This window comes from Myotis yumanensis, unplaced genomic scaffold, assembly GCF_028538775.1.
Source record: "Myotis yumanensis isolate MYYU_CA2020_CCGP unplaced genomic scaffold, mMyoYum1.0.hap1 SCAF_2, whole genome shotgun sequence".
Lineage (NCBI taxonomy): Eukaryota > Metazoa > Chordata > Mammalia > Chiroptera > Vespertilionidae > Myotis > Myotis yumanensis.
The window spans coordinates 111,389,258-111,461,346 of NW_027223753.1; the positions used below are offsets into that span (position 1 = coordinate 111,389,258).

General features: G+C 40.8%; 1 protein-coding gene and 1 long non-coding RNA gene across 2 annotated transcripts; one reads left to right on the top strand and one right to left on the bottom strand.

Moving 5' to 3' along the window:
- The first annotated feature begins 3,250 nt into the window (after positions 1-3,250).
- Positions 3,251-52,861, top strand: AGTR1 (angiotensin II receptor type 1). Its single transcript, XM_070403487.1, has 2 exons — positions 3,251-3,489; positions 50,864-52,861. The coding sequence occupies exon 2, from the start codon at positions 50,910-50,912 to the stop codon at positions 51,987-51,989; it is 1,080 nt and encodes a 359-aa protein (XP_070259588.1). The 5' UTR covers positions 3,251-3,489; positions 50,864-50,909; the 3' UTR covers positions 51,990-52,861.
- A 755-nt stretch (positions 52,862-53,616) lies between these two features.
- On the bottom strand, positions 53,617-55,704 carry LOC139003728 (uncharacterized). The gene is made up of 2 exons (XR_011470293.1): positions 54,638-55,704; positions 53,617-54,519 (listed from the first exon to the last, which is right to left on the bottom strand). It is a non-coding gene; the product is annotated as an uncharacterized lncRNA (long non-coding RNA).
- Between the last annotated feature and the right edge of the window lie 16,385 nt (positions 55,705-72,089).

Consider the following 72,089-nt stretch of genomic DNA (forward strand, 5'->3'; position numbering starts at 1 on the left):
TTAATGGAAATTCTTATTGTGTGCCAGGCACCCTGTGCTTATAGTGAACTCAGGCAGGGCCCTGCTCTAGAGGCACAAACAGGCAGGGAGGGAAGATGCTGTCTCCCTGCTGGGTTAGGATATGCAGAGCTCCATGCCTTCCTCCCTGCCGGGACCGACCAGCAGACCTGAGCAACAGATGAGAATGGATTACTCTGACACACGTTTCTGTGAAAGAGAGGTTAAGGGACTGCTTGGTAGGAGGTACCAAAACAACCCCAATTGCCTGCGATCTTAGGCTTTTATTGTAACAGCAGCTTGAACTAAAATTAACCTCTAGATACAATCAGCAGGGTAAGTATCCTTGAGAAAGCACATGCTTCTACAAGGTCAGGTCTAAAAGATTAAACATAGAGATTCCAGCAAAATACCCTGGGTCTTGGACTTATTTGGAAAAATCAAGGCAAGGGCTTCCACCTTTGGCAAGTTCCCCTCAGAGGCCCCGACCTTTCGGAGAATCTTCCTTACAGACTTTCCAACCAAGTCCCATGCTTCTCCACACATCCCCACCAAGTCTTCCTGCAGAAACCCATGCTTACTATATAGCTGATTACAGTGTACAAAAGTTGGTATTTTTAATTTTGAGAAAATTGAAAAAAATGTAAGTTATTATATGGTAACTCTATGCTTAACATTTTGAGCAAAATGTTTTCCAAAGTGGCTGTACCACTCACATTTCTACCAAAAATGTCTGAGGGCCCAGTTTCTCCACATCCTTGCCAATACTTCTATTATTTGATTTTGTTATAGCTCTCCTAGTAGGCATGAGGTGATATCTAATTACAGTTTTGATTTTCATTTCCCTTATTACTAATGATGGTGTACATTTTTTGTGTGCTTATTGGCCATTTTGGCCATCTTCTTTGGCCATCTTCTTTATATGTTCTGGATACAGGTCCTTATCAAATACATGATTTGAAAATGTATTCTTTAATTCTGTGGGTTGCCTTTCAACTTTGTTAATGTTGACCTTTGAAGCACAGAAGTTTTTAATATTGATGAGTCTAATTTGCCAATTTTCCTTGCATAACCCAGGTTTACAAAGATTCACTCCCATGTTTTCTATTCCTTTATAATTTTACTTATTACATTTAGTTCTATGATCCCTTTTTTTAAGAAGAAAATATCTATGATCCATTTTGAGTTCATTTTTGTTTATGGTATTATAAGAGGCCCACCTTCATTCTTTTTCATGTGACTATCCAGCCCAATATTATTTGCTGAGAAGACTATTCATTCTCATTGAATTGTCTTGGTTCACTTGTCAAAAATCAATTGACAATAATGTGTTGGTTTAATTTCTGGACTTAATTCTATTTCACTGATCTATTTATCTATCTTTATGCCAGTAACACACTGTCTTGGTTATTATAGCTTTGGAGTAAATGTTTAAATCAGGAATTGTGAGTTCTCGTATTTTGTTCTTCTTTTCCAGGATTGTTTTTGATATTCTGGGATCTTTGCACTTCCATATGAATTTTAGAATTACCTTGTTAATTTCTTCAAAAACTTCTTGTTGGGATTATGATAGGAATTGTGTTTAATCTCTACATCATTTTCAGATTACTGTTTTTTTAAAATATATTTTATTGATTTTTTACAGAGAGGAAGGGAGAGGGATAAAGTGTTAGAAACATCGATGAGAGAGAAACATCGATCAGCTGCCTCCTGCACACCTCCTACTGGGGATGTGCCTGCAACCAAGGTACATGCCCTTGGCCGGAATCGAACCCGGGACCTCTTGGTCCGTAGGCCGACGCTCTATCCACTGAGCCAAACTGGTTAGGGCTATTACTGTTTTAATAATACTATCTTCCAATCCATGAACATAGACTGTCATTCCATTCATTTAGGTCTAATTTAATATCTTTCAACAATGTTTTCTGGGTTTTAGAATACAAGAATTACACTCTTTTTGTTAAATGTATTGCTAAGTATTTTATTCTTTTGACCTATGGTATATGTAGTTTTTCTTCACCTCATTTTTGGATTGTTCATTGCTGGTGTATAGAAATAGAACTGATTTTGTATACTGATCTTATATCTTAAAGCATTGATGAATTTGTTCATTAGTTATAATAGCTTTTCTACAAACAATATCATGTCATTTGCAAATACTTGTACTTCCTCTCTAATCTGGATGCCTTTTATTTCTTTTTCTTGCCCAATTGCCCTGACTGGAACCTCTAGTACAATGTTGAATAGAAGTGTGCAGAGCTGACATGGTTGCCTTGTTGATCTTAGGTGCAGAAACTTTATCTTTCACCATGGTGATGTTAGTAAGTTTTTCATAGATAGATTTCACAGTCTGAGGGAGTTTTTTTCTATACCTAGTTTGTTGAGTGTTTTTATCATGACAGGGTGTTGGATTTTGTCAAATATTTGTTCTTATTTATTAAGATGATACTGTAGTTTTTGTTCTCAGTTCTATTGAAACGGTGTATTACATCAATTGATTTTTTGTAAAATAATTTTGCATTCCTACGGTAAATCTCACTTGGTCACAGTATATAATCCTTTTTATGTTACTGGATTCTTGCTGTCATTTTATCTATATCCATAAGAAATATTTGCCTGTAGCTTTTTCCTGATATCTAGTTTGGGTATCAGGGTAACACTGGACTGATAGCATGAGTTGGAAATTATACTTCCTCTTTTGTTTTTGGAAAGAGTTTATAAAAAATTTACATTAATTCTTCCATAAATATTGAGTTATATTTTGTTATAAAAACTATAACTTTTTATAATTTTATGTTTTTAAAAAATGAAATTCTGATAGGATGTCCAATAGGAGAAAAAAAAATTCACCCTTTAGCTGAAATTTATCTATGAAATGATCTGTGATCCACAACAGTAAAGCCCAAGTTTGAGTGGCAGGAAAAAGGACTTCCCTACTTTAGCCTTAAGTTTTCCAAGTTTAAAAAAAAAAAAAGGTAGAAGAACATTACTCTTGGCGTGAATGGCTGCTCCTGGACCCCCAGCTCTCTTCCTTTTCTCAATCTCTCCCCAAGCGGGTTCCAGGACAGGTGGGCACAGATCTAAAAGGTGACACTGGGAATGACTGCGGCATCATCCCGCTTCCGTTAGCAGCTGGAGAGGAAGAGGGTTGGCCGAGAGGGTCTCCTGGGGCGGGGCGGAGGAGGAGGGAATGCAAAACAGAGCCTCGCCCCAGGAACCCACTCGCAGCAACGCCCCACCCTATAAACTCTGAGCTGCCTCTTCCCGGACGATTCCAGCTCCTGTCAGCCAGGGCCCCGAGCATTGGAGACAGGGTGCCTGAGCAGGCGCGCGGCTAGCGGTCCCACCCGGTCCGCGGCGGCGATCGGTGCGGAGCAGCCCGACGGACCCGGGAGTAGGGCTCACATAGCCCGGACGCCAAGGCGGCGCGCGAATAACCGCACCAGACCGGCCAGCTCTCGACCCGAAGTGCGCGCAGCGGCCCAGGCACCGGTGAGTGGGTGCGGACTGCGGGCCGGGCTTGGGGGCGGTGGGCGGAGGTGGTTAGTTTCTTGTCAGTTGTCCTAATTATGGGCTGGACTGGGAGGCTCCGAGGACCAAGCAGAGCGAGCACAGTTCGGGTCCGCGCCCGTCCCGAGCTGGCCACCCTTCCCCAAATCAGGTGAGAGGCGCGTCTGGGTTGGGAGGGTACAATTTGAGCTTGTTTGCTTGCGTACCCTCCAAATGTCATTCCGATTTGACCAAACTCTTTCGAGTACAAGGGAGAAATCTGCAAAAATGGGATGAAACCAAGTAAACTCTCTTCCGGAGCCTTTAGCTAACTCCTGTCTCTTAACCCTGACCTGAATGGAAGCGGTATGACACCCCCGGGCGTCCATTTATTTTAAAGTTGTGCTACTTCTAGAGCGAAATTGCAGAGATCTCCACACTCCCCTCTGCTTCCCAGGAGATTCCCTTGCCCTACTCATCTACCTTCCGCCTCCCTGCAAACCCTACCTACGGGTCCTTGGCACAGCACGCCACCCACCCTGGGGTAAACTCTCCCACCTTCAGATTTCCTCAGGTGCCCTTTGATTCATCAAATTGGGGAAGGAAGAAGCCCGGGCGTCTCCACACCTTAATCCCCATGGCTAGAGGCCAGTGGTTCCCAACCTTGGCTGCACATTAGAATCACCTAGGAATCTTTTTAAAATCCTAATTTCTGGGCCTCATCCTCCGGAAATTCTGTTTCTTTGTTATGGGGTGGGGGCCACAACATTAGTAACAAAGAAACAGAATTTCCGGAGGATGAGGCCCAGAAATCAGGATTTTAAAAAGATTCCCAGGTGATTCTAATGTGCAGCCAAGGTTGAGAACCATTGGCCTAGAGGCCAATGCACATTTGTAACTGAGTCGGGCTTTTAGAAGCAGCTCTTGCTGGCTCCTTTCCTCCACTCCACCTGCCTGTTTAGTGCTCCACTCTCCAATTATCTTAACCATCCAGCCTGATCTCTCCACAGTGCCAGCCTGCTGAGGTGTCCAGAAGACCTCAGCAGGTCTTTCCCAAACTGTCTCCTGCTGCCCCTTTGTCTTTGGGCAGCTTTAGAGTCCTGGCTATTAAATCCATCTGCGACATCTTTACCAAATCTCAGTTTGCTGATGGCCTCATAAACATCAAAACCCATTACCACACCCAGAAGCCCTCCCTCTTGGTGAAAGTCTGGGTGCTCTCTTTCCCCTGGGATCACTTTCAGGACTTAGCTACATTTATTTCTAGTGTCATTCCAGAAGGAGAAAGGAACAGTGAGGGAGGCAAAAAATCTGGCACCTTGCTGTTCCATGTTTATAACTTAGCAGAACAACTTGCACCTCCTCCTGAAGGTGCCTCATCCCCAACATGTCTCTCTTGGTGGTTATTACCTGAGGGATCTGGGCCCAAGGCATTTGCTCCCCTTAACATAAGCTGTAACCCCTTGCAATCTTCTCTAAAAAAGAAATCACCCGTTCCTCTGGTCTCTGTAGTGTTTCCCTAGCTCTAAAGGCCCTGTGGGTAATCCCTCCTCAGGTACTCTGAATGCCACTCGCCTTCCTGGCAGAGAGTGCAGGGCAGGGAAGCCCGGGAGCAGGGAAGAGACTCCTACTTAACTAGCTGGATGATATTTCACAGCTCTGAACCTCAAGTCTCTGCACTTAAGTTTCCCTCCACTAATAAAAGCCTTTGATTCCTTTTGTTTCTTATTTATTGTTTGAAGATACTGATAAGTCTAAAATAATTACCCTTTTAGCCCATATTTGGCATTTTAAAAACTGTCAAAATAACTCACCTGATAAGTTACCTGCTCTGGAAAATCAGTAGGTCTTTCTTTGCTGGCTCTGTGTCCATCCCACAACTTATGGCTGGCAGTTCCTATAACCTGACCTGAGACTCTGGAGTGGCCCCAAGTCACTAGGCCTCAACATTTGCTAAAGGCAAGTGATTACGAGAGTTATGTTTGTTGACTATTCTGTCTCTCCCTTCTTGTCTGACATCATTGGTCTTTGTGCCCATCATGAGGCCTTGATTTCTGGTTCAACTCTTCTTTGTCCTTGAAATGAATCAGCTGCTCCATCATCCAACACAGATGAAAACTGTTTTCTTACATTGGTTCCACTGGTGCCAAATAAGATTCAACTTCTTTGTGAGTTAGAAAGTGTCTTCCAGTCATTGTTGCTTCAGCCGTGCTCCCCATCCTGAGAGCTCTGAGTTTAAATATTTTCTGTACTTTTGAGCCTGGTTCAGTGTTCAAAAAAGGACAGAACTGTGGATTGCTTGGTTTTCTTATTTTGGCTGTTTTTCTAGTTTGAGGTAAGAATTGTATGAGTGTACATGATTTGGGGGTTTTGCTCCTGCATATACTGTTATTCTTACTATGATTAATTATTTGCCCTATGCTCATGGGAAAATAATTAAAGGAAATTTAATTTGCTGCTTACCCAAAGGCCAGATAAAATACCATTTGAAACTCATAGTTTAAATGCATGATGTATGTCCCCTACAGTTTTGTCTGTGTTTTCACAGTGTTCTTTTCAAGCGGCCGCCTGAGAGTTGCTGTATTTTGCTTTAAAATTTGCTTCAGGGAACAATCAAGTCCCATCACACTTGCGTGTTTGGGCTGCCCAGTGCAGGCTCCCGGTCCTTCTTTCCACGCTCATTCGTGTACCTAGTCCTTTTTCTATTCTTCATGACTCGGAATGCCAGAGAGTCTCCCATGTAGGTTAGCAAATTAAGAATTTTATTCAGAAGTTTGAAGTAAATCCAAGAGTTGAGAGGATTAAAAAGCTGTCTTGAAGACACAGTGTGGCAATAAACAAATCAGAGCCAGAGTAACAACATTAGACAAAGTATCCAGGTCAGGTTAGGAATGCTTTTCTCCCTTGTTCACTCTACAAATCAACTTTTAAACCCATCGCCATTGGAAAGTGCTCATTCTTCTTCAGAATAGGCTTCTCTTTCAAAATTGCCTAAAGTCAGCAGATTACATGATTCGTATTTCTTCTCACTAGGTGCTTATTCAAAGTCTAATAAAACTTCCATAAGCAAAAGTAAATTTTATTTCATTTTCAGTCTAAATTTAGTTATTACTTTATATTTTCTATTTTATTCATGATATGAATTTGTCCTACCAAAAATCAACTCTTCGATGGCTTAATATATAAGCCAACTTAAATCAAGGAGTGTCTAAAAGGATTTAAGGTAATATTGAACTAATGTGGCAACTGAGTGCCATCATCCTACTAAAGCTCTAAAATATGTTTCAATCACACTAAAAAAAAATCTAAAGAGCTATTAATTTGCTAGATGTGTCATTAGTTAGTGATTACTTAAGTGGCAAATTTGATGATTGGAAATAGAAAGCAGTATATACTTAGAACAGTCATGGAAATGACAAGTGAATCTTGCTCTTAGCTCCAGTTGTATTCACATTAAAGTTTTGCTATTTGATTTTTATTCTCTTCACAGTAGATGTCCATAGGGGAAAAATTCCCTTGTGTATAAAAACCAAATTGTCTTTCAAAATATTTCACTAACAGAGAATTCACTATATACTATAAACACTGTAGGACTGTTTATTTTACATTATTCTTATAACTCAATTTAGAAGCTTTTTTTTTCTTTTGTTTGGTTTCTAAAATAGGTGTATCATCTAAATATCTTAAGCAGAAATAAATGTCTAGAATCAGCCAATTCTTGTACCCAAGAATACTTTAAATTGTATTGCTAGTCTCATGTTTAATTTTCTAACATTTACAAGTTTGGAAAATGGGTAAGAAATGCATATGCTTTGTTCTTTATAATCTCATTTGCCTTCATATTTCAGGACCCAATTCTAGATGTCTGTAAAATTTTAATTCATAGAATTAATAATCATTTAGTTTGTGTCAATTCTTATGTGATTTCTAATTCATTTTATACATATACTAGAGGCCTGTTGCACAAAAAAATTCATACAATAGGCCTTCCCTTCCCCTGGCTGCTGGCACCAGTTTTCCTCCGGCACCAGTGACCCAGGCCTTCACTCTGGCCAGAGCCGCCTTCAGTCTTCACTCTGCCGCTTCGCGCCTACGTATGCAAATTAACCGCCATCTTTGTTGGAGATTAATTTGCATATCTCACTGATTAGCCAATGGGAGGCGTAGCGAAGGTACAGTCAATTACCATGTTTGTCTATTATTAGATAGGATACGTTGCTTTGTTCCTTCATCAGATGATGTGAAAATCTTATTTAGATCAGTGTATTTAGTACTTTGAATGGTTAACTTCAGAGTAAAAGTATTTGAGAATTACATATATGGTATACACTCTTAAAGGGAGTTTATGATTGCTAATTCGCTCTTTAAGCTTTCTTTATATATTTCCCATTACATATTAATCAAAGTCCTCTTATCTACCTTGGAAAATGAAGAATTTCATCTATGAAATGTATCAACTATAGTATCAACAATTGAAGATACTTACAGAGGGAATACTGTGAATCTAGTGATATTAAGCCCTAAAGACACACCAAAGTAGAAAAATGATCTTTGTCCTAGAAAAATGTTATTCAAGCTAAGTACATATTTAGATATGGGTTTCTTTAATCATCTCAGTACCACTGGGGTAGGAAGCCATTTAAAAACAACTCTCCTCCTGTCCACCTATCAGACCAGGTGGAATGTTTAATGTGGTCACATAGTTTGATTCTGTCACTTCCAAGATAACCACAACAGCCTTCCCCTCCCATGGGATTATGACTCATTTGACAGTATGGACCACATGTCATATGTTGACCAAATATCCTTGTATTCTATTACTAAGTGCTCCACAATCACTTGCTTACTCTTTGTTGTTTCTTTATTTTCTGCTAAAGCTACAGAAAATGTTAAACACTTTTTTTAGATCCCTGTGTTTTAGAAGAGAAATGTTAGAAACCATTTTTCTAATCTAATTTAAGTACATTATCCTGCATTATCCTGCTAATGACTTAAAATTGATGATTCTTACTAATTTGGGAATCAATATTAATTCCATTTTTTAGTCTTAAGCTGCAATGGCAAGGAGCAAGTAGAGGAAAGAATAAGAAAAAGAGAAATGAAGAAGAATAAAACATTGATAGAGTTCTAAAAGTGTTAGGGAACAAATAAAGCAAATATATTACAATCACTTGGGGAGCATTTTAACTTGAATACATGTCTGCATTTCCTTTCTGCCACTTCCCCCTCTTCCTCTTTGAGAACCACTGAATCACAGTTTAGGGAACAACCATCCATAATTGCCTAAGGTGTCAAGGTCCTCAGACCAGCATCATGGACATCACATAGGGGCTTGTTAAAGATACAGAATCTCAGGCCCCACCTGGACCCATTGAATAAAAATCTGCATTTTAACAAGATCCCCAAGTAATTCAAATGCACATTAAGTTAGAGAAGCACAACAACAACCTATGACTTGTTCACCTAGAGCAGCGGTTCTCAACCTGTGGGTCGCGACCCCTTTGGGGTCGAATGACCCTTTTACAGGGGTCACCTAAGACCATCGGAAAACACATATATAATTACATATTGTTTTTGTGATTAATCACTATGCTTTAATTATGTTCAATTTGTAACAATGAAAATACATCCTGCATATCAGATATTTACATTACAATTCATAACAGTAGCAAAATTACTACTTCAGTTATGAAGTAGCAATGAAATAATTTTATGGTTGGGGGTCACCACAACATGAGAAACTGTACTAAAGGGTCGCGGCATTAGGAAGGTTGAGAACCACTGACCTAGAGGTTATTTTCTTGGTTTTTAAATAAACATTTTAAAGAAAGCCATTAGCACGTATAATGTGCCAAACACAGTGTTCAGTCTTTTTTAAATATTTTTTATTTAATCCTCACAACATCTTTATGAAATATCCGCTGCTTTATCCTTGCTTTGTACATTAGCATTCTGAGTAATAAGAAGATAAGTAGCTCACCCAAATGCAGTAACTGGTAGATTCAATATTTAGACACAGGGATTCTGATTGCTGTGCTCTTAGGTGCCACCCCCACTGTATATTCTACACTCGGCTGCCTGCTTTTTAAGCCAACTAATTATTTGAGAATTTATTTAAAGTTATGATGTGAAATCAGGTTCTGTTTCCATCATGGGAAAAAGAATATCTATTTCATTTTAGTTGTAACATTTGTCTGTCATCTTACATTTAAGTACAATAATGAAGCCTAGAAATTACTTCTTTAGTTGGGAAATAAATACTAAAACTATGGCAGCCCATTTTAAACTTAAGGTTTGTTATCCCTATTTTTTCTCATAACTTAAGTTTACTGTTTTTACCTTTTGATGTTTTGATGGTATGAAAAAAAATTTCTCTCTTGAATTGAACATGTCATTCCTTACATACATAAACTGTTCATTCCAATCAAATTACATATCATTCTTTCAGCTTTTAATGTAAACACTTATATACAAGCAATTGTTTACAAAACTGTAGTTGAATATAGTTACTAACCAGTCAGTCTACAAGCTAGTGCTAACTTATTTTAAGGCAGTGACTCCACAAATGCTTCCATCTCTGAATGCTTTCTCCCAGGCATGTCAATTCTCTGACAGCTATCAGTAGATCTGGCCCGATGTCTGTTGTTTTGACAGGTAATCATTGATGTTGCTCAAAAGACTGAGGTGAGTCTGGGTTCCTTGTGATCATAGTTGAGAGGAGGGATATGTCACCAGGACTGAGCAGACACAATTTTCTCAGTCATGAAGGGACATATCCTTGGGAGACAGAATTTCACTAGCTGCTTGGATCTGGAACTTTAGATGTACAGGCAGCACTAATGGTAAATCATCTAACTTGTAAGTTACTGGTTAAGTCAAAATCCAGGGGAAGTAGTGTCCAGGAGACAGCCTGCACATAGCAGGCAGTTCTCTTAGTGCTGACAAATTACACAGTGCAGTGATCCTCTTATGACTCTTTAGAGTCCTGCTCATCTCACTAAGCCCAAATATTTGTGACTGTGGCTGAATATAATATACACCAGTTTTTTTCTAAATAAATGGGAAAAATATCATTATCATTTCTTCCAATAAACTTCATACATTTATAAGTTTATCATCACATATAATTTCTTCACATTTAGACCCAAATTATTCTTGCTATCCAATTCAATTGCGTTGTACAAACTTGTAAATCTACGTGGTTTGCCCCTAGAACAAGAATATTCCATTACCTCAGCTTTAATAATCTAACTCTTTCCAATCAAATGATGTCACTTCACATTAAAGATGTTATACTATGATGTCTCTCGGCCCTTAACTTTCACACAATTAATTGCTGCCACCTTATCAGGAATGAAAATGAATCTGATATGATTGCTATGTAGTGATTTCCTGAATGTGTCCTGGCCTCTGATCTACTAAGTCAGGGGTCCTCAAACTACGGCCCGCGGGCCACATGCAAATACAAATATTGTATTTGTTCCCGTTTTGTTTTTTTACTTCAAAATAAGATATGTGCAGTGTGCATAGGAATTTGTTCATAGTTTTTTTTTAAACTATAGTCCGGCCCTCCAACGGTCTGAGGGACAGTGAACTGGTCCCCTGTTTAAAAAGTTTGAGGACCCCTGTACTAAGTTAACAGAAGATATTTCTGAGAGAAACACAAATCTATTTATATTTTTTAAAATTCCCATTACGTTAAGCCATATGATGGAACATTATACTGTATAGCCATAATATATTTATATTTTATTTAAATATATTTTAATAGCTATAAATATATTATATATTATATTAAATATATTATAATTTTAATAGCTATAAATATATTATATAATATATTAAATATATTATAAATAGCTATTATATTTTTTAAATAGCTATTTTTGTTTTGTGGAATTATGATCATTCATTTCTTATTTTTATTTTAATCTATTTTCTTACATTTCAATAATGCATGTGCATTATTTGTATAAAACATTGGACCAATTTAAGTGCCACCATCCAGTGATAACCACACTTATATTTGGTGGTATATTTCTTATATTTAATAGTTATGTCTACATTTAATATATAATATATTTTAAAATATTTAATAGCAAAGAAAGGTAATCATAAGTGGATAAAGCTGTGGATAAAAACAAATCCTGAATGTGATCCAGTGTGCATATGTATTTGGTAGATTCTAGTCAAGGTTCCATAAGGTCTTACTTAGGTCTTTGGTGTTCTAATGAAAACAATATAGGTATATTGGCACTGATTTGTGAGTAAAATTGCCATAATTTTTAAATGCCTACATATTTGTAGAACAAAAAACAAAGACTAGGAAACATATATAACAAATCTTAAAAGCTCGTGAGGGTTATTAAGATCAAAGCTACTAAGATCAAAGGTGACTTTTTTCTTTCCTTTTATTTTTATGTGCTTTCAAAATTTCCAATAATAAACCTCTATTACTTTTATATTTCTTACTTTCTGTTTGTCTTAGAATTTATATTACTTTCCTTCTAACCCACTCTAGACTGTAGATCTTAGACAACCACTACGAACTCTCTGAAGAATAACAAATCTGACCCATCTCTAATTTTGCCCCCTAATGTACGCTAGAACTTCACAAAATTCCACAGAATTCACACCGGAGTGATATTTTATAGGAGAAGTCATCCTATGGGAAATTTCTTTTGCTATCAAAAAACCACCAAGAAATAGGGATAAAAATAGATCCTTCTAATGCCAAAATTCTTCTGTACAACGCTTTAGTAACGTTGATGTGTGTTGTTTTAAAAAAGTAAACTAATCACAATCTTTCTTATTAACTCTTCAGCTTAAAAAAAATTCTTACATAAAAATATCAAAATCCATAATGAAAAGCATTGGTAAATGCTTTTTTGGCTACCTAAAAATATATTTTAATGGCTGTGTAGTAAAAAAATACCATAAACAAAATAAAAAGATAAACAGGAACTTGGGAAAGCAATTTGCCACACACTGCATGTAAAATGCCAGTTTTCTTAATATAACATAAGCTCTTTAAAATAAGAAACAATGAATAACCAACTTGAAAAATGAGCAAAAGCCATGACTGGCAAACTTGTAGAAGAATAACTATCTAAACCAAGAAAGCAAAAAGAATCACAGCCTCTTTTGTAACTAAAGAAATGCAAATCAAAGCAAATACATACTTTTTACTTATCCAAAGGAGAAAAAAATTTAAGATTTGTTAAAGACCAGATTTTTGGTATCATAAATTGGTATAATTTTTGTAGAAGACATTTTGTAAATATCTTTTAAAAACTTAGAGAATACAAACAATTTTCTTCAATAATTATGTTTTAAACTTATGTTACTGATATATTCAAATAAATATAAAAATGCATATGTATAAATATCATTATTGAGGCAATTTTTTAGGCAGCCAAAAAGGGAAACTGAAAAGAAAAAAATCAAACAAACCTTAAGTCCATTAATAGTGGATTGGTTAATAAATAAGTTATGTTATCAGTGCAATGAATATAATACAGTACAGTCCTCAAAATGAAGGAGGCAGCCCTGGCTTGTTTAGTGGTTAGAGCATCAGTCCAAGGACTGAAGGGCCACAGGTTCGATTCCCTGTCAAGCGCATGTACCTCAGTTGCAGGTTCGATCCCTGGCCCTGGTAAGGATGAGTGTGGGAGGCAACCATTCGATGTATCTCTCTCACATCAGTGTTTCTCTCGCTCTCCCCCATCCCTTCTCCCTCACTTCCACTCTCTCTCTAAAGATCAATGGAAAAAAATATCCTCAGGTGAGGAATAAAAAAAAAAAAAAAACATGAGGCAGATTTACATACACTGATGTTGAAAGTTCTTCTAGCCATATTGTTAAGTTAAAAATAATAAAGCAAAGAGTAGGATAGTAAAATGTTAGTATGATGTGTAGAGTTTAAAAAAAATGTGGATATACACATTTATATGCACGTAAATATATTCTCTAAAAGTCCTAAAAGAATACATAAGAAACTATTAGTAGGAAGTAGCTCTGGGAAGTGGATCCAGAGAGACAATTGGAGAGGGCTAGGAGACATGTACTTTTAAAGTATACTCATCTGTAACTTTACATTTATCTCACATGCATATATTCTATGAACTACAAAAACAAAGATCTTTTAAAATATTTTTTAAGTTATGGTACAATAACACTTTAAGCTTTGTATTAAAAATAAGTATTTATCAAAGTTTAACTAGATTCACAAGTAAAAACCTAATCTATTATATTTTTTTAAATAGCTATTTTTGTTTTGTGGAATTATGATCATTCATTTCTTATTTTTATTTTAATCTATTTTCTTACATTTCAATAATGCATGTGCATTATTTGTATAAAACATTGGACCAATTTAAGTGCCACCATCCAGTGATAACCACACTTATATTTGGTGGTATATTTCTTATATTTAATAGTTATGTCTACAGAAATGTCTTAGAATAAAACTGCACTATTTAACATGGAAATAGCCTACTTCTTATTCTCTAGTGTGTGTCTACTAGGGCTGGGGCGGATGTGGAGCAGAAGCAGAGGATGAGATCCCACGACAGGGTAGCCATTCAGTGCAGCCTGATTCTGTATAAGAAGATGTCCTCAGCGGGGACCAGATGACTTCATTCCCTCCAATACCACTCATAAAATGTAGTGTTAATGCTTGTTCTGTAAATTACAAAATAAATCTGATGATATTTAGTGAATCTCACTAATTTTTTTCCAGATCTGGTATATCATAAATTGCTCTAAAATGGCTGGGCCTTTATCTGAGTAAGTCACTGAAGCCATTACAGAAGCTCTGCGTCCACTTGTAGCACTGTATCTGCTAGGAGTTTTCTGTAACACATCAACAGTAGAGGTAGCACAAGAAGCCACACAAATCCCTGTCCAGTGACAGAAACAGAAGAAGAAAGAAATTCCAGTCTTACCTATTCCTTCCAGTAGACAGCTTAAGAACACGTATATACTCAGAGGAGTTTAAGTGCAAATGGTGTCAGAGTTACCAGGATATCCAGGTATAAACTGATGTTGAACCGTGTGAAAGATCTGCAGTCCTTTGTGACAGGGACTGCCCTCCGAGTGGGTGATGGCTCTCCATGCAGCACAGCTCTGGGCTTCGGAAGAACCAGGAGAATGCTGTGCGCTCTTACTGCCGCAAGATGGGAGAATTGTCATTGGGGATGCCCCAGCATTGACTTCCAGAAGCACATAAACCTTAAAATTTGATCTGTTCACCTTCTGAAAAGCCACATGCCTCAGTCTCATTCTTACAAAGTCTCCCTTACTCCAGTAAGAAATAGGGAAAATAGCACTATGTGGTTGGAGATAGAGGCTCCCTTTAATGCCCATGCTGGCTAATGCCCTGGTAGGCAGGAGTCCCTAGAGTAACAGGGCATCACACTCAGAACCTTTGTTGGCCCAACTCCTGTCAAATGGGTTTCATACAAATAAAACTCCTGAATTTACCCAGCTTGCAATATTTATTTTCCTGATAAAAACTCAGCTCAAAGAACTAGCACTCAGCTTTCCAAATAACAGGGGCGACACTCACTAATCCCCCTAGGTCGAATGAAAAGAGTAGTTTCCCCCTTCTGATTATGTGTGATTGAACCTAATCAAAGTAGAAGGTAGCTAGGATGGGTGGTGGGAAGGTTGACAAACTTCCCTGGGCTCTATTATTTGCTGGATTGGCAAGTAGGAAATGCTTGCTGAAGGGCACTCCATGGTGGTGTTAGGAAACTATTTAGGACTGCTTTAATCTTGGAGATAAAAATAGCAACATTCCACAGAGTTCTGTTGCTGGAAATCTTTAGGGCTTTTTTTTTTTTTTTTTTTTTTTTTCTTTTTTTTTTTTTTTTTGGTGTGGTTAAGCCTAGGAAGCTACACTGCATATTTTCAGCAAAAATCCAGCTCTGGAGAAAGTGTTTAAAATATATGTCCTAGTTAGGAAGACACTAAGGAAGCTTTATTTTACCTCCTAAGAGTACTTAATAGAAGGAGCTCTTGGTCCCTAACAGCCCATCTACCTTGCCATGGAAGAAGCAGGACAGTGATGCCTGGAAAGGAGGCTGGGACCAGCCGCCCTTTTGCATGTTGGAAGCCCTCAGTCTCTAACATTCACAATTACATTTTGCTTACAAGTAGCAGAACATTGAAGAAAACATTATGTAAAAGTAAAGCTTTTTCAAATTTTTAAGTTTGAGACGAATAAGCAAAACATGCTTAATTCTAGGTTATATTTTGTTAGTTAAAAAATCGATGCTGCCCCCATGTGAATGGCTCAGTGGTTGAGCATCAACCTATGAACCAGGAAGTCATGGTTCGATTCCTGGTCAGGGCACATGCCTGGGTTGTGAGCTTGATCCCCAGTAGGGGGGATGGGGGAAGTAGGCAATCAATGGTTCTCCTCATCATTGATGTTTCTATTTCTCTCTTCCTCTACCTTCCTCTCTGAAATTAATAAAAATATTTTTTTAAATCGATGCTATACCAATTCTGCTACTAACTATAGCAATTTTACCTTCGGTTTCCTGTGAGATGTTCTCCAAGGCCCCATCCCAGCCCATGGGCATTATATTGAAATACAAAAGGTATTTTCAGAAGGACCTTCTGAACTTTGTAATGTCCCTTTAACCAACTGACAACCACAGAACTCTGATCTCTTATTGATTTAAACCAGTAATGTGTAAACAGTATTTTAAACCTTGTTTTATAGGACCAAAAGAATTTTGGTTGAAATCTACTTATGAAAATGGGGGAAACCTGATTAGGATAGTTAAAAGAATAAAGACCATATTCAGTGGTTTAACACCTATAGACCTGCACTGTTCAATATGGTTGCTATTTGCCACTATGGCTATTTTAATTTAAATATGAATTATTTATAATAAATTAAATTGAAACTTCAGTTCTGCATTTGTATTAGCCACATTTCAAGTGCTCAGTAGACACATGTAGTCAGTGGCTGCACACTGAACAGCACAGATAGAGAGCATCTCTTTCATCATAGAGAGCCCTATTGGACAGTACTGTATATACAAATTTATTAGGAAAGCAGCAGACTTCTATTGGTAAAAAGGCTGTATGCTTTCTTAAACTTATTTGGAAATTTAAAATCATTTTTAAATTCCAATTTTCTGAGTAGTGGGTTATCTGGTATTGGGTTCTCATAGGCACCCTTTTCTTTTTCCTGTTTATTTGCGTATTAAAATACAGGAAATTAAGTCTTTCATGAAATGACACCTAAGTACCTTCAATATCAAATTTTCTCACAATCCAGTCAGTAGCAATAGAACTGATGTGTATAGATGTACCAAGACAGCGTGTTCAAAACACTGTCACCTGTACAGAATCTGCTCAGCTTTGAACACCCTCCAAGAGTCCAAACTTCTTATACATTTGGCAAATGGAGCAACATTTTGAAAATATAGCCTAGATTCCTTAGCTCCTTAGACCAGCTCTAAAAATAGCTGATAAGTTTCACAATTGCTATTCAAAAATTATTTTTGAGAAGTTCTTAAAGCTGTTTTTTTTTTTTTACATCAGGCTTATCAAAATAAGTCACCCTCAGTAATCAAAAACTGTTCCATATGCTCAAACTGTTTTTAAAAACATACAGCAATATGGCCCTGGCTGGGTAGCTCAGGTGATTAGAGCATCGTCCCAATACACTAAGGCTGTGGGTTCGATCCCAGTCAGTGCACATACAAGAAGCAATCAATAAATGCATAAAGAAGTGGAACAACAAAGCAATATTTTGCCCTGGCTGGTTTGGCTCAGTGAATAGAGCATCAGCCTGCAGACTGAAGGGTCCCAGTTTCAATTCTGGTCAAGGGCGCATGCCCAGGTTGCAGGCTCAGTCCTCAGTAGGAGGCATGCAGAAGGTAGCCGATCAATGATTATCTCTCATCATTGATGTTTCTATCTCTCTCGGTCTCTCCCTTCCTCTCTGAAATCAATAAAAAATATTCTAAAAAAATATACAGCAAAATCATTTAAGAGAAAACAAATATGAATGTCTCAATTTACAGAACAAAAATTTCATCATGTGAACAAAATTCTTTCCAAGAAGTCCCTGAAACCATTCAGAGTAGAGCCATTCCTTGGGCAGTGGGGTCTCCTAAGCATGACTGTTATCAGTCTAATGATACCTAGAACCATGTTAATATCATCTTGGAATTAACGTACCTAGAATATCTTTTTATAGAGAGGACAACACTGACATTGAAGCCACAAAGACAGAGGCTTGTCAGAGCCATGCAGGCCGTTACAGGGCTTCCAGGATGTAGTTCTAAACTGACAGCATCCAAGGAGCTTAAAAAAAATACTGCTGTCTTCACTCTACCCCATATTCCTGATTTATTCATTCAAGGGTGTAGCCTGGGCTCTGACACTTGGATATTCCCTGGTGATTCTAATATATGGACAGGTTTGGGACTTGTCAAATAGAACTTATCAAATGGGAAAATTTCAGCCCTGTAGGTTCCTGCCTTTTTAAAAAATCAGTAATTATAGTCATATTAGTGAATATCATTTTTGGCTAACAACCTATCTGTCAGCCTCTAGCTTACTGTTTCTAATTCACCATGGACTTTTAAAAAAATGCTACCTAAACCTGTTAAAACTGGATATAAAATAAAAAATAAATCTGTGCTCAGTGAGAATCAGGTTCCTACATCAGCATACACTTTGGTATAGTCTTAGCATCTTAAAAGTCTTCGTCAGGTGCAGCCAATTAGGGAAACAGTATGGCAATTTCTTATACAGTGAGGCCTTGACTTACTAGTGTCCCGACAAATGAGTTTTTTGAGATACCAGCTGTCTCTCCGCCGATTTTTTGCATTGAGTTGATAGAGTAATTTGAGTTAACGAGCTCCTTAACGAGCTCGGTCTCGGAATGAATTAAACTCATAAGTCAAGGCCCCACTGTAAACTTAAATAAATGCTTATTTTTTTTTTTAATAAATGCTTATTAACCAACCTCCTTACTTTCTGGTATTTACCTAGGAAACATGAAAATATATGTTCACACAAAGACTTAAACATGAATGTTTATAACAGCTTCTCTCATAATTACTGAAAACTGGAAACAATCCAAATGTCCACCCACAGGGAAAAGGAAAAAGACACTGTGCTCCATCCACATGATAAAATGCCACTCAGAAAAAATAAATTAAAATGCCACTTGGCAGTGAAAAGAGCAAACTAGGGCTACACTCAGTAAAAGGAGCATGCAGAATATGTTACATGCTGTGTGATTCCATTTATATGACAGTCTAAAAAAGGCAATACTATTGGGACAGAACCAATCAATGACTGTAAGGACTGGGGTTGGGAGGAGGGGAGAAGGAGTATAAGGGATTTTGGAGGGTGATGAAAATATTCTGTATATTGACTGTAATGGTAATTACACAGATGGGTACATTTATCAAAACTCATCAAACCTTAAAAGGTGTGTGTGTGTGTGTGTGTGTGTGTGTGTATATATATATATATATATATATATCTGACTTTAGAAGAGTATATAAAATAATTTTAACTTTTTAAAGTCAGAGGTTATTGATTTCTTAAAAATTGTGCAAAGAGGTACACAGTTATATTGAGCTAATATATGGCTGTTGGCTTTTTTTACCTCTATCACTGACCTCTCTGAGTAAGAAACACTAAAAAAGATGTAGGGTCATTTTCAAAGGCCAATATTTCTTTCTTACTATTTATATTCTGTAAGATTTTATTTTTCTACAATTACAGAAAGGTCTCCATTATATTGGCTAAAGCTGATTTATGTTTTTTAGGCAATTGGAAAGCGAAGCAAAATAAATCTTAGACCACTTATTTCTTCTTTTTTTTTTATGAAAATGTACAAGATATTAGTAGTCTCCATTTTTATTTCCAAATTATGTATATCACAATAATGGTAGTTTGTTTTTTATTTTAATTAATATAATCACCCCATTATAGTATATTCTTCAAGTTCTCAGTCACCATTTTCCACTAATAGGATCCTGTTATTAAAATGTCAGTCTCAATTACTTTTCAGTCACTTACACCTACTAGTTTAATTATATTTGGCTTCTGAACTAATAGTTGTGTGTTACACAAAGCAAAGTTAAAAACAAATTTGTCTTTGAGTCATTGAAGCATCGAATATTTGAAATAGCTATATAACTGGCTGTGACAAAGGTATATAAATATTCAGCCAATGTTCTATTTGCACACTTAGAAGTATCCTTTTTCAATGAAATCATAAGTAATTTTTATGATTTCGAAGTTCGAACCCAATTTGTAAATGTCAAATATGAGTTCTAGAGTCTTACTAATGAAAAAGAAGACAAAGTAAACATTAGCAATGTGTGGAATGTTTTTCAATTAAAAAAATTATATCTTTTTATAGAGTGTATCCCGAATAACTTATTATTCTACATAAATATTGTTCCTAGGTTTAAATAATATACTTAGCACATAACTAACTATGTAGGAGACTAATTTAAATTATATTACTGTTAATATTTTCAACAATTAAAAGAGAATTAGCCTCTAAATTCAAAGACTCTGTTTTGTTGGCAGAAAGAGCTTTTGACTAGTACCAAAAGTATTGTCATATTCTCCCTTTAACTAGTTGGTAATTCTCATAAAGACATTTAAGAAGATTGAAACATATAGGAGTAGTTTTTAAATTCCAGAAAGGTCTAGGATATCTTAGAAATGTAATAATATAGTGCATACCTGGCAGAAGGTAACCAGTTATCTGAAACTAGGTCTTTGCACCTTTTCAGAATGTAAACAAATGATAAAATCACCCAGGGGGTCCTAGGACAGACAACAGGAATAATGTCATACCACAAGTCCAACATCCAGTCAGGAGCAGTCTTCCTCCTCCTCTCATCCAGGCAAAGCCAAAATACTTTTACACACAGCAGGGGCCATGGTAGAAAGCAAACAGCTGCTGTAGATAAAACCAGGCAGTAGGTCAAGGCTCTCTCTTGACCTAGAGCCTGAGCCTTGGCTCCTCAGTGATGCTCTCAGGTCAAAGAAGAAGAAGAATGTGGGTGTTTTGCTGCCTCCTGGTCCCTCCAGTGGGGTCAGTGTACACAGCAGAAGGAAAAAACAACTGAGTGTGTTCTTTAACAATGCAATGCAAGAAGTCCAACCTGCTTTGGCAGTGTGAAAACAACTCGAATTAGTCACTAATGATAACAGCTTCTCATGTGATATATGTAACACTAATAGATTAGCCATCTTTTATTCAATTAAACCATTAATGAACACCTGTCTTCATTTTATACAGAGCATGTTTATCTAAATACAATAGGACAGAGCAGGACATTGGAAATGGCCTTGTGGGAAGTTTTAGCCCACAATACATCAGCTTGGTTTGGGGCAACTGACGTAGTAGTAGGCTCTTCTCACATTTCTGCTAGGATTTAAAATTAATTAGATGGATAGACAGACAAAACATACCATCTGAGTTAAAGAAGGAGAAATGGAGTATGTACCAGTTAAGTAAAAGAAAAGTTATACTATGAATAAAACAATAAATGCCAATAAATTTTAAAAATTAGTTTAGCTTGCTTATGATAGGACAAATTTAATAGACTTATTTGACATCTTAAAATGAAGCAATCTATGTAATCAATTTTTTTATTTTTATCTTTTTAGGAGGATGTTTTTATATCTTTAACTTTCATATTTAATCACTTTTTTTTTAGTTTCTATGTTATCATCTATCAATACATATTGGCTGATTTTATATATATAGCTAACCATCCCAAGAGGATGTAATTCTGCAGTCCTTCTCAGCAGTTCATCATGCCAATTAAGAACCCTTAGGCTAAGTAAAATAATTCATTTCACAGGAAACTTTTATTCAATATGTATAATTAGTTTTAGTTAACTGTATTAATGAAATGTCACAAATCAATTAGGTTTGAAATAATCAGATGTTGGGGATCTAAGAGAGGCCATGTCTCTCACAAGAGGAGAAGGTGATACACAATTTAGTTGGAAAGCAAATGTAATTAGATTTGATCAGTTGAGTATTTCTGTCCTAATGTGGAGTCAGGCACATACCCAAGCCTAAGTATATAGTTGAAAATGGGTAGAAAAAAATGTTATGACCTACAAAATGTCTTCATGGTCCTATTGGCCACAAACTGACAGCTGAAATGGGCCTTGGAAACTACAGGTAAACAGGTTTTCTTCAGACAGGCCTGTGGTTTAAATTCTGTTTTTATCTGAATGCCTTTAAGTAAGATTGTATATGAACATACTAATCACAGACCCCACCACTCCCTAATGCCTTATATTGGGTTCTTCACACATTTATTTAACTGCCCAGATCCTGATGACATTTCAGTTTGCAACATTCCTGACCTAGAAGTTTATTATTAAAAGGGTGTGGGGTAATCCTAAAGTTTCTTTTCTCTTAATCTGAAATAGAAATATCAAAGAAATGTCATGAGAGTAAGAATCCTGAAAGAATTACATTAAATACAAGTTACTTCTATTTAGACTGCAGTTTGCAACAGATTCTGCTGTGATACGTTTAGTAAGTATTTTTGTTAGACACCTACATGGCAGTCACTGTTCTCAGCACTGAGGATGAAGTGTGAGCAAAGCAGACAAAAAACCTGGCCTCAGAACTTAGTGCCAGTGCATGTTGACAGAGAAACAATCAAGTCAAATACATAATACAGCAGACTGGATGACCTGGAGAATGGGAATAGAACTCGGAAGCAGTGAGAGGGGAAGGGGCAGTTTTAAATGGGTATTTAGAGAAAGCCTCCTTAGCAAGGTGGAGGGAACTCTATGGAGTCTGGGGGAAGATTGTTCTGGACAGAGGGTAGAGCAAACACAAAGGCCCTGAGGCAGTACTGTGCCAGAATATTCAAGCACAGCAAATAGGCCAGTATCCTAGAAACCATACAAAAAGAAGCCTGTGGGTTTTTTATATATATGTTTTTATTAATTTCAGAGAGGAAGGGAAAAGGAGAGAGAGATATAAACATCAGTGATGACAAAGAATCATTGATCATGGCTGCCTCCTGCAGGCCCCCAACTAGGGATCGAACCCACAAGCCAGTCATGTTCCCTGACTGGGAATCAAACCATTAACTCCTGGTTCATAGGTCGATGCTCAACCACTGAGCAACACCAGCCAGACTGAAAACCTGCATTTGATGTCAGTTCCTCCTGAATACTCAACTGATTTCTTTAGTGCCTTTGGTATACTTCAAAAGACTTTGCCTGTCACTGACCTTAACCCCATGTCTCTGGGCCTTAAAATAAAACTCTTCAACAACAGAGAGTTAGGGTTGCATGACATTGCCATTAGATTGCTTCTAATAATAATCCTTATTCTTAGACAAATACACCAATGAACTTAAGTCCTAGGGATACCATGGAATGTAAAATAATTTCATATACCAGTTATTCCATTTAAATTATTGTATCTTCAAGTCCAACATAAAGAATTCTAAACAAAAAGATACAGTTGGGATTGTATATGTGGCATTCATCCACATGTAACTGGGAATAAAATTATTTAATGGAAAATCTCAAATTCAACCAACTGTAAATATGTAGGGTGCTCTGACTGAGAAGGAACAATCACAACGTTGTGCTATTTTTTTTATTTTATTTTTTTTATATTTCATTGATTTTTTTACAGAGAGGAAGGGAGATGGATAGAGAGTTAGAAAGATCGATGAGAGAGAAACATCAATCAGTTGCCCCCTGCACACTCTCCACCGGGGTTGTGTCCGCAACCAAGATACATGCCCTTGACCGGAATCGAACCTGGTACCCTTGAGTCCGCAGGCCGACACTCTATCCACTGAGCCAAACCGGTTAGGGCTGTGCTATTTTTAGTGTCGGTGTTTTCTCATTATCCCCATGCTTTTTCTTTTTCTTTTTTTTTTCTCCTGTTCTGCTATTCTTCAAAATTTCCTAATGAGGAATAGGAAACCGGTGTATTTAACAATTTGTATTTCCAGGTAGGAAACAAGAAAATGAAGACTAATAGTTTCTCTGCTGATAACTTGATTTTCTAAGCTCCTCTCCTACCAGTTACTAATTCTAGCAGATAGGGACAAAGAAAAGACAACCACCTGTGATGCCATGCTTTCCCCACATGCACCAGTTTTTTTAACTGCTTTACAGGCCCCCAAGAGTGAAAAATGAGAAGTAATCATGAATAGAATGAGGGGAAACGTGCAGCTTTCTTTATTCTAGAAAAGCAATACTCAATGGCTGGTAAACAATGCTACAGTAAACATTTTGTACATTTTTGGCACAGGTGGAGAGTTTTAGGGTATGTACATATGAAAATGCTGGTTTGATTTCCAAAGAAGTGGTGATATAAGAAGGCTCGTGGAAACTAGGCTATGCCAAGTTGACAGAAAGATGTGGTTTCGAGGCCTTAACTGCCAGTGTGTGGCTGGCTTTTAACTGAAACGTGACCCCAAAAGAGCTTTTGGGGCAATTTCAGGTCCTAGGGCTCATAAATGATAGGAACAGTTAGTTATTTATAACTAGACAGGAATTTATTTCCCAGTGCCCCTCATATCACTGACATTCCATAAAATCAACCTTGCAAGGAGCTAGGATGTTTTGAGAATATACAATAGATAACTTTAAGGGAGAGGTTTTCCTTCTCTCACACAAAAACGTGAGAGTTGGTTTGAATTGATGGGACCTCTGTCCAGGCAAGTGTCTCCGACTTCAGGACGCACCTCCTTTGTACCTCCAGGGCGTCCTTGGGAATTGCTGCATCAAGGCCAAACTGCCACGTCTAGTCCTCCTCCGGGTAAAGCCTTTTTAGTTGTATGTCAGTAGCTAGTCTTTGTTTTCTTTGGTGCTCATTGCAAAATTCAGCAATTCTAATTCTAAATCCAAATAGTATTGGGAAGACAAGCTAGTTAAAATAATGTCTGAAATTGAGTCAGTATTCTGTCCCTAGGAAAAAGCTAGTCACAGCTTCCTTCTCCCACAGAAATTTCTGCTGAAAAGAGAGACTATATAGGAAAAACGATTGCTCGGAGTAATAAAAGGGTTGAAATAGCATTTTGAGCATGATTATGTTGTTTTCATTCCCTGAGGTTGAACAAATTCTTAACTTTAGTTTTTTTAATGGCACTGAAAATAATTTCTTTCTAGTTGACTCTTACTTCCATGCAATATTTTGTCTTGTTAATTGGGTAGAGTGACAAATTTAAGTCATCATCCAGAAAAGAAAGAAATAAGTCAGACTTAAAGTAATCTAAATGGCAGATCTTTGCACTCAAAAATAAATAAATAAAAACCTCAGATCCAGGATGAATCATCCTTGAAACTCTCCAAACTTTCCATCCAGTTTTATGGGTGAAAACTGTGGGAGACAAGTTTGGGAAGCATCCAGTGCCAGGTACTGTTTCATACATAGAATCTTATTTACTTCTCACAGTAACACTTAGAGGCAACTATGATTATTGTCATTGTATTATATTGCTATTTGATAAGTGTAGACAAAAAGGATCAGAGAAAACCATAGTTAACATCTATTCATTGGACATTTACTAGGTCAGGCCCCTCATCTGCCTTTTTTTACTTAATCCACCAAAACAATAACAACAACAACCCCTACAGGCCGGCTTCTCTCATTGGTTTTATTTTTTCACAGACACTGAGCCTAAGGGGCCACTTTGCTAACCACTACCAGAATCAGACTAGAACTGGGGACTGACTCCACGGTCCTAGTTGTGACCATTTCTCTCTGAGATGTAACCCATCAAATTCTCCAGAGCCTGAGATTTTCCTGTTGCTATTTTAAATTAGTTACTATACTATCGGTATTATTTTTTAACATATACGTATGTATACAAGTGAACACTGTTAATATTTAATTATAGGTTTATACTAATAATTGGATGCAAGTATAAGCTAGACTTATTTTAAACAATAGAAGAGTCAGAAGCTCTGAAAGGTATATTCAGGTTTGGGTAAAACATGTTTATCCGTTACATTTCAGTGAGAAAATTGTTAATTCATATGCCACCAGCCATACACAGAAATGCAACTTAACTGTTCTAAATAATGTGGTCAGTAGTACACATGATTGCACTGGGAACTAGTTTCCTTCTGCTGTAGAATTGATCAGTTGAATTATGTAGACAAGCAGGGTAAAACATTATTAAAATTATCTTGAGTCCTAGATTTGAGACCTATATAAAACACTAGGTAATTTGCCTGTGAATGCATCAAAAAACACTTTTTAAAGGGATTGGGATGGGTTATTTTCTCCTCTGTTAAATATTAGCCTTTGAAATGAATCCAGCTGATCTGCTAAGTAACACTTGCAAATTGTTGTGTTTTAATAAAGTGACAGACAGAAGCCACACTCAGCCTGCTTCTGTTTCTGGAGGTGGCACAGGCCAGGAGCATTATGCAATCATGCCTTTTAAAAGGAGAGAGCCTATTAGCTCACACCTTGCCTGGCAACAAATGTAGCCACTTACTCCAAAGGCAGGCATAATTAGAATCTATGAAAATCTAACATCAGAATCCCAAACCCCTGGTGCAATACTCAGTAAATTACAGCTTTTATGTCTGTAATATTTTCAACCATTGTGTTTAAAAATGTGAATTTATGAGTGTGCAATGTGTTAGGAGTCCTGTTCTATAAGACTATGGAAAGAAAGGTTTCATCATTATCAGGTGTTCTGTAAATGGGTACCACATTTAGATTTCTGGAGGACTCAGAGCTGCACCACTACTCACTGCTGGAAGAGGACTAACTCAAATGGGCTACTCTTGTGAAAATCCTGGGGCCAGCAGGGGACACAGTGAAAACTTGGGAGAGCCACTAGCAATCATCATTTCTATTATAGCATTAACCAGGCAAGCCCAGCTCATGCATTAGTTTATAACATTTTAGCAGATCCTTATAAATTAAGATTGAGAGAACATTAATTTTTAATCTAATATTGGCTGACCAGTAAAAGAAAATATTATTTTAAAACACTCTTAAATGTTGTAAAATTGGTGTTTTAAATGAGCTAAACTGAGAATTAAATCACTTTAACTTTTTTGTTGCAATTAGAAAATAAATACTTTAAAATTTCAAGTTAAACATAGAGGTCTTAAAATACATTCTGGAAAACTATTTTGCAGAAAATATATATTGTTCCTCTGATTGCGACTGGCCATTGATTTCTGAGTTTCAGAGCATAAGGTTGTGCTCAGCTGTCCAGCAATAGCAGTGAAGACTTGGCCCCTTCAGAATGGAAGGATCCCTATTAGTTTTTCTCCTTCGTCTCCTAGTGTTGTAATTTTTATTCCATGGTGTTGTCTCTTTAAAAGATTTTAAATCTTAAAACAGAGAAATAGGTATTGACATTGAGAGCATAAAATCCCAGCCTGCTAGGTATGATGTCTTTAAATAGGTAATACAGACCTCTAGTGGTGGAACAGTCTGACCGCCTCTGCAAGGCAGGAGCAAGTGCCAGCATTTTAAGGAGAAAAAAACAGTTGTTAGTTAAAATTATTCATGTTGCAAAACTCACATATTTCATACAAACAAAAAAAGGTAAGAATATGCTTCAAGGGAAGGTGGAGTACTTCCCATCATTTTTAATGCTCCTTAATTCTCCTAAAATAAGCAAGAATCTTTCCACCAAAGATCCAGCAAGAAATTTGCATCTGTATTGAGTCTTCTAAAAGATTAACATCCAATCCATATATAAATGGAGCTGACAGATATTTGTTATGTGAAATAGGTTTTGTTTTCCTATCTTCACAGTTTTGCCTCAGTGGGACCCTTGCTCTGAATTTTGAGGGCTATCCATGGAAATGCAGGAGACCCTCACACAGCCACAGCTTGGCTGTGCTATTCCAGGTCTCTCCCTGGCCAGCCACACTTCACTGAGGCAAGCTCAGCAATTGGGGTAGCTCTCCAGTCTACAGGAGGGACAAATTCTTGGATCCATGCGCAAGCTTAAGTGATTGCTAACTGTCCTGGACTAGCGCTTCTCAAACTTAAATGGATACACAAATCACCTTGTTGAAATGCAGGCGATTCAGTGGTAGGGCCTGAGAGTGCTTTGCTAGGGAACTCCCAGATGATGCAGATGCTCTCCTCTAGGACCACACAGGGAGTAACAAGGAGACTCTAGCACCGGTTTATTAATTATGCTTTTGTTTTTACTGATCTCTTCATCATTTTTGTTTTTACTTTAATGGCATCTCTTAAATTTTAATTTTTGAATTTATAAAACTTTTAAAATTCCCTTTTACTTGACTATGTACACATATCTTTGCGAACCTGTTAATCAAACTAGGTCAAGTTGCTCATATGTTGTAAACATCTATTTAGTATCATCTGTTTTGATTGGTGAGTTCCTGGGTAGTTGTGAGCCCCACTCTAAGCACTGAGGTCATTAGGCACTTATAACCACAATTAAATGTCTGGTTAGCCATATTGGGTGAGGGGGTAAGACCTGGTTTTGTGCATGTTGAAAACCTAGGAAGGGCCCAAAGCAACATCCACATTGTAAAATGGGGCAGAATAAAAAGCACAAACTGAAACCATAAGAGTCAACAGATCAGAGTAAAAGTCTGGGAAAATATAATTTTTCAGACAAAATCTATTATAATTCCATCATCTAAATTTCTTCCTATAATAGCATGTTGTCAACCTTAATTTTGAAGCACATAATTTTAGAACTTATGTCACAGGGTAGCCTTTAAATGCCTCTTGCAAACTTCCAACATCTAGTTTCAAGTAAAAAATAATATATTAGCAAGCCGTAGCATGGAGTACATAAATTATCATCATTGCCTTGCATGAACGGTAATTCACAGGTCTGGTTCAGACACAACTTAGATGAAATAATTAACTATGTACAGTACTTAACAGTATAAAAGTAATTAATCTAGCTGCCTCATACTGGTTTGGCCTAAAAAACATGCAATAAAAAAGGCATACAATTTTATTATTTCCTCACTCTGGTTACTACTCTAGTAAGTTGGATTTTAATATGACAGGAGAAATATATCTTTCCTTTTAAAAAAAATAACTATTTTCAAAAGTCAATATACTAATTATAAGCTAATGAGATCCATATATTTATAATGGTGGGCAGATGTTCTCAATTAGTATTCTATGCAGTCTGCTTCACAAGAGTTTGGCGAAAATGATCATCTATTTTAAATAAGGTGTAAATAAGAAAAAATTTGATTTTTTTAACTGTAAATCACATAGACTCTGTTGATGGTACCACAATTGTGTTGTGGCATAGCTTTGGCAAAATGTTTCAGTTAAACATGGTGTGTGCTTCATGGGTTCTGAGAGGAGACAAGTTGTCTTTTGCCCTATAGTCCCTTTACCAGCAGGCTCACAAGGTAAAGAGCAGGGTCATTAGTTAGGATAAGAGCAACCACTAAGACAAGTATTCCTGTTTGGGCAGGAGAAAAGGACTCAGGTGATTCCTGCTAGAAGGGAGATGCATCCCATTCAGGTGTTGTTTTAAAGTCCACTCTCAGTGTATGAACATTCCTTTGCCTAACCTTATAGACTGTGACATTCTCTCCCTGTATGATTCCATTGATTAAGTATTGTGTTATTATCCCCAGTTCATAAATAGGCAAAGAAGAAGAAGAGGCTGAGTAATTCCTCCAAAATCAAATAGCACAAAAGATGTAGGGTCAAAAGTAAAAACCAGAGGCTTCTTCTTCAAGCGAGCCAGGATGGAGTAACAGGGATTACCTTCTCACCTAAAATAACAACTAAAAATGAGAGGAGAGGAGAGGAGAGGAGAGGAGAGGAGAGGAGAGGAGAGGAGAGGAGAGGAGAGGAGAGGAGAGGAGAGGAGAGGAGAGAGAAGGGAAGAGAAGAGAAGAGAAAGAGAGAGAGAGAGAGAGAGAGAGAGAGAGACAGAGCATAGGAAAATCTGAAATCTGAAACAGTGGTTTTCAGGACAGTGGATATCAGACAACAAAGGGCAGTGAACTCTGAGGGATGGGAAACAAAGGAAGGTGAGCCCTGTGATTGCCCCAACTCACTGCCCAGAGGGAGTTTCCAGCATAGCACAGGGAAGGAGAATCCAGGAGGAGCTCCAATATCTCCCTGGGTTGAGAAGATGGAGTTGGAAGTCCAGAGAGGCAAGGAGCTAGAGTCCACAGGGCAGAGTACCAGAGAATAGAGAACTTTACAGAGAAAGAGCCCAGAGATCTGCGAAGAGGCCTTTGTGTTTCAGTGCTTGTGTGTGAGTAATCACCCAAAAGGATTAGAAGGAACAATCCCCAGAGATCATCCAGAGCCAGAAAATAGTTCCTGTTCCCACAGGCTGGAGTGCAAAAACCTCATAATTCATGGGACATCAGATAGCATATTCAGAAGGGTTTTGTCTCAGGAATGGGAAAATATCAGCCGTAGACTAAATTCTGCTCTGGTTTTACCTAACAAAGCCCAAAAGCCAAATATAAAGGGATTAATCTACTTGCAAGTAATTGCTTCCCAGAGCAAAGCTGGAAAATTTTTATAGGAATACAAAAACATCCAATACCAAACAAGGCAAAATTCACAGTGTTTAGCATCCATTCAAAAATCACCAGGCATGTGCCCTAGCTATATTAGCTCAATTGGTTAGAGCGTCATGCCAATATGCCAAGGTTGCAGGTTCAATCCCTGGTCAGAGCACATATAAGGATCCACCAATGAATGCATAAATAAGTGGAATAACAAATCTCTTTCTCTTATCTTCCCTCCCTCTCTCTCCTTTACTATAACTCTCTAAAGATCAATTTTTTAAAAAATTTACCAGGCATGCAAAAAGCCAGGAAAATGCAATCCATAAAGAGAAGAAAAAAAGAAATCAATGGAAAAAGACCTAGTAATGACACAGGTGATGGAATTAGTACACAAGGACATTAATGGTAATTATAACTGAATTCCATAAGTTTAAGAAGCTAGAGGAAAGAAAGTCTGAACATGTTAAGTAGAGACATGGAAGACATAGAAAACACTGAAATTGAATGTCTAGAGATGAGAACTACAATGTCTGAGATGAAAACTCCAATCAGGACTTCAGATGTCAAGACCATGTTCCTTCCACTGCCTCCACAATATTCTTCCCTGGATCCCGAGTTTGATCTTAGCAGCCCAATACGTAATACCTGCTTAATACGAAAAGTCCTAGGTGAATGCTCCCCTTAAGAGAGTGGGAGGATGTTACCAGTTAAAGACAACAAAGTTCCCCAGGCCATCATGTGTGCCCTTTCCACATCACTTTGATCCATTCACACAGCCTGTCTCTGGTTCATGGAGCAGGTTCCACCACTTTCCATGGACTGACATGGAAAGGAGCTGCTAGAACTTCTCAATATGGCACTGTCTGAGTTACAAGAATGTGGATGGTACCAAATCCTATATATACTGTGTCTTTTCCTATACTTAAATACCTATGATGAAGTTTGATTTATAGGGACAGTAAGAGATTAACAATAAAACTAATAATAAAATAGAACAATTATGGCAGTTATGTGAATGTGGTGTCTCTTTCAAAATATATTGTCTTATTCTCACTCTTCTTGTGATGATATGAAACCACAAAATGCCTATATGATGAGATGGGGTGAGGTGAATGACATAGGCACTGACGTAGTGTTAGGCTATTGTTGACTTTCTAACAATACATCAGAATCAGGACATCAAGCCATGACAATGTCAATGGTTGATTGTCAGGAGCAGATAAGGTTGATGGTTGAAGAAATTTAATATTTTTGGACCACACTTGACATGGGTAACTAAAACCACAGAAAGTGAAACCATGGATAAGAAGAAACTACTGTGATTTGAAAAGGCATGCAATTTTATCTCTTTACATAAAATTAAAATGGAAATTAGTACTTTTGTTCTTCCCCATCCAATGTACTGTGTATAAAATAATGAATTGTGTTCTTCCAGCCAACGAAGCAACTAACCAAAATGTACATTTTTTTTTACAGAATTCAAAATATAGTCATGAGAAATAAACTACTTTTTCAGCAAAGATGAAAACTTGTCCAGGAAGTTTTATTAAAGCTGGAGTACCAAGACATGTACATGCTAGCCAAGTGTTACAGTTCATTAGAAACATCCTATATCCACCCAGAATTAATCCAGTGAAAGTCCTTCAATCAATGTATTCTCCTGATCAATAGCAGATATGTTCTCTTTATCTGTTTCTGCTTGTGTTCCTAAACCTTCAGTGAACGGATTTGGAGAATATATTAGTATAAAAACACAAAGGTAATTTTGCGACACAAATGTGCAGATAATATGCTTAGAGCATTGCAATTCACTTTAGATAGTGAAGCTTTAAAAAATAAATATCTTTTAGCAATTACTAAACATCTTTTAAAATTTAACCTCATCACCAATTATGTGACCAGGACATTGGATCAGTGTGGCTCTGGGAAATAGCATCAGTCCCTTTCACTTTAGAAAACCTTTGGGGCACTAAATGATTCTTTTAAATGCATGTTAAAACAATATGCAAGAATACACAAATATCTCAGATTCTGTGCTATATTCACCCATGTGGAGACATCACTTTAGTGAAACACAACAAAAGCTCTAAAAGATATAATGGTATCTTTAACAATATAGAAAATGAAAAGAGAAAAATCAGTTGCTGGCAGGAACAATGAAGTGAAAGGTGACATCCAGATTGCCGCTCTGAAAGTTGTTGCACTGTGCTCCATCCATCTCCTGCACACCCAAGGGGGGCAACCCAGCTGTATGGGAGCAGGGGTGAATAATAACCTCATCCAGTCACCCCTCTGCTTTCCTATTACCTCCATCTCCTCTGTCATGAATTGTGGAAATGGAAGGAAGGGATGTCTAATCAAGATAGACTTAAGGGCCAAACCGGTTTGGCTCAGTGGATAGAGCGTCAGCCTGCGGACTGAAAGGTCCCAGGTTCGATTCCGGTCAAGGGCATGTACCTTGGTTGCAGGCACATCCCCAGTGGGAGGTGTGCAGGAGGCAGCTGGTCGATGTTTCTTTCTCATCGATGTTTCTAACTCTCTATCCCTCTCCCTTCCTCTCTGTAAAAAATCAATAAAATATATTAAAAAAAAAAAAAAAAGATAGACTTAAGGTATTTAGTGCAGTTTAAAAACATTGCAACACAGGTCTGCAGCATCTTGCAGGAGCTTACAGTCTGTTTCTCAGTTGTAAAAATAGGTGGTTGGCCTACATCCTATGTTGTAAACTGGCAGCCCTTGGACCAGATTTGATTTTAGTTCAACACAGTGTTGCTTTTTTTTTTCCTACCTGCATGAGTTGAAAACACTTCAAAATAAGATATTTCTCATAAAATTTAAAATTTCAAGCTTATTTTTAAGAAATTGGCCTGTATCTCTCCTTATCACAATTGCCATAATTGGTTGTAGCTGACAAGTGACTCTTCCCCAGCTCCACTTCCTCTGAGGAAGGGGAAGGGTCCTGCATTTACCATCATGCCTGAGTCACCCACCTGTTACACCCAGCCCCTCTGATTGTGTGAATATGTGAACCCTGGAACATATCATTTCTAGGGACCATTCCAGCAATAAATTGTTACAAATCTCTGACATATGTTGTTTCAATCAAAGCAAAATACTATCCTATATAATAAAGAGGTAACATGCAAATTGACCGTCACACCCTCGCACAAGGTGGCCACCCCCATGTGGGCACAAGATGGCCGCCCCCATGTGGTCATAAGATGGCCAGCAGGGGAGGGCAGTTAGGGACGACCAGGCCAAAGGAAGGGCAGTTGGGGGGGGACCAGGCCTGCAGGGGAGAGCAGTTGGAGGCGACCAAGCTGGCAGGAGAGGGCAGTTGGGGCAACTGGGCCAGCAGGGGAGGGAAGTTGTGGGGGACCAGGCCTGCAGGGGAGGAAGGACAGTTGGGAGGGACCAGGCCTGCGGAGGAAGGCAGTTAGGGGCTACCAGACTGGCAGGGGGAGGGCAGTTAGGGGCAACCTGGCCTGCAGGGGAGGGAGGGCAGTTGGGGGACCAGGCCTGCACAGGAAGGTAGTTGTGGGAGACCGGGCCAGCAGGGGAGGGCAGTTGGGGGCAATCGGACCAGCAGGGAAGCAGTTAGGCATTGATCAGGCTGTCAGGGGAGTGGTTAGGATGTGATCAGGCTGGCAGGCAGAAGCAGTTAGGGGCAATCAGGCAGGCAGGCAGGTGAGCGGTTGGAAGCCAGCTGTCCCAGATTGTGAGAGGGATGTCCGACTACCGGTTTAGGCCCGAGGGGCCCCATATTGGAGAGGGTGCAGGCTGGGCTGAGGTACACTCCCCCCAGTGCATGAATTTCGTGCACTGGGCCTCTAGTAGAGAATAATAGTTCAACTACATTATAGGTTAAAATAGACTTTGCTGGGATAACCTGTCAACCCAAACAGCATTTGCAGCATAGCAATTGTGTATATGTACAGGGACAATGGGCATACATATATATTCCTATATTTTCTGAAGAAAAGCAATAAATTTGACCCATATATTTCCTTCTAGAGCATAAATTTATGTGACTTCCTGATCCACACTAAGCTAAAGCTGTTCCCCCAAATAATTTGAAAGTCCATAGTTGCAGAATGACTTTTTATGTAAAGAGAACATTATAATTTGTTGGTATAGCACAAAGAAACTGTGTAATTTATCTGGAAACTAGCTTTAAGCCAATCATTGACATGTATACTATGCCTAGTGAAATCGACTGATTTATAAACATATATTCTCTGAATTGGAACCTCTTCATCTCATGATATTCAAAATTATTAGCATATTAAGTTACTAGAGGCCGGGTGCACAAAAATTTGTGCACTGGGGGGGCGGGGGGGGGGACCCTCAGCCCTGCCTGTGCCCGCTCACAGTCTGGGACCCCTCGGGGAATGTCCACCTGCTGGCTTAGGCCCACTTCCCAGGGAATCAGGCCTAACCTAGCAGTCAGACATCCCTCTGGCAGCCCGGTAGCCCTCGGGGGATGTCCACTTGCCAGCGGGGAGCAGGCCTAAGCTGCAGTCGGACATCCTTAGCGCTGCTGAGGAGGTGGGAGAGGCTCCCACCACCACCACTGTGCTGGCAGCCATCAGCCTGGCTAGTGGCTGAGCAGAGCTCCCCCTGTGGGAGCACACTGACCACCAGGGGGCAGCTCCTGCATTGAGTGCCTTACCCCTGGTGGTCAGTGTGTGTCATAGTGACCAGTCATTCCCAGTCGTTCTGCTGTTAGGGTCAATTTGCATATTACCCTTTCATTATATAGGATAGAGGCCTGGTGCACAGGTAGGGGCCAGCTGGTTTGCCCTGAAGGGTGTCCTGGATCAGGGTGGGGGTCCTGCTGGGGTCCCTGGCCAGCCTGGGTGAAGGGCTGATGGCTGTTTGCAGGCTGGCCAAGCCCCCCAACGGGGACCCTCACCCCATGGGGATGTGGCCAACCTGGGTGAGGGGCTGAGGGCCGTTTTCAGACTGGCCATGCCCCCTGGCACCCAAGCTCCCAGCCTCTCCTTTTTTTTCTGGGATTTATTTATCTTCTATAGTTGAAACTTTGTAGCCTTGAGCAGAGCCTAGGCCTGGCCAGGGCAGGCAGGAAGCTTGCCTTCCTCCATCTTCAGGGGCAACCCAACCCTCCTTCTTGCTCCAGCTCTGTGGCCGCCACCATCGTAGTTGGGTTAATTTTCATACTCCCTCCTGATTGGCTTGTGGGTGTGGCTTGAGCATAGCAGAGGGACACTTAATTTGCATGTTTCTCTTTGATTATGTAGGATTCTCACAAAGTTCTAATGAACTTCACAAATCTGTTTGCTCTATTCTGAGCACAAAAATATTTAGTCTAATTTGTTTTTCTATTATTTTATATATTAATAAAGTGATACCAAAAATGTTATTATCTTAAACAATACAGTATTATATAATTATTACAAAGTGAATCTCACGAAATCATATTAAAGAACAATTACCACATATTAACTCAGATAATTCAAGGAAGAGAGTTATTGGAATACTGGGGGAGCTGTTGGCAAAGAAATTTTTTCTCTGAATCCTGAATTTTGAAGGAAATTTTTTTCATTTAATTATTGAGGTATCAAAGGCCTATAGTATGATACATTTTCCTCCCCCAACTTTATCTTCAAATCATCTGTGCTTTAGATGTTCATACTTTCACTTCTTAAAAGTGCATCCTTTATGGATCCTTTTTACATTGCTTTATGGGATTAATAACACATTAGAACACCATACTGAAGGGCTCTTATCATTCCACTTTGTTTTTTTGGCCATGCATAATAATGTGACAATAACACATATATGAAGTAAAATTATGGGGTAATTAACTTAGTATTTGTCTGGGGACATATGAATATATATTAAGAATATATATATAATGACAATAATAATAAATAAAAATAATATTAGGTATTAGATTTATTGAGTGTTTAATATATGGCAATCTTCCCCCCCTTGTTTTATTTAACCCTCATGTTAACAGTATACAGTAAGTTTTCAGTCCACTTTAAGGATGAGGAAACTAATGCTCAAAGATGGTGAATAAATTAGCCAGTTACAAGATTACTCAGAGGTGGAGCCAGGACCTAAACTGATCTTTGTGATTTCAAAGCTTATGGATCATTTTCGGTAATACCTGCCTGCCAATAGACTTTGCTAACATTGATTAATGTTTCCTTTAAGATTATAAGTGCTCAATATATACTTCTTGACATATAGATTAGCTTTCCACTTCAGCCATGTATTAAACTTATTTTTTATTATATCTAGTCTATATTGAATGGGTATAATATACTGTCTTTCAAGAAAATTATTTTAAACATATAATCTTGCAACATTCTTCCAAGGGCAGGCACGAGCCGTAGAGTTTCATTCTTATTTGTCAGATCAGAGTTCAGGGAAGGTTTAACGATTTGCCTAAGATCTCAATTTCTAGAGAGACAAAAAAAACCCACCCCAAGTTCTAGACTAGTGTTTGTTCTAAGTTATTTTTCCCCCTTATATATCCTGTGATCAACTGACTTCTACTCTTGACTTATTAAATTATGTTGCTTTCTTACTCATTGTTTCTGGTTTTATATATTAAGATTTGACATTAGGTCTTGGCCAGTATGGCTCAGTTGTTTGAGCATCATCCTGTATACTGAAAAGTCACTGGTTTGATTCCTGATTGGGGGTTTGGGGTTTGATCCCCAGTAGAGACATGTGTGGGAGGCAACCCACAGATGTTTTTCTCTCTCTCTCCCCTCCCCTGTCTCTCTCTCTCTCTCTCTCTCTCTCTCTCTCAAAAAATAAATAAATAAATCTAAGGGAAAAAAAAAGATTTGACATTCTTTCACCCACTTTAAAGATTCACCATATATTTCACTCTTAATTCTGAGTGCTTCCATCTGATGGCTTATTTTTCTACTTTATTGACTTTTTTCTTTATTTCTGTCTTATCCCAATTATCCAGGAAAGGCTACCTGTATCTTTTGAAAGTTCTGATGTCCTCAATGAAAAGACCTTCTAAATGACCTTGTTTGTCTTCAGTGGAGTTGCATATCATGACTTCAATGCCTCACTAAAATGTTGCTCACTTGGCATCAGTATACAGAAAAGGCTGCACTCTGTGATAATAAGTACAGTGGTATTTTCCTAGTAAGAGAAGAGAGTTCTTAATGGAAAAAGAGGAAAGGATAATTTCCACAGATTTAGCTGGTATTTCAAACACAATAGTGTTTTCTTCTAGAACCACTCTATAAGAAAGTTGTAGGGAAAACACTACAGGAACCAATGAACAACTCAAATGTTGGCCACAGAATCTATTAATTGCTCCTCTAGAGGCCCCTTTCCACAAATGCTCTCCTTTGACTGCAAAAACAACGATTCAGTGTCTTTATGGATCAGTAAAGCAGCTGGGTAGAGGAGGTAAGGCACAGACTCAAACCAAGTAACTGAAACTCTGGTTGCCAAACTTGCAGAAATTATCATTTGTAACTACTCATGTTTATCCTCTTTGTCTCTCACTTTTCTCTACTTAGCTTAATTCTAACGAGAGCATTGATGACAGGCTACATTTAATGTGTTGTCCCACAGAGAAAAAGGGCCTAAGATGAATGAATGCAAAGTTGAATTTACATTCAAATATTGCAGTCAGTTTAGAACCTAATTACAGACTGACTCCCTCTGGCTCTCAGTCAGATTCCCAGTTGGCAGTATCCTTGGCATTGATGCCACCAGAGGGCAGGGTTTGACTTTAGACTGGGTGGCTTCCTCCCTCCAGAGGCAGCCTTGGGGCCACTATAAGCATCAAATTTCTTGAAGACCTTACCTTGTAACCTCCAATGCTCCCTTCCAGTGTACTTGTGCAGAATGCCGGAGCTCTGGGAAATGGCCAAAGAGGGTAATTTCTAGAATGATCTGACACAACAGATCAATTTCAGAATTCCTTCTAAGTATTCAACATGACCTTGGGTATTTGGAGGTTACCTAATAGGATTTTATCCTTTGAAGGATCTATAGTTTCCCTGGGAAGATATGAATATGATACACGAAACAAACATCACCAATAAAATATAGAGTTAACTTATTCCATAAAATATAAGAATTACAGATTATCAAAAGTTGAAAAAAAAAGTAGGAACTAGACCTAGGTTTCTCAACAGTAGCACTGCTGCCATCTTAGGCCAGATAATTCCTAGTTGCAGGGTCCTGTCCTGTGCTTTCTCGGTTGATTTGCAGTATCCCTGCTGTCTGCCCACTAGATGCCAGCAACAGTTTCCTACCTCTGCCTATTGTGAGAACCATAAATGTTTCCAAACATTGCCAAATACCCCTGAAGAGCAAATTTACCTCCAATTGAGAAGCATTGAACTACAACTGAGCCCTAGCTGGTTTAGCTCAATGGATAGAGCATCAGTCTGAGGACTGAAGGGTGCCGGGTTCAATTCCAGTCAAGGGCACATGCCCAGGTTGTGGGCTCAATCCCCAGTAGGGGGTGTGCGGGAAGCAGCTAATCAATGATTCTCTCTTATCATTGATGTTTCTATGGTTCTCTCCCTCTCTCTTCCTCTCTGAAATCAATAAAAAATAAATAAATAAATAAATAAATAAATAAATAAATAAATAAATAAATAACTGAGCCTGGAAACTTTAGAATGTGAGAAATGTAAGGACCTGCTCTCTAAACCTGTTTCCTCACCTGAAAAATGGAAATAATGAGGCCTTCCCTCACAGGCCTCATGTTAGTTTGCTTGGACTGCCATAACATATCAGAGACTGGAACTGGGTGGCTTAAACAACAGACATTAATTTTTTCACAGTTCTGCAGGGTAGAAGTTCAGGTGCTGGCAGGGTTGGTTTCTGTGAAACCTCTTTCCCTCACTTTGCAGATGGTCCCCTTCTTCCTGTGCTCCTATGGCTTTTCTTCATACTGCAAGCACATTCATGGGGCTTTCCACCCATCATATTGGATTAGGGTTCCAATCGTATGACCTCATTTAACCTTAATTACCTCTTTAATGGCCCTATTGACAAATATAGTCATCTTCGTGATTAAGGGTTCAACCTATGAGTTGTGGGGAGACACAGTCTGTCCATATCTCTTGAGGTCTTATAGAAATAAAAGCGATTATCACAATACTGGGCACATGGTGAGCATTCAATCAATCATAAATCATAAACGTTACTAATGTTAATATAGAGCCACTATTTTAAGTCCTCTTTGTGCATCAGATACCATAAAAAGAGGAGTATAAAACAATTGCACATTAAATAAGCTTATTTGAACACTTGTCACTTTGTGCTGAAGTTAAGTGGCTGAAAATTTTAAGTTGGCATTTCCCACATTGGCATTGATAATCATTTCAAGGTGCCTTTTCCTTTAAGACAAAGGGTAGTAGCTCCTGAAACACCATTCCCCTCAAACCCCCATGAGTTGTTAATGATCCAGAAATGAACTTCTAAATGCTTTGGGGATTTCTGTGTGTAAAGAAATTCAATGAAAATATTTCTCCAAGAGGAAGCTTGATACTAACAATTCACTTTCACCCTCTTAATTTTACTTATAAGCTTCACCTAAGAATAAAATTAATTGACAAGAAATAAATAAAGTTTCTAACAGCCATGGTTTCCAGCTGGAACTGAGTAACTGGAGATTTTGAAATTGCAAAGGAATATGAGCCTTCATCAGCCAAAACTATTTATTCATAAAAACTAGAGGGTGCTAGATATTTCTATCACACCAGCTTGTCATTTGAAACTTCTGCTGGCTCACATGAACTTGTGCTGTCCTATTTCCTACTGTGGATTCCCTTCTAACCATGTTGTGGAGGCATGTGGCTGAGGCATGTGGAGGCATGTGGCTGAGGACAAGGACAGTCAGCTCAGCTAGCTAGCTAGAGCAATATAAGGAAAGTTTCATATCTCATGGGGAGAGGAAACACTACCAGGTTTGTTACAGCAAGTTCAGGAAGAGTGGATTTGACATCCACAGTTGCTGATAGAACAGTGTTTTTTGTGGGTAATACAAGTAGAAATCGCTTGCTGAAAGTGAAGGTGTGAAGAGGAGAAATTGCTATAGCAAAGTTAAAAACAAGAGGAGATGGTGGTCTTGATGTGGCACAGAATGTTCAAAAATATTCTCCTTGCCGTTACAGAGTTGCTGCTGTATGAGTAATGTGCTATTTCACTAAGTAGCCCTTGCAAAAGGCTCTATTCCCACTTTTCAAACCAAGGGGTACATTTTATTTTACATTTAGAGCAGAAACAGCAGTCAAGGATAGAAGTGGTGCATTATCTCATATAGCTCTCTTGGAAACAGTACATTTTTCCCTCCTGCTCAAACTGCACACAAATACTGGGAATATATTTTAATTTCAAATTTGATGTGTGACATCTGGTAACTCATTTATTGCTAATGAAATTTTCACAAAAAACAGCAGTCACAAGTATTTCATCGTATTTTTTCAGTTGGCAAAGTGTTGTTTACCTTTTACTATACCTAGTATCCATGCCTCTTATCACAGGCTATTTAATTAGAAAACACAAGAAAATGGAGTGCTAATAAATAGGAAATAGAATGGTCTAGACTCTTTGTTACAATAAGTGGTGTAATATCATTGTAATTTAATGTTTTAAAATTATATAGGCATTCAAGAGAATGGTTAGAGCTGGCAAAATGGTCCGGTCCAAGTTGCTTATGAGCAGTGCCTGTCCTGTCAGCCCCCTCTCTGAGCCATTCCACCTCTTTCTGGTACTTTTTAGCTGTTCCACTTCCAGCACCACAGATTTCTGGACCCCACCCACAGGGTCTCTGATTTAGTGGGCCTGGGATGGGGCCTGAGACTTGTGTTCCTAAGGAATTCCCAGGTGATGGTAATGCTCCTGTTGCTAGAAGGGCTGGGTATGTGACTTAAGCACCTAATGTTGCATGTCCAATGAGGTGGCCCCAAGTGGTGGGTGGGCACTTGAAGTGTGGCTAGTTTCAACTGAGATATGCTGGAAACACAGGTTATACTCTGCATTTTGAAGATTTGGTATTAAAAAAAAGAATGGAAAATATCAATAATTTTATATTGACTACATATTGAAATATAGGGTTAAATAAAATATATTATTCAAATTAATTTCACCTGTTTCCTTTTAACTTTTAATGTAGCTACAAGGGAAATTTAAATTACATGTGCCTCACATTAGATTTTTTCTAAAAAGCACTTACCTAGCCGAAACCGGTTTGGCTCAGTGGATAGAGCGTCAGCCTGTGGACTGAAGGGTCCCGGGTTCGATTCCGGCCAAGGGCATGTACCTGGGTTCTGGGCACATCCCCGGTGGGGAATGTGCAGGAGGCAGCTGATCGATGTTTCTCTCTCATCGATGTTTCTGACTCTCTATCTCTCTCCCTTCCTCTCTGTAAAAAATCAATAAAAATATATTTTAAAAAAATAAAATAAAATAAAAAGCACTTACCTAAAGCATCGGGAAACATAGAGTGGTGGGGAGTAGTGATCTATAGAGGATTAAAATTCCAAAGCTCTAAATGCATTTGGGCCAAAGAAAATATATCTGGCCCAACCAGTGTGATTCAGTGGTTGAGTGTCAACCTATGAACCAGGAGGTCACAGTTTGATTCCTGGTCAGGTCACATGCCTGGGTGTGCTGATCAGTGATTCTCTCATCATGGATGTTTCTATCTCTCTCTCCCTCTCTCTTTCTCTCTGAAACCAATAAAAATATATAAATTTTTGTTTTAAAGAAAATATGTCTATTAGCCAGAGTTAGCCTGAGGGCCCCACTTTGTACACAAACAATTGCTGTCATAAATATTAAATGTAGAAGCTATACAATATCTACAGTTTTACCTTTCTTTTGACATTAATCAAGTGCCTCATTATTATCTACACTAATAAAAGAGAAACATGGTAATTGGCATATGACCGCTACCCTTTTCATTGGCTAATCAGTGAGTATATGCAAATTAACTGTCAGCCAAGATGGCGGCCGGCAGCCAGGCACTGAAGCAAACAGGGAGGCTTGCTTGCTGCGGACTCCAACGTTCCCCGCCTCACTTGCCGGCCTCTCAACTGCAACTCTAAGCAACTATGTACTATGTTGCAAATAAGAAGCTAAACAAAACACCAGAAACCAGCCAGACTGAAATCCAGCCGGACCAAAACATTGTATCGATGTTTTCAGCAGTGAGGCCTCAGAGCTAAACCTGGCCCAGAATAAAAAAAAAAAAAAAAAAAAAAAAAAAAAAAAAAAAAAAAAAAGAATAGAAAACAAGGAGCGGTTGGAAGCTTTAGTCACTCACCAGCCGGGAAACAGCCCTCAGCCCCTCACCCAGACTGGCCAGGCACCCCAGTGGGGACCCCCACCCTGATCCAGGACACCCTTCAGGGCAAACCAGCCGGCCCCCACCCATGCTCCAGGCTGATATTCTATATAGTAAAAGGGTAATATGCCTCCCGGCACCGGGATCATCGTGACAGGGGGCAGCGCCCAAAGCCCCTGATAGCCCTGCGGCTCTGTGTGTGACAGGGGGCGGGGCCACAGCCTCCCTATCCACCCTGCTCTGTTCGTGACAGGGGAAGGCACCCCAACCCCCTGATCAGCCCTGCTCTGTGCCTGATAGGGGGGAGCTCCCCAACCCCCTGATTGCCCTGCTGCTCTGTGTGTGACAGGGTGCGGCGCCCCAACCCCTCCCCCCCCACGAGCCCTGCTCTGTGTGTGATAGGGTAGAGCCATAACCTCTCCATCGACCCTGCACCGAGTGTGACAGTGGCGACACCCCAACCCCCTGATGGGCCCTGCTCTGTGTGTGACAGGGGGTGGCGTCGCAACCTCCCCATCGACCCTGCCTTGAGTGTGACAGGGGGCGGTGCCCCAACCCCCCAACCGGCCCTACCCTGAGCGTGACTGAGGGTGGCATTGCAACCTCCCAATCCGCCCTGCTCTGTGCATGACAGGGCGGTGCCCCAACTCCCCAATCGGCCCTGCTCTGAGCCTGACCAGGGGCTGCACTTAGGTATTGGGCCTGCCCTCTGCCACCCAGGAGCAGGCCTAAGCCAGCAGGTCATTATCTCCCGAGGGGTCCCAGACTGCGAGAGGGCACAGGCCGGGCTGGGGGACCCCCCTCCCCCTGCCCCCCGAGTGCACAAATTTTTGTGCACTGGGCCTCTAGTTCTGAAATAAAAGCAGTAGATTATAAAAATGAAAATATGTCTACTGTTCATAAATACAGAGAACAGATTGGTGGTCACTAGAGGGGAGGCAGGGGGCAGGGGTAACAGGCAAAATGGATGAGTCAAAAGATACAAAAGGAATAAAACGGCACAAAGGAGAATCAAAAGATACAAGCCTCCAGTTATAAAATAAATAAGTGCTGGGTGATATACAGCATGGTGACTATAGTTAATAATACTGCATTGTATATTTGAGTATTGCTAAGAAAGTAGATCTTAAAAGTTTTCAACATAAGAAAAAATCTATGTATGTGATGGATGTTAACTAGACTTATTGTGGTCATTTCACAATATATATGAATATCAAATTATTATGTTGTGCACCTGAAACTAATGTAATACTTATATGTCAGTTGTATCAACCCAATTTTTTATCTGAATTTTTGAGTGAAAAAATTTTATTAGTCATTTGAAGTTCTGAATTTTCTCTCATTAAATTCATTTTACTTACTCTTCAATTGTAGAAAGATTGTATTTTCAGTACTTTTATGTTTTTCAAAGACCTCACTTTTTTACCTTTAACATTCTATGAAATAGAGGTGAGAACAAGTGTTGTTATTCTCATTCTAAACATCTTTCTTAATATCTAAAGGATATCAAAATAAGAGATCAAGTTACCTGCACATGATGTGCACTGGTTAGAATGAGCAGACATTTCAACAGGACACTAGTCCAGTGCATTCTCTATCTGGCTGTTCTGCTGTTTCTCAGTGTTTACAGCACTTTAGTATAAAAAATAAAAAAGCAAAGAATGTAATATGTACAAAACTATTTGAAAAAAATTTAATTATAAATAAATCAAATAAAATTACCCTTACAGAATTCATTTTCTTAGAACAAAAGTTCATTTAGCTCTTCAGAACATTAACTTAATATAATACTTCAAAATAGTATTCTAAATAAGATTATTATAACATTCTTTTATAATTCTCTACCTTCATGTCTATGTTTTATCTGGGCAACTGAACCACCTTAACTGATTGCTGAACTTTAAAAAGTTGTATTTTCCCTACAAAGAATCTGAGAATAGGTTCATTTTGTAGGAGTTATTTTAACAATAACATATTGTGCCACCTTTTTCATACAATAATGTCATTTATTGTCTAAATAGAAGCCCCTTGCATGAATATTCACACAATAGGCCTTCCTTCCCCTGTCTGCCGGCACCGATTTTTCTCCGGCACCCGGGACCCAGGCCTTTGGTCCGGCCGCAGCAGAGAAGCCAGGCCTTGAGGCTAGGCTTTTCCCCTCCGGCCACAATGAGGCAAGCCTCTGCAGTCGTCAGTCTTCAGTCTTCACTCCAGCCAGAGCCTTCAGGCTTCACTCCACACCTGTGTATGCAAATTAACTGCCATCTTTGTTGGGTTAATTTGCATAGTCGCCCTGATTGGCTGGTGGGCATAGTGGAGTGACACCAATTTGCATGTTTCTCTTTTATTAGTGTAGATTGCAGTGTATGCTTTTCATTTTGATGTACAGTCATGAACCAATCTGCCTTTACTCTGTCACTTAGTATTACCAATCAATAAAAGGGGATACCTAAGAGACTCACAGTCTTTTCCCATAAATGGAGTGAAACCAGCTAATCTAGATAGAGTCCAAACCTATAACCTTGACCTCATCAACTAAGGGTCACAGTAACTATCCAAATGCTATGCCAGGAAAACATTCATTTGAGTAAACAGTTAAATTTTTAAATGGGGGTGGGGGAGGACACCATCACTATACTATAATTAGCTTATGTGGAGGGCACAGGCGAATGGCTTCGAAGGTGGATAGAGCAGCTGCTGTTGACTGAGAGAGTCCATAGGTGCCACCATTTTCATTTGTTGAAAAAGAAAGGCCTCCACAGATAAAACAAATAGAATTTGTCCCTGAAGAAGCCACAAATAATAAAGCAATTGGATAGGGCCTCCTAACATACAAATGTTCAAAATGTTTAAGGAAATCAGGATAGAAATAGACCTCATAAAATAAGAACAGAAGGTTTAAAAATAAGACCAAGTATATTTGGGGGGTAGGGAGTAGAAACCCTCAAAATTTTAGTGTTAACTTTTATGATTTAATCAATTCACAAATAGATAGTGACTAGCAATTGTGGCCTGTAGAATGCCTCATTCATTACTTGGGACAGGCATGGCGGGGGTGGGGGGGGTAGGGGGGGGGAAGAGGACTGGGAACACAGGAGCAGAAGCAGTTGCTTTCTAAAGTCTGAATTATAAAACAAGAGCAATAAAGAGAATGAATTGAATGGGATGGTTTATTGAGCTTTCTAGCACTATAAGCAAATGACTTCCAAACACTCCGCTATTCTTTTTGAATTTAAGAAAGATACTTTGATAGAAGATTATTCCAAAATATAATTACTTGGTCTTTTAGTTTTCTCCTTATTATCATAGAAAACTATGGGTATTTTTTTTCTTTAGATTGCAACCTCATTTTTAAAAAAGGAGCTTGTAATGAACAATTTAATTAGATTGGTTTTGGCTTGCCTAAAAGCTGAAGAAGGTATTAATATTCTTATCAAAAGTCTTGAGGAAATATTCTTAGAATTTTCTTTTAGATCTCCTTCCTTATGCTTGTTTTTAAAAGCCAGAGAAGCTGTCAAGAAATTCCAGGTAACTCCTCCAAAAGCAAGCAGTGGGTGGTGTGGCCATGATGAGCCAACCTTGTGTTTGCAACAGACTGAAAGTTCCCACCTGACTCATTGCAAATTTATTCAGCTGCTTATGATTATTTTTTACTCATACTTTGAAAGAACAACAGCTTTGTATTTTTAGCCTTTTAATGGCAAGAGAAAGAGTTTATAAATAACAAACCCCCTTTTTAAAAATCGCTCATGCTTTCTTGACCCATAGCTGAATCAGCATTTGTCTTGCATTCAAAAAATAACAGCAACAATTCCAAAAAACACATTTATTAAACACTATTTAAAAGATATGCCCAGTGCTTTCTCATTACCTCATTTAATCCCTGCAACCATCATGTGCATTGGGATCACTGTTCCTATTTCTTATAGATGAGGAAAATGAGGCTCATGTTCAGAGATATGGGGTGACATTTGTAAGTGACAAAGGAAGATTCCATTACAAGTACTTTGCCTCCAAATCCTATCTTCTTTCCTTCAAAAGAAAATGGGTAAAAAGCTTCTCCCAAAAGAGGGAGAAGTGGACCCTCCTGTGTTTTTATCAGTACCCTACCTGCCTATCCCAGACTGGGAGAAGAAACAGGATGAACAAAATGTAGCTGTTTTCTAGGACTCACAAATTTGTTTCCTAGTAGAACACATCTCTCTCCATCAGCTCACCAACACAGCATCCTTTCAGCTTCAAAGAGAAAAGAAGCCACTTTTCCCCACCATTAGCATCAACCTAAGATGGCTTCCAAGCATGACTTCCATTTTAGCCTCTTTCCTGAGAGCCCTCAGCTAGGGAAGCAAATCAGTGGGAGAAATGGGTGAAGGGGGCCAAAAGTTAAAAGAAGGAAGAAAAAAAGAAATGGGCAATCACTACAAATGATTATGCTAAAAATACAACCACCGCAACAACCACAAAAACAAACAAAAAAACTGTGCAGACCAGAGAATGATTTTTCTTGTTTCTTAGATGAGTAGGGCCTATGTCACCTTCCCATCCAGTGCACATCACACCCCAAACCCTTGCCCAGAGGATTGTGCAATATCTTTAAATTGCAAGAGCTGTTTCCCATAGATGCTGCTGCAGGCATTTGTAAGAAGGGAAAAGTTAAAATGATGGCACACTCTCTACTCCACCTTGGCTGGCCAGCTGGTTGCCTTTAAGTTCTAACCACTCTGTTTGCCATACATCCTCTGAAGTCCAAGTACCATCTTCTGTGGGAAGCATCCCTGACCACACCCCTGCCCCCCCACCACCACCACCACCAGGTTGGGTCAATAGTAAATACAGAACATTCCATAAGCCTCTTATATGGTTAAATATTCAACACATTGGATAATTCTGTGTTTAAGGCTCCTATGCATCTAGCTAGACTCAAATGGTGGAGAATGTGACTTTATTCACCCAGCACATAATAGGTGTTCAGTGAATATAAGATGATGAATGAATAACTGCCCACTGAAAGCACTATTTGCATTTTCTGCTTCTCTGCCTTTCTTCCTGCTATTTCCCTCTGCTGTTTCCATCACTCAAAATTCATCTCCTCTTTCCTCCACCCCTAAGCGTAAGGCAACTTGTTCCCTTGCTAAGTAGGAAGCCTGGTCATTACTTATATAAATATTTATGTAAACTTCTCTTCTAATTAATATGTTCAATGCTATGTCCAGAGTTTCTCAAGTAAAAACTCATTAAAATTACAAATCCTCACCAAAATCTCCAGGGATGCTCCCCTCGCTGTTCAGAACAGCCATTCACATATTAAATATCAGTCCATCTGAATTGATGGGAACTGAAGGAGAAGCTGACCTCAGACTGGGGTCCAAAGCTATGTTTATAAATTATTCCTCTCAAACACAAACTTTTTCCCAGGGAAATTCTTTTATAAGTGACTAGAGGCCTGGTGCACAAAATCCGTGCACTTGGAGGAGGGAGGTACCTCAGCCTGGCCTGTGCCCTCTCCCAGTCCGGGAGCCCACAGGGAGCGGACCTAAGCTGTCAGTTGGACATCCTTAGTGCTGCCACAGAGGCAGGAGAGGCTCCCACCACCAGCACTGTACTCACCAGCCATGAGCTCAGCTTCTGGCTGAGCACACTGACCACCAGGGAGCAGCTTCTGCATTGAGTGTCTGCTCCCTGGTGGTCAGTGCACATCATAGCGACTGGTCGTTTCATTGTTTGGTCGATTTGCATATTAGCCTTTTATTATATAGGATGGTTACAGTTCCAGCCTAGTCAATAAAATTCCACTCACTCTAGACACAGAATTAATGAACTCAGCCTGAGTTGTATGCCCTCAAAGTAGGGCCAAGAGAGGAAAGAAGAAAGAGGAGAGCACCCAAGCTCAGGGCACCCAAGGGATCCTGATTCATCAAGTTTATTTCTTCCTATCTTTTGTGCCCAAGCTGAAGCAAATAATTACCCCTACCCTGATTTCAGTTGTAGAGTTCACCCAAGCTTCTTTTAATCTTTGAAATTCTTTAACCTTGACATTTCCAATGTTTTCCTAGGCAAAATCCAACTAATCTCAACTAGATGTTAGGAAAGCAAATAAGTAAATTAATCCACATTAAGAATAAATGATTGCTAGCACATGAACCTTTAATGTAGCATTTAATTTTTAATAGAGAATATTTGTTTACTAAAATGAATTTATATTTCTAATTTGACATAATTCTAATAATTATAATAAAATGAACTGAAAATCAGCAAAGTGTAAGGAAATCCTCCTGGGTGAGGAGGAAATGGGTCCTACCTCCCTGAGAGCCTGGCCCTAGTTTCTTTGAAATTATTCTTTCTTTTCATCTTTTGTTTGGTAAACTATAGATTTCTAAAAGTTCTAAGGGCTTTTTGTTATTGTTGTTGTGTGTGTGCTTTGGTTTGGTTTGGTTTGGGTTTGGTTTTGATTTAGGTTTCTCATCCAAGGTGAAGCCCAGGTCGTCTTTGAATATTTTCTATGAGATTCTTTGGGAAGCAGAATGTAAATTGATCTCATTACCCCATAGAAATTAGTCTCAGTACTCTATACTATTAGCTTTTAGGTTATATGCTATTCATTCACTCATTTGTGCACTCACCCTCTTCTTTATCAGACATTTAGCACATGCCTCCTGGAATGTGCCAGGGCCTAGGCTGGTAGGCCCTACCCTTGACAAACCAGTGGAGAAGACATTATTAACAGACCATCATCATGGAGTGTCAAAACCTGCATCCAAAATACCAGAGCCACTCAAAATGGAACAGCCAATTGCCCAGAAAAGTTAGGAAGGCTCCACAGTGGAGGTGACCATTTGCCTGTTTGTGAATGCAAAGCCCTTATGAATGAAAAGGGAAAAGGGGGATTTAGATTGCATAAGGCTAAGTGAAAAGGAGAAGTTAATGAGGTTATGGAACCAGAAACTTGGATAGGGAAAATAACTGCCTCTATGAGAGAGACAGAATAGCCACTTAAGAACCCCTTTCATCCCAGTGTTATCTCTTAAAATCTTCACTCATCTTTTCTACAACAACACTTTGCACCCAGATACATACTGCCTTAGTGTTCAGCTCTCCTGGATGGCACACAGAGCTATCCTGGGCAGACTAGTAATGTCTTATTCCTGTCCCTCATCTTTCCCAGCACACTTTGCTATAAGAGAAATGTGTAGCCATGCTCACCCAGGGACCTGCTCCTGGTGTAGCAATAGGATCTTGACCCAGTCCCACTGCTCTGCCTGGCCAACCTTGCCCGTGCCCAATGCTGACCTTCTCCACAGAGCATGCCTGTGCCACCTCCTGTGATGTTACCCTCACAGCATCATCAGCCTTTCTCCCAAGGGTCTTCTGATGGACTCTTATGTAGGTCTGAATAGGTTGATTTTCTAAATCACATGAATGGATAGCTTAATTGTTGATTAGATAAAATATTGGAGCAAATATTTGCAGAAGTCTTTATAGAGTCCTTTTCTGAGCATCTGATTCCTCCCAGCGGCCTAAAGAACTGCTACTATCTCAAGCCCCCACAAAAGACATGTTGATAATCCTGATTTAATTTAGTCATTTGTCATCCTTGTTATACAGATGGTTAATCTTAAAGTTAATTCCAGAAATGGCTGGCAGATACAAAAGTTAGGAGATTCAGAGCCTATGCAAGACTGAGTTGGAAGTTAAAGAATGTGGGTACTGCCTGTAGTGGCCTAAAAAATAATGGGAAGAATAATATTCCCTCCCTCTTCTCCCCTCTTACATCAATTTCCACAATCACCAATTCCTCATAAATCTAGAGACAGCTCTTCTGACCACTTAAGGGGGGATGCTGATCATTTTTATACCTAAGAAAAAATTATGAGATGAAATAAATTGTTTAAAAAATAAGTACAGATGTGTCACACTTCTGAGATTAAAGACAAATTAATTGGCCTTGCTTACCTCAAGAAAAACTCAAGTCTTTCTGAATGACTAATTTAATTCAGTAGTGTTTTCTGAGATTCAGATTGTTTTTAAATCAATTTGAAAGCTAGGATTTACTTCTAGAAAAAAAAAACACACACACAAAGGATCTAGATCATTTTATTCACATAGAACTCTACTTCTATTTGTCTAGAGCAGTGGTTCTCAACCTTCCTAATGCCGCGACCTTTTAATACAGTTCCTCATGTTGTGGTGACCCCCAATTTCATTGTTACAAATTGAACATAATTAAAGCATAGTGATTAATCACAAAAACAATATGTAATTATATATGTGTTTTCCGATGGTCTTAGGTGACCCCTGTGAAACAGGTTGAGAACCGCTGGTCTAGAGGATATTATCACTTCCCTGAAAAGCAATATGCTCTCAAAATTAACTTTAATGTGCAATCTAGACTTTATTAGTTCAGTTTTTGTCAAGAAAATATGATTTAGGTTTTTTTTCCTAAAACCAAAGTTGAGTTACTGTACTTATGATTGATAACTAAAAATACTCATTTATAACTGAAAGTTAATCCATTGTTATCTTTCCCTTTTTATATCTTTCCAGGACATTTGGCATTAGTATCTGAGATTAATTAACCCAGGAGGTCAAAATGATCCTCAATTCTTCCACTGAAGATGGTATTAAAAGAATCCAAGATGACTGTCCCAAATCTGGACGGCACAATTACATATTTGTCATGATCCCTACTTTATATAGCATCATCTTTGTGGTGGGAATATTTGGAAACAGCTTGGTGGTGATTGTCATTTACTTTTACATGAAAGTGAAGACTGTGGCCAGTGTTTTTCTTTTGAATTTGGCACTGGCTGACTTATGCTTTTTACTGACTTTGCCACTGTGGGCCGTCTACACTGCTATGGAATACCGTTGGCCCTTTGGCAATTACCTATGTAAGATCGCTTCAGCCAGTATCAGTTTCAACCTTTATGCCAGTGTGTTTCTACTCACATGTCTAAGCATTGATCGCTACCTGGCTATTGTTCATCCAATGAAGTCCCGCCTTCGACGCACAATGCTTGTGGCCAAAGTCACCTGCATCACTATTTGGCTGCTGGCTGCCTTGACCAGTTTGCCAACTATAATCCACCGAAATGCATTTTTCATTGAAAACACTAATATCACAGTTTGTGCTTTCCATTACGAATTCAAAAATTCAACCCTCCCCATAGGGCTGGGCCTAACCAAGAATATACTGGGTTTCTTGCTTCCTTTTCTGGTCATTCTTACAAGTTATACTCTTATTTGGAAAGCCCTAAAGAAGGCGTATGAAATTCAGAAGAACAAGCCAAGAAACGATGATATTTTCAAGATAATTATGGCAATTGTGCTTTCCTTTTTCTTCTCGTGGGTTCCCCACCAAATATTCACTTTCTTGGATGTTCTGATTCATCTGGGCATCATACATGACTGTAAAATCATAGATATTGTCGACACCGCCATGCCCATCACTATTTGCATAGCTTATTTTAACAATTGCCTTAATCCTCTCTTCTATGGCTTTCTTGGGGAAAAATTTAAAAAATATTTTCTCCAGCTTCTGAAATACATGCCCCCAAAGGCCAACTCCCACTCAAGTCTATCCACAAAAATGAGCATGCTTTCCTACCGCCCCTCTGATAATGGAAACTCCTCCACCAAGAAGCCTGCCCTGTGTGTTGAGGTTGAGTAACACACTTGAAACCTGTCTGTGACGTAATCTTGTGGAAAAAGGAGCAAGAGAAGCATTCCTCTACAGCACTTCTCTACCAAATAAGCATCAGCTACTTTTCAGAAACTTAAGAAGAAAGTGAATTACGTGGACTGAATTGACTTTTCTAAAGCTCTGAACAAAAATTTTCCTTTGCAACAAAATGAAGCAAAGCCATGTTTGTCACATTTTGCATAAGATAGATGATGGCTGCTCAAAGGCCAATGTCAGAAACTGGATAACTGCATTGATTTGGAAACATTTTACTGGTGGAAATGCCATCTCCCCAATCTGTTCTTGTTCTGTTATTTTTTATTTCTACATAAAGGGTTCTGTTATTTTTTTATTTCCACTTAATGGTGTTTAGAATATGTTAAACTTTTAGAAGAGCAGCAGGAGATCAGAGCTCAAACTTGCTCTCCCCAGTGTCCAAAGGGCAGTAAAGTTGTTGTGCTTAGCCATTAGCAACTGTGGTTCACTTGTACCTGTTATCACACGTCACATTTACTACAAAGACTTGCTAAGCAGTGGTTGTAAAGTTTTAGAAACTCGTGAAATTCAACCAGTGTCTTACTGATTCACCCTGCCAAAACATGCCAGCTAAATGGCTTATTTGTATAATGATGTTACTAAAGTCACTTATAAAAGTTAAACTACTTGTAAAGATGTTAACTCTTGTCCCAGGTCATAGTGTCTTTCTAGTCATTACTTTCATTTCATATCTGAGAATTATATACATTTTACTTCTGATAAAAATATTATATCATAAAGTATGCCTTACTGCTTTAAAAAGGATATATTCTACCTATATATGTATACGTACATCTATATCTCTAAATTGTTACTTTATTAAAATCTGGTAAACTTATATTTACATTAAAATAAAATAATTTTATTGTAATGTATTTCATCTTCATTTCTTAAAAGAGATGCTGATTTATTTTTAAAACAAGACAACTATGAATAAGTACAAACATATTTCCACTTAAATTTTGATACAGCTGATGGATTAGTACTGTTGGTTATAGGATGTTACATCCTGTCATTGAAATGATAAGGAATACATTTCATTCCACTGAACAGCATGGAATAAATACCTCATTATGAATTTTCCAAAGTTTTTTATGTAACAAAGAAAAAACTCATTCCTTATAACACTAAAATAATACATTATTTTACACATTTTCAATAATAAGATTTTTCTAATTACATACATGATCACTGTAGGAAATTTATAAGATATAGACAAGCATACAAATAAGTCATGTATAGATATTTCACTCAAAAATTACCATTTTCAACCCTTGGGTGCATTTTCTTTTACTTTTTTTGTATTCATTATATACACATACATATATAAATCATGATATTGGAGTCATAATGTGTATAGTATTTTGTATACAGATTTTGCACTTAATGTCCTAACATAGTAGATTGTCACTACATTAAATATTTTTCTAAAACATTTCAATAATTGTATAACATTACAAAATACTGACATATCCTAATATAGTTAGCTAGTCCCCAAATTGGATCTTCTAGCTTGTTTTCTGATTTTTTTAGTGTTAGGTGGCCCAGGAAAGCGGCGCAAGAAATAGAGTCCAGTGAATCAGAAAAGAAAGGAAAGGAAAGTTTATTTGCGTTCTCGGGCGAGACCCACCGGCCCAAAAGGTGGGGCCAGTGAATTTCGCGACTTCAGGGAGGGAGGGACATCTCTTTATTCAGGTGTTTGGTGAGGGCGGGGGCCTGAACTGAGGAAGTGCCCGCAGCAGGGATCATCACACATTCAACTGAGGGAGTCTCGGCCGCAGGGGGTGGGCGGCACATTCAGGAATGGGTCAGTATCTTGTGCGGGGATCTCTGTGAACTTCAAGGAGAAGCAGGTATCTGTGTCTGGCACGCTGACCCGTGAGAGATTCCAGATCTGTGAGAAATTCCAGAGGAAGTCCATTGTCTCATCCCATGTCCGCGTGTATCCGATCCCGGGCTCCCTCCGACCTAACATCCCGGCCTTTTTGTGATAAGGGTTGGCGACTCTCTGACTGCTTCCAGCTGAACAGGGACGACGAGGGGGGCGGCGGTTAAAGGCCGGGGTTAGGCAGAGTCGGGTCGGAGGGGAGCCGAGTGTAGGGATGGAGCAGGAGCTGATTCACAGTCACCCGTGACATCTCTGCGATCCGGGAGCGGATGAACTTGAGGAGGCACGGGGCTAGGAGAAAAAAGACACAGATGAGAATCAGGGGCCCTATCATGGGCAGGACCCAGGTAGCTAAGGGGCTTTGGAACCAGCTGAAAGGGGAGTTGTCCTGGAAGTGTCCTGCATGTAGTTCTTCACTCAGCTTAGTCAGGGTCTGTACATTTTGCTCCACTACTCCAGACTCATTGATGTAATAACAGCATTCCTCCTGAAGGAATATGCAGGTTCCTCCTCTTTCTGCAGTCAGAAGGTCTAAGGCGCGCTGGTTCTGTAGGGCTACTTGGGCTACTGATGTCACTTGCTGCTGTAGGGAGGCTAAAAGAGGCAGTAGTAGACTCCAGGGCTAACTGGAGCTTGTCATTAAAGTATTGAGCAGTGACCAGACTGTTCCCGAGGGCCCCCCAGTGAGGCCTACTGAGGCAGTGATACTCACCCCTAACATGACAGGGAGGAAGACAGCCCGGCGAGTCCGGCGGCGGGACGGAGGGAGCAGCCAGGCGAGCTCTGACTCTCCATATAAGGTTAGTTGGGGAACTACCATGACGATGAAGCAGGGCCCGGGGTCAGAGGAGTTTATGCAGTTACTTAAGGTGCCATTGCACCAAAAGAAGGTACCCGGACTGGCCTTGGTGAGGCTGGATGCAGTGTAGTTCTGGGTGCAGTCCCACGTGACTCGTCCCCCAGTTACCGGATTACTGGTCTGGTAGCATATCCGTGGGGGCAGGGTGGGCTCTGGAGTTTCAGGTTCCCAAAGGGGAATGCCAGCCATGGGAGGCTGACATTCACCTTTCCCTTGGGTTCTTGGAGAAGTCATGAGTGGGACGGCAGCCAGCAAAGACCTGTCTGGGTTTCGCTGCCGGGTGACTTGTTTGCCGTTCTGATAGTGGGTTTCAGGGACCTTGAACCTCCACACAAGAGGGTGGGGTGTGTGTAGGTTGCTCAGGGCCTGGAGGAGAAGGAGGAGGGGAGGGCGGTTAAGGCAGACGTTAGTGGGGCCCAATACATCACATTTATAGAAGTCATGCTGCTCCGGGGTCCTCTTGAGTCTGGAGAGGCAGTGCCAGGACAGGTCGCCAAGCAGCTTGGCCGCGGTGGGGGCTGTGAGGATTACAGCATGAGGTCCCATCCACGTAGGCTCCAAGGCTTGCAATTAGGTTCTTAAGGAGGACCGAGTCACCAGGGTGAAGGGCTGGTCCTGGGAGTCCTGGTCGGTTGGCTCTGGCTTGGGCAGAAACCTGTTCTCATGTTCTCGGAGCACTTGCCTGGGTAAAGGCAGATATGGGAAATACGTACCCAGGGGAGGGGGATCAGTAAGGAGACGGTGGTTGAGCAAGAAGGGTCAAAAGGGCTCAGGAAGATGGGGCTCCTTGGTGTAGCCCGGACTTCTGGTTGAGGCCATGGGCAGGAGGTCCGGTCCAGGAGCTGCTAATTTCTAGAGAGAGTTTAGTTAGATGGTCCAATAGGTTGGAATTGAGTGGCTATGATGAGGGTACGAGCCAGCGACAGAGAAATCCAGCAGGATATAGAGGAGGAGGGATTGATGTTAGAGAGTAGATGGAAAGTTGTGTTGATGAGTGTGGGCATAGGAGTAGGTCCAGGGTTTGTAAATAGAGAGCAACACTAGAGGATTTCCCATCCCAGACAGTAGAATTGATGACTCCCTCATCATTCCGTATCTGTTTCCCCTGAAAATATGAAAAACCTGAGCAAAACTGGAGGGTCGCTTGCCAGGTAAGAGCCTGTGAGGAATGATGGGTCATCCGGTCCTGGATGGTGTCGGAGAATCTTCTTCGGGGATGGTGGGAGGCACTCGGTGAGCCTGAGAGAGGTAGGCATTGCAGTGAAAGTGGGAGGAAATGTTAGAATACGCTGTTATCCAAGGGAAAATGGAAGGAGCAGTGGAAGCCAGGGACCTGGAGGCTGGAGAAAAGGCTGGGAGGGAGGGAGCAGGTCGCGCAGCCTGTTCCCAGGCCTCTAGCCGCTTGGATTTTAAAACTGCCGCATTTTTTCCTTTGGGAAGGGTGGCGGGGGATGGGTGGGGATTAGAGCAGTTTTCAGTTCAAAGGAGGAGACAGTGTGGAGGAGATAAAGAGATAAGGCATTCAAGGCGGAGACAGAGACTGAGCTAGGCGACTGTGGTCTGGGACAACAGGGCCCCATAACAGGACGCATGGCAGTGGAGAATCGGCGTCCCTGCAAAGGGAGGGGGGCCAGGAGTGGAAGGAGCAGGGAGGCTGAAGGGCAGAGTGGCCGCTAGGATGGTGAGGACATCTCGTCCTAACAGGGGCACGGGGCATGAAGGCACGACTAAGAACGAGTGGGTTATAGGGCTATGATGGAGGCAAGGAAGGGGTTCGGTGGCCAGAAGGCAGGTGGATTTGCCGTCAATACCCATGTCCGAGATTTTGGAAGGATAAAGGGGCCCTAAAAAGGAGGGCAGGACAGAGAAGGCAGCCCCCGTATCGACCGGGAAGGTGACCCACTACCTTCATTGTGACCCGAGGCTCAGCGAGGATGAGAGGGTGATTGGAGTCATCGAGGCTGGGCTTCTTCAGTCTTCAGCCAGTTTCAACATGGCCAGCGGTCATGGCTGGAAGGGCGGCCCCCCCATGCTGAGGCATAGAAGGCCCGCCACTTTTCCAGGGCAGTCACTCTTCCAGTGACCATTTTGACCGCACGCTGGGCAGGGCTTGCCTGGAGCCCGGGACCGGGGGGCACTGCTTTGCCCAGTGGCCTTCATCTCCGCATTTGAAGCATTCTCCGGTGGCGGCTTTCCTTTCGTTGCACCCACACCGCTCACAGCCCCCTCAGGGCCATGGCGGCTGCCGTTAACCACAGGGCCACAACAAGGTGTGTCTGCAGGTCTACCCTCTGTGGAAGGCAGGCTTGCCATTCTGACTGTGCCTGCTCCTCACGGGCATTAAGAACTTTCAAGGCCATTTTTCACTTGATCTCGGACCTGGGTTTGAGGACCAATAAAGACCTTAAAGGTCGGGTTTAGAGAGTGGGGGCATAGATTCAGCTATGCCCTCAGTCCGCTGCTTCCCTCAGGGGTAGAATGGGCGCAGGAATGGAAGAGGCTGTTCTGGAGCTAACGTTCTCAGGATTTGGGCTCTAGGGGAGAAGGAAGCTGCTTGTTAAAAGGGTCTGAAAAGAGCTGAGCTGCAATCTCTTGCAAAGGGAACTGGCCGGACAGTTGTGAATTTAAAGTGTTGGCAGGATGGGGAAGGAGATTCGGCAGAGCGCAGTGGAAGGCGGGCAGTTAGAACTCAGAGAGGGTACTGCGTGGGGTACAGGTTATTAAGGCAGGCCTGTAAGGGGAGGGGAGAGCGCAGGAGAGGTGGCCTGGGTGGGCGTGGGAGAGGCACTGGGAGTCTTTGATGCATACAGTGGGGTTGGCGGAGAAAGACACCAGGTGCTTTTCAATTGCGGTTTAAAGTCGCAACCTCCCAGAGGCGGGGCAGAACGAAGGCTCAGGGACAGAAGGAAGGTGGAGCCTGTGGACGCCTTTTGCCTACTGGGGAGGCAGGCAGGGGCGGGACGGAGTTTCCAGCAGCGGCTATGGCGTTAGCGGCTGCGGCAGTGTGCGGACGGACTGACTGCGCGGCGGCGGAGTGCAGGGGCATGGGGTTGTAAAAGGCGGTTTGAGTTTCCGGCTGCCGCGGGGCGGGCGGAAGAGGGGAGGTGGGATCAGGAGGCGGTGGAGAAGGCGTGGCTGGAGGAGAGTCCAGCAGGGAGGGAGGAGTGGAGAGTGCGGAGAGTGAGGATGCTGGGGCGGACGGCGCTGGGGCAGACGGCGCTGGGGCGGAGGGGAAAGATTCCCGGGTGGTTCAGATAAGGCGGAAAACGAAGAGATCTCAGTAGGAAGAGTAGGTTTCCCACGGGCCAGGGGCAGGAAGAACAGAAGAACAGAGGGTGGGACGAGAACGCAAACAAAGGAAGGCTTGAATGTAGGGGATCTCGAGCCATTTCCCGGTTCGTTGGCAGAAATTACTGAGGTCGGTGAGGATGGTAAAATCAAATGTCCCGTTTTTTGGCCATCTAGATCCATTATCCAATTCATACTGGGGCCATGTCACGTTACAGAAATAAATGAGACGTTTTGGACGCAGGTCCTGCGACAGGCCCAGTTCAGCCAGATTGGTGAGCAGACACCCTAGAGGTGTGGTCGGGTCAGATTTGGAATTTTGATTGCCCATGGTCGGTTCCCCGTGGCCGGGTGGCGGGGCCAAAAAGTTAGCGTCCTAACGATTTGAACCACGCCACGGACAGACGGAGTAGACCAAAGGAGTTAGGGACGTCTCCACTATCTCCTGAGGTCCAGAGGAACCTTCCTGGAAGGGTCCGGAGGTCAGCCTCTGACGCGGCCGCGTTTTGCGGACAGAGACGCCGGCAGGTGTGTGGCCACGGGGGAGCGGCATGGGGCGGGGCAAGACTCACCGCTAATGTTGCCACCGGGAAGAGGCTGCTGAGTTGAAGAAACGAGGTCCCGACGGGTCCTGGGCCACAAGGAGGGAGAGGCGGACACCTCAAGCCGTGGAGGGACGGCAAGACTAGGTGTTCGCGCCACCCGGGTTTCAAGGCACCAAATGTTAGGTGGCCCAGGAAAGCGGCGCAAGAAATAGAGTCCAGTGAATCAGAAAAGAAAGGAAAGGAAAGTTTATTTGCGTTCTCGGGCGAGACCCACCGGCCCAAAAGGTGGGGCCAGTGAATTTCGCGACTTCAGGGAGGGAGGGACATCTCTTTATTCAGGTGTTTGGTGAGGGCGGGGGCCTGAACTGAGGAAGTGCCCGCAGCAGGGATCATCACACATTCAACTGAGGGAGTCTCGGCCGCAGGGGGTGGGCGGCACATTCAGGAATGGGTCAGTATCTTGTGCGGGGATCTCTGTGAACTTCAAGGAGAAGCAGGTATCTGTGTCTGGCACGCTGACCCGTGAGAGATTCCAGATCTGTGAGAAATTCCAGAGGAAGTCCATTGTCTCATCCCATGTCCGCGTGTATCCGATCCCGGGCTCCCTCCGACCTAACATTTAGTATCATAAATTGCACAGTGATGAACATTCAAGTATATGAATCTGATAAATTACACATGATACACTCCTAGAAGAGGTACAACTAGATACACAGATATAAACATTTTTAACATTCTCAATACATATTGCCAAATATTTTCCAGGAAACTTAAAACAATTACAATGCCAGCAACCAAACATGAATATATCTCACCTCAGACTCAGCAGCATGGAATATTGACTAGATTTGAACAGAAAGGGAAACTTTACTGTAAAGACCCAAGTACCACAAGCAGGGAGGGAACTGCCCTGAAGAAAGTGATGTGGCATTTCGGTTGTCTGTGGGTAGTGCCTCATTCTGCTCCCTGGAGGTCTTTGCTGCTCCTAGAGACCACACAGACAAGGCTCAATAAACAGTGGCCAAAGGATGGGATGGTATAAAAAGTGGCTGACAGGGGAATGGGTGACAGGGCCATTCAGAGAGGCCTTAGTGGATTGGGCAGAAGCTCCACAAAGCAGCCTATCACATTCCCATTCCCAAGGATAGAGTTATTTTGTGAATGAATATGGTTACACATGCCTCATATTATTTTCCTTTTATATATATATTTTTTAATTTCACTAACATAATACCAGCCCCTAACTCCAAAGATCCTTTATAATTTTCACAAAGGATTGCCTCTGAAACATAAATACCAGCTCATCCTAAACTTATCTTTTTTGAAATAACCTCCAAGTCAGCTTTATGACACTTCTTTTATTATTCAAGTATCTTAATCCAAGTGATTATAACTATTATTACCAGGAACCAATTCCAGCATGTCATAATTTCAAGAGTTTCATCAAAAGGTTGATGAGACTTGGGGACTCAACAGGGTTGAGTCACACATGTAGTCACCTGCATCTGGGAATGGCTAAAGGCATTTCCCCAAACCTGAATAGGATAACATTAAATTGCTTATGGCTGCCAGACAGTTAAAGGGCATCTTAATCTACATGTTATTGCCTCCTACTGGCCAAACACCTGAACAGCTATAGGCTAATTCCCCCATTCTAACAATGGACTCTGTACCAAACCCTGACCCTTTGAAGTGTATATCTCTGCCTTGCCTCAGGACAAATCTACACTAATAAAAGAGAAACATGGTAATTAGCATACGACCACTACCCTTCCCATTGGCTAATCAGCATATCCTTATGCAAATTAACTGACAGCCAAGATGGTGGCCGGCAGCCAGGCAGCTGGAAGCGAACATGAGGCTTGCTTGCTCCAGGGACTGCAGACTCCAACATTCCCCGCCTGACTTGCCGGCCTCTGAGCTGGCAGTTTGAAACATTCTAACAAATATAGAAGGCGGGGATCTCAGAGCTGGAGTTATACATTGTTTCGATTATAGAACCGAAACAAACCAGATACCTGCTCTCAGAGCTAGAGCCAGAGCTAAAGCTGGCCCAGAATAAAATTTAAAAAAGGAGGGGTTGGGAGCTTCAATCAACAACTGTCAGCCTGAAAGCAGCCCTCAGCCCCTCACCCAGACTGGCCAGGCACTCCAGTGGGGACCCCCACCCTGAAGGGTGTGTGACCAGCTGCAAACAGCCATCATCCCCTCATCCAGGCTGGCCAGGCACCCCAGAGGGGACCCCCACCCTGATCCAGGACACCCTTCAGGGCAAACCAGCCGGCCTGCAGGCCTCTATCCTATATAGTAAAAGGGTAATATGCCTCCCAGCACCGGGATCAGCGGAGCCGCGAGGCCTCCTGGCACCAGATCAGCGTGACAGGAGCAGCGCCCAAACCCCCTGATCGCCCTGTGGCTCTGTGTGTGACAGGGTGCGGCACCCCAAACCCCCCCACCACCACAGGCCCTCTCTGTGTGTGATGGGGTAGAGCCATAACCTCCCCATCGGCCCTGACCTGAGTGTGACAGTGGCAGCGGCCCAACCCCCTGATCGGCCCTGCTCTGTGGGTGATAGAGGGCGGTGCCCTAACTCCCCTATCGGCCCTTCTCTGTGTGTGACAGGGGGGAGCTCCCCAACCCCCTGATGGGCCCTGCTCTGTGCTTGACAGGGGGTGGCGCCGCAACCTCCCCATCGACCCTGCCTTGGGTGTGACAGGGGGCGGTGCCCCAACACCCCAATCAGCCATACCCTGAGTGTGACTGAGGGTGGCATCGCAACCTCCCTATCCATCCTGCTCTGTGCATGATGGGGCGGCGCCCCAACTCCCCAATTGGCCCTGCTCTGAGCCCGACCAGAGGCTGCACCTAGGGATTGGGCCTGCCCTCTGCCACCTGGGAGCAGGCCTAAGCCAGCAGGTCGTTATCTCCCGAGGGGTCCCAGTCTGTGAGAGGGCACAGGCCAGGCTGAGGGCCCCCCCTTCCCCCCGCCCCGTGCACAAATTTTTGTGCACTGGGCCTCTAGTTGTGTTAATAAAAAGCATGGGGTCCTGGGGACAAGGAGAGAACCTAAGGCCTTAGACTTAAGATCTTAGTCCTTTAGCTAAGCTCCTCTGACCCCCAAATGCCTTTCAAAATTATATTTCATCTCCGGACACTTTATTAGTCTCTGGATTCCTATGTCATCTACACACAGGCCCTTCTCCAGATTCCTGAACCCTCCTTGATGCTGAGACAGGAACCCCAGCAATTATAAACTTACTGAACCATTTGGTAAGTTGTAGTTGATAGGATTTCTGGTAAATAATTGTATTTAGATGCCCTCTATCTAATGTATTTATTAACCGGGTGAATGACATATTCCAAGCCTTGTTTTCATTTTTATTTTATCAAACTAGGGGCCCAGTGCACAAATTCGTGCACCCTGAAAGGAACTGTGGGCTGGAGGCTGCAGTGGGCATAGGGGCGGGTCTCAGCCCATCCTCCTCAACCCCACCCGGCCCCTCCTGCCACGACCCCCAAGTCCCCTGTCTGCCAGCAGCCCCACTCCCACTGCCATCGCTCCCACACACTGATGATGCCAGCCCCACTCACACCCACTGATAGCACGGAGCAATTGGGGCCACCGTCAGCAGCGGATGAGAGTGGGGCTGGCGCCATCAGCAGGTGCAAGCGGCCCTCAGGAGCAGGGGGAGGTGGAGAATCCCTCAATCAGGGGCAATCAGAGCCATCAGCCGCCGCTCATACCCACTGATGGTGCCAAGTGATCAGGATGGGCACCGGGTGCCAGCAGTGGGTGCAACCAGGGTCATTGCTGACAGTGGGTGCAAGAGGTGGCTGCCAGCCCCGATAGCCCCTCAGGAGCAAGGGGAGGTAGAGAAGCCCTGAGGGGTGATTGGGGCTGGCAGGGGGTGCAAATGGCAGCAGGTGTGAGCAGCAGTGGGTGCGAGTGCCCAGCGGGACAGCATCATGCAAGAGCAAAGAATTTTCAGTAACCACCAGAGGCTTGCCCGAATGACAGCAACCAGTGCCCTGACTTGGTTTGGCGCCCCCGCTCACCTGCTCCACCATCCTGCCGTGGCCAACGCCCGCCATGTTCCAAGCTCTACTTCCTGCTGCCAACACCCACCATGTTCCATGCGTGCCCCCTGGTGGTCAGCACATGTCATAGTGACTGGTTGTTCAGTTGTTCGGCTGTTCCACCATTCAATCTATTTGCATATTAGCCTTTTATTATATAGGATCACATTGTGATTTTCACTATCCCATTTTGTGAAATAGATATTCATAACTCCAATGATTGATCTTGCCTTTTTGAGATTAATATTGAAATTAAGACTCTACTTACCAAAATTATAGGATGGGTTGTTATTATTTATTTCTCATTAAAATAATTAGAGGTTAGGTGGACTCCCTATTTTTTGGAATATTTTTAAAATTTGTGCAGAAATGAATATTTACTATAAGGATCTAGGTGCCCAATAGAACTCAAGAGCAATACATATATTTCAATTTACATTCCAATTCTTGTTTTCTCCATGAAAGATTCATCTTTTCAGTCAATAATTCATTTATTCATAGGTTCTATGTAATTTTTATTATCTGCCTACTCTGCACTAGGGGACTGGAGTTGTGTAACATATAGCTTAGAACACTATGCTAAACATTTCAATCACTGCTGTGGGTTGAGTGAGCAGGAACCTGATTGCCAAGCCATGGAAAAGCCCACAAAGGTTTGATACTATAGATTCTCAATTTTGTAACTGTATACTGGGGCAAATTTTTCCAACAATATGTGCCAACCTGGGGAACCAAAGAGGAGAAAATAGGCTGAGGTCCCCAAAGTGGTGAGTGAAGAAAACAAGTCCCAGGGAATGTTGGATACTGGCACAAAGGGTGAGATCCCTGAGAATAGAGAAGAAAATAAATCAGGAGCAGATGAAAGAGTGAGATTGTGGAGTGGACATTAGCCACGCACTGCCTCTGTGGCCAAGGTGCAAACCTCATAAGAGATGTTTAGGGTCCTGGGGCTATGTTGGAGCCACTGGACCCAGACCAATCAGAAGAAGAGGGAACCTAAATATTAGTCAGAAAGAGAACCAAATTATATAAATAGTAGACAGAATGACATGGGGCAAGACTCAACTGTATGATATTTACATATTTCAGATGCACCTTGGAAGAGAAGAGGTCCTCTGTAGCACCATACTGGAGGCTTCGATGAGATTGCAGAATAAATATACTGCTGTGCTGTACACCTGAAACTAATACAAAATAGTGTTGAATGCAAACTGTAATCCTATATAATAAAAGGCTAATATGCAAATTGTCCCCTCTATTGGGAGTTTGACTGGGAGTTCAACCAGGAGTTTGACCAGGGGGCAGGGCTGGCTGAGCAACCACCCGTGGCCCCTCCCCCAGGCCAACCCCACCCCTGATAGGCTCCCCCCCCCCCCCCCGTGATCAGGGGCGGGGCCCTCCCACCAACCATCCGTAGCCCCTCCCCCAGGCCAGCCCCTCTCCCAATCGGCCCCAATTGGGGCAGGCCGGCCGGACCCCACCCATGCACAAATTCGTGCACCAGGCCTCTAGTCAAAAAATAAAATAAAATAAGCAATACTAAGAAATAATTAAAAAATATATATATATATTTATTGATTTCAGTGGAGAAGGGAGAGGGAGAGAGAGATAGAAACATCAATGATGAGAGGGAATCCATTGATCAGCTGCCTCCTGCATACCCCACCCTAGGATTGAGCCCGCAACCTGGGCATGTGCCCTTGACTGGAATCGAACCTGGGACCCTTCAGTCTGCAGGTCGATGCTCTATCCACTGAGCCAGACCAGCTAGGGCAGAAATAATAAATTTAAAAGAAATAAATAGAAGAGGTAGAATATTGAAGCTAATAATCAGTCAGATTTTCCAAATTTAAAATTTCAATTGAATCAGTTAAAATATAACATCTGTAATTACACCCACTCTTGTCTAATATATTTGTGAGTGGACACTTATGGAACTATCTGTGCAGTGTCCTTTATCATAGGAATTTCCTACTTCACCCAAGGACAGGACCACCATTTTTCTACATAACTGTATCCCCAGGCCATAGTTCATTGGTCCAGGCTTAAAGTGAACCAATCAGTTTTTCCCTAAGGATTTTTCAAACAGGTACTAGTGAGAGTGAAGTTAACACTAAAGGCAAGAAAACTCCAACAATGTTTGAGTCCTTCATTTTACCTATGTCTGTTGCCCAGCTGAATCCCTGCCTCCCTGCCCACTTTATACTTTGAAACCAGCATCCATGTCTCTAATCAAGGGATAGAATATAATGATTAATAGCTGAAATCTGCATGTATTCATTCCTGCTTGTCCAATAAGAATTTCCCTTCTGACATGGCCAGAACATCACCCATTGGCCATCCAGCAAGATTGATACCAGTCTAGGTCCCAAAGTATCTTGGTCTCTATCTTAATAAGAAGTCATGTGGACTATCCTTCTTTCATATGTCTTATTATGACAGGGTAAAGACCAGGGCATTCAATAGTATGTGTATTAGAGGAGAAGAGTTATGATGACATAGAAGGACCTGTAGTTGGGTGGACTAAGAGGAGGAACCTCAGTACTTAGTATTGTAAACTGATACTTTCCCCCAAGGTGGCACACTGGTAAAACACTCTTCTCTTGCCCCCCAACAATTATAATAAATATGATTTGGACCCTGAAATATTAAGTAAAAAGAGCAACCCACACCACCTAAGAGCTTAAATATATGGCTTGTAACTGTTTAAACCCTCCCCTCTCTCCATGACCTGGATGTTGTCTAGATTCCATAGAGCATGAGAACACGGCAGCCTACCCTGCCCAGATCCAGTGGAAATGACCTTTGTTCAACAAGTCCACCTGTTATCATTGTAATTAACTGGCTATTAATATGAATAATAGGAAGAGAGAAAAGAGGAGAGCAGACATTATATCGTGGTCGTCTGGACAGCTTCACCAGGAAACAACAGCTTCACATTTCCCAGGTAACTACTGGTCCATTCCCTGAAGATCACTGGGGAAGTGGATCAAACAAAGGGGGAGATGGGCACATGTGCAATGAAGTTGGGGTGCTGACCTGTCAGTCTAGCTGGGGGAAAATATCATTGGCTAGGAAGGTGGAACCACTGCAAACGCACAAAAACTTAGAATGGCAAAATCCCCAGACAAAGAGTCCCTTCTCTCAGCCCCTTGTTTGTCCTTACCCTCTCTTTCCCCATGACCTGTGCTTACCTGTCATGTGGCTTTAAGCCAGGGGTGGGGAACATCCATCCACCGGCCATAGAAGATCTTTAAAAAAATCATTTGGTCTGGCCCTGCCAAGGCAGTAGGGGTGAGTTAATTAAATGTTTGACCAAATATAGCAGGCTAATTTTTAAGTTTATAATTTTGTATGGTCCAAGAATGATATTTTATATATATAAATATACAAATGGCCGTTGGCAGGAAAAATGTTCCCCAACTTGGACATGCGAACCCCACATGCAATGGACTGCAGCTGGAAAATCAAGCTAAGCTAGCCAGATGCTGGACTGGACTTTAATATGGAACAGAAACTCTGAGCAGTGGCCTTAATTCTGGTCCTACTGAAGATAAGATTGGACTTCTTCCATGGCAAGATGGACAGAGATGGGAACTTGGAGGGGACACCCCTTAATTTTGCATCATCAATAAAGCTTTCCACAAAACCCCATCCTCCTGTGGGAGCTTTAAGAAATTCCTTTCCTCCCAAGGACTCCACTTCCATCAATAACATACCCACCTTACTTGAAAAATGAGGTAACAAAAGTCCAAAACTTGAATTTTGACAATCAGAAAGAGCCAAAATTAGATTGTTGTCTTTTTTCAAAAGACAATAGCTTAGAATGCAATAATTTAGTTTAATATTTAATTTTAAATCATTCATATACAAAGAAGTTTCATATAATAACCCTTTAAGAGTTTTAATACTTTGGGATTTGCCCTTCAAAGCTGCATGATCTGAAAATATTTATCTTTGTTCACAGAGTTGTAAATTTGATGAATAAGTGATGTTAATTTTGAAACTACTAAAAGCCACTTTACTTCAAATTCAAAATAATGATGAGTCATATATGCCCCTGGGCCCATTTCTTGATTTTTTTCCATGTCTTTTAAAGCTTCTTTTGAAAAACTGAACAAGATAAGAAATAAAAATCTTCACTGAACCTACCAGAAAGTTAGAATATATCTCATGGAACTTCTTTTCCAAGTGTGATGAAGTTTTGCTATGCCATATTGACACCACAGTTGCTAAATGATAATTTCACAAAATAAGCTTCAATTTTCCAAAATGGCAGATAGAAAGCAGGATGGGTGGTGTTAACAAACAAGGAGAAGCCCTCATAGAGTTCACCACAGAAAAGAGAGCATCATATTTCCAGACTCCTGAGCAGTTGTGTTATCAATCAGCCAGCACATGTGATGGAAGCACCCCAGGTGTGGATTCATGCTGACTGGTGCATTCTCCTAGTTTTCACTGTAACAGACAAATTTCTAAGTGGTAATGAATGGACACAAAGCAAAGTATATTAGCCAAAGGATATGAGAACAATTCCCGAAAGCTGCACCTCAATAGCAATCACTGGAGACATGTAGCAACACACACACACACACACACACACACACACACGCACACCAAACCCAAGGAAATAATCTGATGCCCTTACAAATAAGTAACTGCCATTCTCATTTATTCACGTAGCAAGTGGACAGTAGAGGAAACAACAACAAAGAAAACATGTCACTGATGAGAGCACTTTTGTGGCTATTCCTGAGTCCCCCTATCTGTTCCATTGTCTTCCAGAAATAGCCCCTTATTTCTATTTGGGTTCCCTCCCCTTCCCATATTTAGTGCACAGTCTGGATAGGCCTCTACCCCTGTTGGCAACACATCCAACAGAGGATGTGAGAAGACCTAAGCAAACTGGCCCATCACATTCCCCTGACTGCAATGGGATGGGCACATAACCTAAATGGGCCCAATCAAAATGCATTTTCTGATTTTTCCAAGAACTACTAGACAAAATGTTATTCTTTCTCATTATATAGAACCTATGTGGATATGAAAAGCAGTTGCAGCCGATTGGTTACTCCAAAGGGAGAAGCAAGGATTTCCTAGTGTTTTCACAGGGAGCATAAGAATAAAGTCAACATATGAAAGCAACATAGCAAAAGGCTGAACCAAGAAATGGAGAGGGGCAAGGTCCTTATGATAACTGTTTGAGAATTGATTTTCCATGCCAGGAACTAGCACTACCCTCCAGATGTCTCCTTTTTTTCTTATGCCAGTTGATGAGTTTCCTGATCCACAATGCCCAGTCTTTACTAAATCATTGTAATGACCATTTATCAAATTCTTATTATAGGAGAGCCACAGAGTTCTCTACTTATATGGACTGTATTATTTAATCCTCACAATGACCAGTGTTGTCAGTTCTATTGTTATCCAGCTTGAGGGCCAGTGCACAAATTTGTGCACCAGTGGGGTCCCTCAGCCTGGCTGGCAATTGGGGCTGATCAGGGCCCTCTCGCCCAGTCCTGATCGGGGCCGATTGGGACCACCTGGCCGGCGGGGGGACTGAGGGAGGTTAGTCAGCCATGGTAGGTTGGCTTTGGGAGCACACTGACCACCAGGGGGCAGCTCCTGCATTGAGCATCTGTCCCTGGTGGTCAGTGTGTGTCATAGTGACCAGTCGACCCATCGTTCGATCTACTGGTCATAAAGGTCACTTAGGTTTTTATATATAGAGATGAGACAAAAAGAGGCTTGGAGATTATACATAATTGGACCAACATAACTTGACTGGCAAATGCTGGAGCTGAAATTTGAACCCAAACATTCTGACTCCACAATCTATGCTCTTTTTTGCTAAACTATGTTGCCCCCTAAAAACAAACAAACAAACAAAAAAACAACCAAAAAAATGGCAACACAAACTATGAATTGTGTAGGTGACTTCCAAAATATTATCTGTGACTATTTATTCAAAATCAACATGACTAATATTTTACTTTGTCTTAAACTCATACTTATGAGTTTCAAGATAGAATTCCAATAGTCTTTGTCCTTGAAAGTTGGGCTCTTTAATAGAAAGTAGTAATTGACCTCACATAGCATAGCACTGAATTTTATATTTATTGTAATTTGATTTTGGATTAGCTTATATTGGGTCTGGCAAAAAAACAGGTTATGACTGCAAACTGTCACAGTAATTAGTTCAATACTCTGGTCCTTTCTGCAGTCTGGAATGCAGATAGTATTTACTAAATGAGAAGGAGAAGAAAATTCCTAAATTAATTTTCATGTCAAATTTTACCTTCATACAACCTAAAGGAAGTATGTTCTTTTGAAAAAATATTGTGGAGAAACTACATTACATTCTGAGACAGGTTTCTTTTTAAGGTATACAATTAAGATTTGGCAATAAATTTAGATGAAGAATGTACCTGGAATAATGAAAACAAAAATATGATTTATTTCAACTGTGCCCAAGTCCAGGAGTAGAAAAGTGATACACTCACAGCCATGCGTCCTGAGGACAGTTCTAGCAGCATCTTTGCTAATTACTAGGAAAGGGATGCTGTTTACTAGTAAGACAGTGAAAGGTAAGATGAGTGCAACAGAAAATGCTCACTATGACACATCGGCTTCTGGCTGCAGAACAGGCAGAAAATAGGGGTTCCATATGAAACATTAAAAACAAGATGCTTTAGCTATGGGCTGAGAGAATGACCATAGTGTGGAAAAAGCTCCAGCAGCCAGAAAGTAGTGATGATGCCTATTCTTAAAGGAAAGTTTGGCACAGAGGTACATCAGTAATTGTCAAATGGGGACAATTTTGCCCCTCCCCCAGGGGTATTTGGCAATGTCTGGAGACATTTTTGGTTGCTACATCTTGGGGGAGGAGAGCTTTACTGGTATCCAGTGGGGGATGCTGCTAACATCATACAATGGCCAGGTGGCTCCACACAAAAGAGAATCAGCTGGTCCAGCATGCCATTAGTGCCAAGGTTGAGGATCCCTGCAGTTAAAAAGGAAGGGAAGGGCATTTAAGCAGTATGAATTAAGGCCATGCATGGTGGTAAATAAAGTGCTTCTCTTTTGATTTTTATGACCCATAAGTATCCCCGTCTATTTTCTATGCTCCCACCCCACTCACCTCCTCAAATTACACTGCATGTGAACTTCATCCAAATTATCTATTCCACAGAAAATTGTATGAAAAAGAGCAGTGTCATTTCCCGGACCAATTAGGCAAATTTATTAAGCTTGTGCAAAAAGTTGGATATTTAAATTCACTCATGAATGTTGGGGGGGGGGGGGGAGAACAGCTGGTAGCATGACACAACGCTGAATGATTGCACCCCTACTGCCATGGGAGATGAGATGAAGGTGTAGGTACCACTGAACAGCTAATTCTGAGAAGACACTGAGGGCAGAAATGGAACACGTGGGCAAGGTGGTGCTGCTGCAGCTCCACCAGCACACTCTACAGTATTTCTAGCATTTCATGTGATCCTAATGAAAATTTTTATTGAATGAAATTGGAGGTGTATTTTATTTTTACTCTAAATATTTCCATAGAGGATTTGAGCAGCTTCCAATGAAGAGCACATTAAACAGGGTAATATAATAGAAATAGAAAATAAGGTCAGCAGAAAGAAAGAAGCAAAGGCACTGTCATTGCAGGCTAAGGGTTGTTGCAGCTGTGATGAAAAGATGAACATCACAACATCTCCAGTTCTTTTTGTCAAAGCAACAGCAAACCAGGTTCCCAAATGGAGCCATATTCTTGACATTCAATTCCTCAGGGAATTTCCCACAGAGGATTGTGGGTGGAGATGTAGAGTCACACAATGGATCATTTGTAAGCAATATTTTTCATGTAGGTCTGATTCTTATATGGTTATTTTAGCAATGTTCTATAAATGAAGAACATGACACTGCAAATTCAACAAAGGTGGTTTTGTGAGGGTGGCCAATACTCTGCTGAGAGTCAACTAGTGGTGTACTTAATAGGAATAGTGATGTATTTGTTGATATCAGTGGAGACCTCTCAGTCCACTGAAATCTAAATGAGGTCAACTCAAACTCCCTGAAACAATCCAAGACCTCCAGAATTTTCTGCAGAAGCCTGAGAAGTTCACATTCCCATGGTCTAATTCTAGCCATCCATCTGCTTTCCCCAGTTCAGTTTAGAGATTATCTTACCATTCCACACAGGCTGTAGGGTATCCCATCTGATGTGACACAGGTGTGAAACAGCTCCAATCACACACACACACACACACACACACACACACACACACACCACATGCATAGGCATTAAGGAATATCCTTGATTCAAAAAGTTCTCCATACCTGTGTAAATTTCTCTCTAGACTCCTTTCAGTCTCCATTTTCACCCGTCTCACATATCATCCCCTTCTCTGCACCCTTCTTCTTTTAGCACAACCTTCCTTGGGGAAGTAAACCCATTTTCTCTTAATAAAGCAGCCTAGCCATTTATCTCATTAGTTTCTATACTGCTGAATATCAACCATACCTGGGGCAGGGATTCATCTTCTCCCCATGCAGATTGTCAGGACATTTCCCTGGAGAAATTTCAGTACACACACTGCCCAGATAAAGACATATCACCTACCCTGGCTGGTGTGGCTCAGTTGGTTGAGCATTGTCATGTGCAGCAAAGGTCATGGGTTCAATTTCCAGTCAGGGCATACCTAGGTTTGATCCCTGGTTGGGATATGTGTGGGAGGCAGCCTATAGATGTTTCTCTCTCTCCCTCTCCCTTCCTCTTTCTCTAAAATCAATTTTAAAAAATACACATATTTTTTTAAAAAGTATTCACCTTATTACTGATAGTCCAGCGGTTCACCAGTCATATGGTGGAAAGCAGAAAACTTTCTCATGGAATGGAGGAGCTCATAATTTGATTTATATTCATGTTTTTATGTCAATCTGCTCTGTCATTTCCAGCTCTTCCTACTTGCCTGCTGCCCTCTGCTTTGTGTGTGAAGGGCCCTCGTGATCTCTGTGAACATCCACTCATGAAGACACTCTCATGGTTCACCTGATGGATTTTTCAAGTAGAAGCACCTCTCAACCTTTGTTCTTCTTACATCCATTTAACATATCATTGGGCTTAATTTTTAATAAGCTCGCATACACTACAGTTAACTGAAAATTTTAAAACAATATTATTTTATTTTAAAATATAAATAATTATGTAGCTAATACCTACAAGTACACATTCTAAATAATAATTTTCTCTATGTAACACATGCAAGCATAAAAATTATTTGAGATTCCAAAATGGCGGTGGAGTAAGTGGAACTTACACTAACACTCTCCCAGGACCAAACTTGAAATACAACTAAAATACAGAAGAACCACCCTGAAAAATCAACTGA

Excerpts from the sequence above, each read along its gene's own strand:
- AGTR1 (XM_070403487.1), top strand. The coding sequence starts at position 50,910 with ATGATCCTCAATTCTTCCACTGAAGATGGTATTAAAAGAATCCAAGAT.